General features: G+C 48.8%; 1 protein-coding gene and 1 pseudogene across 1 annotated transcript; one reads left to right on the plus strand and one right to left on the minus strand.

The window, feature by feature from the left end:
• Window positions 1-31,443: 31,443 nt before the first annotated feature.
• Window positions 31,444-41,035, minus strand: LOC149356357 (uncharacterized). The gene is made up of 4 exons (XM_089576324.1): window positions 40,681-41,035; window positions 39,548-39,748; window positions 38,875-38,894; window positions 31,444-31,830 (listed from the first exon to the last, which is right to left on the minus strand). Exons 1-4 carry the CDS (start codon window positions 41,033-41,035, stop codon window positions 31,444-31,446), a joined length of 963 nt encoding a protein of 320 aa, XP_089432450.1.
• Window positions 35,472-38,870, plus strand: LOC149356358 (uncharacterized; annotated as a pseudogene).
• Window positions 41,036-72,089: the final 31,054 nt, after the last annotated feature.

Here is a 72,089-nt window from a genome sequence, read left to right on the forward strand (position 1 = left end):
GTTTGAATACTTTTTTCACTCGGTCTAATTCAGAGCTATGCCATTGCGTGGCCGTTATGCATCGTCACGGTTGTTTTTGTTGTGCTATTTTACTGTATGTAAACTTCATACTTTTGTTCAAAGCATGTCATTTGCAGCTTGTGCTATTAGAAGTACAGAGCCCTAGATTCTTTTCATGTTTTTTCTTTGTGTTTTGCATATAGTAGATGAAAATATTTTCACAGGCGCATTTTTGATGCACATATATTGTGAAAAATCATACTCCACGTTTTTTTTGTGTATCACTGTGTGCAACTGTAGTAGGTGTAGACATTCGTGCCTGTACTTCCTGCTGACAGAAAGAGTAGGGCAACTCTTCGGCACCTTTCTTTTGGTATCTTTAAGGGAGCAAACATTGATTCAATGCCCTAATGAGCGAGTAAAATTAAAATGATCCATACAGTGGGAATTCTGAATAAAGAAGGAGACCTTTATTTTGGTATGACCCTCGTATTGACGTCAAAAAATGGGTATCACGTTAACTAGTGAAGGTATTAACAAAATTCTGATAGTTAACTGTTAACTATTACCAATAAGCACCTGATTACAAATAGAGATTTCTTGCAGGTCGTTACTAATAGCCATGCCAATTTTTATACTTTCGAAAGCGTGATTGCTCTCGCTGCTGCGACACAACCAATTGTGGCTACATCGTACCAAAATATATGCGCTTTTGAAAAACATGTAAGCAAAGCGATCTCTCCAGTGCACATAACTAGTCGATTTGTCCACCTCATAAGAAACAAGCATTAAAAGAGGTTCAAGATCCTTAATTGACCGAAGTCACCCCTCTGGAATACCCTTTAGATACCCACATATTTTCTTGTGACGTCTTCAGAACTGGGAACTGGAAAATCAACATAGTATAGAAGGCTCACTCCCTGGGAGAAATTGGGTTTGACCTAAGTTTTCAGAAATATGTCTGGGGTGCAAAAACCAGGTAAAATTGTTCCCAAAAGTGAGCTTTCTAGACAATGAATCGCGTTTTACCTCAAAACGAAGGGCTTTTTTTAGTCACATTATCCTAAACGCCAATTACGGGCATTACATAGGGGTGTGACATACCCATAGTAATTGTAGTAGGTACATACAAAGTGAAATTTGAAATTTTGAAATATGAAAAGCATAAACAAACGCACTCCAATAAAGAGTGAACATAACTGGGTAAAAGAAAGGCTTGAGAACACACACACACGTAGAGCACAATGCAGGAGACAAAATTCAATTCTAGCAACAGTGTATTAAGAATAACTAAGCATGAAGTAAGCACCTCAGTTTGGTAACAAATGCGTCATAATTTTTTTCGAAAACGATTTCTACAGGCAGTTTATTCCAATGGTAAATGGCAAGAAACAATGGCGAATTGCGCATAAGTTTCGTGTGAGCGATCTTGGGTAGCACTTTAAAGCAGTGGTCTAATCGGGGGAAAATGCGATGTGCTGGTGTGATATGAGATTCTGCGAAGGGCGAAGGACTGCGATAAAGCCTGTGAAAGCGACAGATCAGGGTGACAAGCCTTCACTTTTCAAGTGCGCTTAAATTTTATTTCATAGATTCTGCCAGCAAAATTACAACTTCCTATTACAAAGCTTGCCGTTCTTTTTTTTACTAGTTCCAGGTTATTTGTGAGGTTTCTTTTGTGTGAGTCCACGCATATTATAAAATAGACGCAATGCTAGCAGGTATGTTTACTTTGAGAGATGGCTGAATGCACTTAAAAATCCATTCGTGAAAAGTGGAGGAGACAATAAACCTTTTGCTGTAATTAAGTCAATATGATTAGGCCAGTGAAGTATTTCAGTGAACGTAACCTCCCAAGATATTTAAGAGGTTCTCAGTTCGAACTGCATTATTTATTTTACCTGAGCTGGGGAGGGGCCGGATTTTTCAGCTTTCTTTTTGTGAACTGCACATCATAATATTTTTCAGTGCTGAAAGTCATCTGCCATAGATTGCACCAGAGAGGGACTTTCTGGAGGTTAGACTGTATTACCATCGTAGAGGAATTTGATCGCACAGTATACAACACAGTCTCATCAGTATATGGCCTGATGGGGGATGCAAGGCCTGCTGCTCAATCATTGATTGACATCGTTAGGCCTAAAGTTTTATTTACTAGACCGAGGTCATACCGTCGCACACTTCCCCACGTCGGTGTCCTTCGCATGCGCCAGATCAAGCACAGATCGCAGACATACCACACTCATATATCTCCAGCACGACAGTCCTCCCTACTCACACCAAACACGATGCACATCCACTTCTTGCTCCCAGACCCCCTTCCCCACGCCACATCGTTGTATTCCCTAGTCTGTTCTACAGTGCTCCACTGTGACGACACCCTATGGCGCCACTGAAACTGGCCTTCACAACACGAGTAAGAAAAGCGGTGAAAGTACAAAGCATTCAGGCACTTCCAGTACCATGTGCACTATATCTTATGTCACACTATTCAGAACAATGTACTGTTGGTGCAAGTGGAAATAATTGCTTATCTCTTGAGAATATTTTGGAGTGCCTGTGAGTGGCAATTTAATTAAAAGAAGATTGTGCGAATACGTGCATGTAATTGTTGATCAGTTTTTAAACTCGTAGCGGATATGTCGAGTGCAGATTAGTTTTGCTATCTTGGGAGGCATACTTCTAATAAAACATATCTAGGCGCTAAATGGTCAACAGGAGTGACGAGTTAAAACTCTATCAGCATTTGTTCGCTAAACTATCAGCATTTGTGCGCGATAATTATAAGACAATGACACACATATATATATTGATGTTCTAGTGATCAGTCTGGTGTGGTTTTGTGTGCAATGAACTACCAACTAGCCCCTGTTATTGCTCACCTGATCTTGATGCATCTACGCCCAGCGGCGTAGCTCAGGTTCCCATCCAAGTTCATTTAGTTCCGTTGCGCATAATAAACCGAAGTGAAAACCATGCTGAGTGGGGGTAAAAAAGATATTTTCCTAGAATTGCTTTTCTAGGTTAAAAGTAAGCAAGTTGTTCGAGCATCTTACAGCAAGCGAAAGTTGACGATACTAGTCTGTCATTGCAGGTATGTACAGTCACCTTCTTGAAAAATTTGCGTCACGTATGTCTTTTCAAGTCTTAGGGCAAGTTTTGCATTTTGTTGAATTAGATTACTAAAAGAGTTGCAGCCTCTCTTGAGCAACTCTTAAAAATGTAACCAGAAATTTTTTCATGTCCATGAGCTGAATGAGGTTTAGCACGGCTGACCACAGCCGTGCGAAAAACGTTTTGTATAATTTTCCAGGAAGCAATAAGAGGCAGTCTCAAACTACTGGCAGACCATGTGACTAGGAGGTGATGCCAACACCCTCTTGAGTGTGTTTATCGCTATCTGGCTGAATGAGGCTAGTTGAACAATTTAAAGAGCTTTCGGGTGCGGTCGTGGTGAACCTGGCACAGAGCGTTGTTGAACTGCTTTCTGCCTCTGCAGAGGTATGTCAACGCTTGCAGCAGAGTAGTTTGCACTGGGGCTAAAAGAGAGGTGTATTGAATGTCAGTGGAAAACCAGCGGAAATTATGCGTTCACAAGAAGTACACGGGACAACACTGGAAACACAACTGAATTATTCTTTACTTGGTGAATTGCCAACAATAGAACAGGGCGCACATGCGCCAGAGCAACCACAAACGCTATCAAAGCAAGAACAAAATTGATTAAGCAACGGAAGATTGCATGTGGCAACCTATGTCCCATTCATGAAACTGTACTCTTTTGCCGTGAACCTGACAGAGCTGTCGCTGACGCATTCAGGGCCTAACTGCTTGATTTTGAAGGATTCTAAGATTTCTTTTTCTGTATTTTCTGTAGGGATGCAGTATTTGCAGTGGTTGCAATGTCTTGGTAGATTTGCTGTGTTGCCTAGCTGCAGCGAAGTGCGGTGCTGCCTTATACGCTCATTGACGCATTGACCTGTTTGACCTATGTAGGCCTTGCCACAGGACAGTGGAAGCAAGTAAACAACATCTGTTGTGCATTTGGTGAACATACTCTGGTGCTTTAGAAACATACTTTAGAACATACCCTGATGCTTTACATTGCATTTCCTTTTTGTGCTAATTTTAGAGATATGGGAACAAATTTGCGACGGTTTGGTGGGCGCTGAAAAGACAACCTTAACTTCTTACTTCATGGCTACCTTTTTAACGTTATATGAGACTTTATGGAGGTACGGCATTACAGATCTGGATTCTTCACAAGGCATTTCATCTTTTTTTTGTACTGTGAATTAAACTTAGTAGTCAAGGTCTCAGCAATAGAAACGAGCACGTCCTCACGGTAGCCCGCTGACCTCAAGCGGTCAAGCTGCCCTAGGAACTCTTCTGCATATTGTGTGAACAAGACCTGCGCAGAGCATTACCAAGGCAAAGTTTGGCAATGCCTCTCTTCACAAGTTTAGAATGTGAAGAGGAAAACGGCAGCAGGCTTTTTTTAGTCTGTGGAGAGTAGCTCCAGCAAACGTGGCTCTCTTCAGAGAAGGTGAGAGTCCGATTTAAAAACCTAATTGAGTCATCAAGGGGCACGTCGTGAGTTGAACTCAAGTCCGGACCGGAATCAGTAAAGGTCAAGATGTAATTTGCGGCCGCTTCGACATTGTCACGGGAAGTTAGTTTCAAGAAAATTAAAAAAATCGTCTACATACCTAAACACTTTCACTACTCAATCGCCAGTAAGCTTGTCATGCAACACATTGTCAAAATGGGACCAAAATATGTGCCACAAAATAGGAGCCAGACACGAGCCTATTGGAACGCCCTGCTTCTGTATGTACCTGCTGTTTTCATGTTCTACCGCAGTGGGAGATAGGTAGCAAGTTAAAAGTTCTAAAAAGGAATTCACCGAAACGCCCGAGCTGTTCTGGAAGGCCACCTTGTGAACGCGTCATCTGCGCTGGTTTTCCACTTACCATGCACCAACTGGCCCAACAAGCTAGGCTTCTTCAATGTATTGAATGTACATTATTATGTACAGCACGAAAAACGAAGACAGAGGAAGAAACACGCAAACAAAAAAGCGCTTGTTTGTTCCTCATTATGTACAGCGGGAAAAACGAAGACAGGGGAAGAAACGCGCAAACAAAAAAGCGCTTGTTTGTTTGCGCGTTTCTTCCCCTGTCTTCGTTTTTCCCGCTGTACATAATGAGGAACGTTCACCAACTCGCCCAGTTTTCGTTTCTGCTTAAGGGGGGACGCAGGTCTTTGGGATCGAAAAATGATGAAAAAATCGATTTTTCAGTTTTGTCATAGTTGGACGCATCGCATCATTTTTCATCTTACTGTCAAGTTTGGTGGCCAAAAACCGCATATTTTTAGAAATATCTTTGCGTAAAGATGCAATCTCGACGGAACTGCTCACGAAAAAACATCGAAAAATGCCTATTTTGCGGCGACTGTTGCATCAAAAGTACCCTTCGCAGCGCTGCGAGCTTGGTTTCGTTTGAAAGAGCGATGCCAGAGCTTTCGCTTCCTGCCAAATGAAAGGCCGACCATGATTCGCAGGCGAGAAAGACTGAAAACAAAGGAATGCGCCCATGGTATTGCCTATAGGCGATCACGTGGCAAAATTTACGTCTCCTATCGGCCGGCTCCGTTTTTTCTGGACGCTCGCTGCTTGCATGGCCGACGCCATTTTGAAAATACCATCATGGAGAATCCGTACCGAAAGTTCCACAGCGTTCACAAATTCGGCAAAAAAACGAAACAAATGTCGTAAAAAGAATGCCGAAGACGCGAGTTCGTCGCCAGCGATGCCGACCGGCTGCAGCGGTGTGCCAGAACATCAACCGGTGGAAGAAGCGACGTTTGCAACTGTTCCGGCGTTCGCATCGGGCGCGACGCACGTCGTAGCGACAACGGAAAGCGGCGAAGAGCTGGGTGATGGTATCATTGCAGAAGCAGCGATTTCAATAAATGATAGTGAGGTGCTTGAGCACGAATCACCGGTTGTGACGGATGCTTTCACGCCGAGTGCGGCGCGTGCCTTCGACACGGAGCAACCCACGGACTCGAATGAGATCGGCAATCGGCGGCAGCGGGTTGAGTCGACACTACATTTTTGAGCCGCGCTGATCACGATCAGTTGCAGAAGAATTCCGACGATAAAATCGTGCGCTTAACAGCGATTTTGGCAAGCCAGAGGAAGATGCGGGCGCTTGCGACAGAACGCACAGCTAACGACCCGCCAGCGTCTGCAGCTACCTAGGCTATCGCCGATTTAGGGCGATAAACAAACTGCTTCAAGATACTGTGTGCCGGACTTGCGGTGGAGACGTTGCCATCACGAAAAACAGCGCGGAATATGGGATCGTCGTGAAAGTGTGCATGGATTGTGCCACAATTGTGGAAGAATCGCGAGCGAATGCAGCTCTCGGCGGGCTGATGGCAGCGCGAAGTGCCGGCCGTTTGATGTGAACATTCGCGCAGCTCGTGCTATGCAGAGCACTGGTAACGACCAAACTGCCCTCAACGACATTTTTTCTGCAATTAGTGTGTCCCATAGGTGTCTACACCACAAGAGTTATCAGGGCTATTTGAAAACGAAATTGAGCAAGCAGCAACAAGGGCTGCACAAAAGATGCTTGCCAGCTGTGTCTTGTCAGTGAAGGGTTTGTACCAGGCGCTGCTGTTCGACAGCCCTGGAAGTGTGGCCGTTTGTTTTGATGGCACGTGGCTGACCAGGGGTCACACATCCCATATAGGTGTGGCACTATGATAGAACTCTTCTGGCTATGTTTTAGATTATGTGGTCCTGTCTAAGTTTTGCTTTTGTGCATGCTGTACACGTGCACCGCCAAAGGAAGACCCAGACTATCCAATCTGGTTGTCTAAACATGACTGCCAGAAAAACACTGACTGTAAATTGGGGCACATGGAAGTCGAAGCTGCCATCACTTTTTGAACGTTATCATTTGCGTCACGACCTGCGCTACACTGTCATGCTTTCTGACGGTGACAGCCAGTCATTGAACGCTGTTCAAGAAGCTAATGTTTATGGATACATACCAGTCAAAAAATAATACTGTGTTAACCATGACAAAAAGCGCATGGGCACTGCACTGCGCAAAATTGTGAACAAGCACAAAGGCACTGGTGAATCTCTGGGTGGAAGAGGCCGCTTGACAGGCGACCTCATTGAAAAGCTTTCCAGGTATTATAGCTTGGCCCTAAAGTCCAATGTAGGCGATGCAGCAGCATGCAGCAGGCGGTAATGGCTCCCTGTTACCATGTGACTTCAACGGACATGCTTTCCAATCACAGTCTGTGTCCAAGTGGCCCCGACACATGGTGTAAGCACAATGCTGCTGCCGCCAGAGCAGACACACCGCCCAGCCACCCTTACAGTCTCCGTGACAACGTCAAGAAGGCACTGCGCCCAGTGTATGAGCGGCTATCAGATAAGGAGCTTAATTAAGCAGCTTAAACGCTGCCAAAGGGGCAAAACTCAAAATGCAAACGAGCCCCTACACTCGGTCATTTGGTCACTGATTTCTAAGGAAAAACATTCCTCACTGTTTGCCGTAGAGTCTGCAGAAGCTGAAGCAGTGATGCGCTCTAATTCTGGAGTGGAGAAAACAACTACATGCATTCTTCAAGAATTGCAATTAGTAGAGACCGGCACCAGCTGTAAGAGAGCAAAAGAAACGGACTCTCGAAGATTGACAAGTGCCAAGCAAAGACGTGAAGCCTCGGACACATTTTTGCAGACAGCAAAGCGACGCCAGCGACAAAAGCGCGATGCAGACTACTCTCCAGGTGCCTTCTAGGCTATTTGCTTCCAAGAATAAAGCATGTTGATGTGTTTACTATGTTTCAATGTGTTCGATTTAGTTTTTGTTTTTCTCAGTTTTATTTATTTAGTCACCATACCAACTTCTGATAAGGTTTTCTCGACTTTCATTCAACCGATTTTGACCATGTTTGCTTTGTTTGGAAGCTGAATGCGTGCTGCTTGCAGTAAATCCATCAAACATAACCTTAGTTAGCTGTCAAGTTTTGCAAAACAATTTGAATTAAGCGTTGTTTTCCTTGCTTTCTATATGTAAACTTCAAAGAGCTGTAACTTCGGTTCTGGGAGAGATAAAACAATAAAACTACCTTTATTGCAAACGTTGATGACAGTAGAATCTACTGGAATAAAGCTTATTAAGATGGGTGCAGCCAATGTTTTTAAAAGTTGGTCAGTAGACCTCAACCTATATATAATAATAAACAAAACAATGTCAGTATTTACGCAAACACAGTGAATATATTTGAAATCAGGACTGAAAATGCGTGAGCCCTGAAGTTTTCGTTTGGATAAGATGAATAATAAAAATTTTTTTCTAAGATCCGCTTCCCCCCTTAAGTATTGAATGTGTTCCTCGTGTGGTTTCTGCATGAGAGGAGAACTGCTTCAGTGTGTTGACATGTGTGCAGGCCTGGCCCCAGGCAGCCTCGGAGGCTGGAAGAGACGAAGGTGAGTTTGCATTTGTACGTCGTTAGCAAAATAGCAACTTCGGACAAGACCTGGAGCTGTATTTCAGGAGCGGAGGTAAAACGGGCATTATCAGCTAAGGCTCCTTTATTGCTTTATTTTCGCTGGAAGAGGGGGGAATAATTAGATGATCATATCAGACAGGAGAAGATTTAACGAAGCATAAGAAAAGAGCTGAGCCTGTGACTGAAATGGGTAGAGTCAACATATAAGCCATGGGCTATCAAAAGGCGGGCGGAAATCTACTCGGTCTCCAGTGGGCTCGGCAGCGCAGCAACGATGCATACGCCTCACCTGCCTTTGCTGCTTTTTGTGCAGATGTCCGCCCGCTTGTCTTCTGCTGAACGCTGCTGAAGAACCCTACCCCGGAAACCAGTCGACAACGTCCCGCTTGCAGCTTGAGCTTCCACGCCAGAGAGTGGGGATTCATCGCTGGAACATTCTGGACACACCGCCCGACGCACTGCACTCCTGCCCGGCGCTGCCTTTTCCCGATATGAATTACCTCTGGCCACCACCCTCGTCATCACCTTGGACAACCACATCGCTACTGCCATCACTGCTGCTCCTTAAAAGGCGGGCGGAAATCTACTCGGTCTCCAGTGGGCTCGGCAGCGCAGCCACGATGCGTACGCCTCACCTGCCTTTGCTGCTTTTTGTGCAGGTAACCAATCGGTATTCTTTGTACGCCCCGCGTACCTCTTACGCCGCATTAATAGTGCTGCCGAGCCCACGGTTTTGTGCTTCTGTTGATTATGACTACACCTGTTTGTTTTTTAATCTGCTTAAATTATGCGGTGATGTTGAAGAAAACCCCGGTCCCAACACTCGTTCCAACGATCCTAAAGATTTGTCTGACGTCTTAGCTGTCCTTGATGAAATCTGTGCTGGACAAGCATCTTTGCTAAGTGATGTTAAGTCAATTAAGGCCACACTATCGCAGAACGAAAAGACATTCGACGATATTAAAGAACGCCTCAGTAAAATAGAAAATGACTGTTCTAATCTTCTCGCGATGAAGCCGGTCGTTGAGGAAGTTCAAGAACTTGCAGGGCAAAATTCTAAGCACATTAAAGACCTCACGCAAAGAATTGATGATAGTGAGGACAGAGCACGTCGTTGCAACCTTTTGTTTTACGGCCATGACGACCGCGCGGGTGAAACGTGGGCACAATCGGAGGAAATTGTTCTACGGCACTGCAGTACTGATCTAGGTATCACTTTGCAGCCTAGAGATATCGAGCGCGCACATAGAATTGGCGCCAGTCAACTAAGCAAAAAACGACCGATTATTGTCAAATTCGCGCACTTCAAAGATAGAGACAAAGTGCTGTCATGTGCTGGAAAACTAAAGGGAAAGAACTTCAGCATATCTGAAGACTTTACACAAAGCACTCGGTTTGCACGAAAACAGCTCATTGCATTTGGCAAAGGCCAACCCGGTAAATGGAAACTTGAGTATAAAAGATTAGAAATTGACGAAAAAACATATATTTTCGACCAGGGGAGCCAAAATGTCATTTAATGACCTGCATAGCTACGGGCTAAAGCACACCAGAAATTAAATCCTAGTTGTCTTTCAGTTCTATACGCCAATATTAGAAGCATCATCCCAAAACGTGAATCTCTTATCAGCCTCATTAACACCACCGATAGTAATATTGTTGTACTAACTGAAATATGGTTAAACTCTTCAGTTTGCAATTCCGAATTACTTTCTCCCTTAACTAACTTTGATGTATTCCGGCGTGATCATTCTGGTAAACGTGGTGGCGGTGTCCTTATCGCCGCACATAGCAACCTACAGTGCACTAGCCTCGACATCTCCTGCCCACTTGAGGCTGTTTTTATCTCCTGTTCCGCTACTTTCCCAACCACAACTATAGCAGCATTTTACCGACCGCCAGATGCTGACAGTTCCTTCAATGCGCATTTTCATAACGCACTCGAGGACTTAACTAGGTTACGCCCCCATGCCCCCATAATAATTGTTGGAGATTTCAACTTCCCCGCTATAACCTGGACGGATATGACGCTAACAACAGCGAAACAGAGTTCTGAAAGTGATTTCGTAAATTCATGTCTCACATTTGGTTTATCGCAAATGGTACACTTCGCAACCAGGCAAACGCATACATCAGCTAACATTCTCGACATCATCCTCACGTCACACCCAGATAACTTCTTGTCGGTTTCGCAGCTTCCCATGCTTAGCGACCATGTAACGATTCATGCAACTTATGAATGCCACATTCTACATTCCGATAAAATTAAGAAGAAAATTACCTTGTACGATAAAGCCGATTATGGAAAAATTAATGAAGCACTCTGTGAGTTTTGTAACTGGTTCCTAATCGACTTCCACCAGCGCTCCGTTCCCACCAACTGGAAAATCTTTAGGAACAAAACGCAAGCTCTTATCCATGCGCATGTACCTACTGTCACAATGGCCGAGAAAACACAATCCCCATGGTTTGATAATACTCTGAGCCGTCTGTATAAAAGGAAAAAACGATTATTCCGCCGTGTAAAGGGTCTTGTAATACAGGAGCTGGAACAAGTATTACGATGCCGAAAAAACATTTGATTCCTTGGCAAAAGAAAGAAAACGATCTTTTTATTCAACTACCCTGCCTTCAATGCTACGTAATAACCCAAAAAAATTCTGGAAACTTATTAACCCCACTTATTCCAAGCCCTTGTCTCTGCTCGACCATGATGGAACCACTGTACCAGACCAGGACGCTGCCCGAGTTTTGAATTCAACATTCTGCTCTATGTTTACGCGTGAACATTGAACCTCGCGGAATCCTGAAACTAATTGAATCACTCAAACTTACTTCTTCTGCTGGTGTGGATGGAATTAATGCCAAAATATTAGTTAATACCAAGCACATCTCAAGTATCATTCTAGCTCATATCTTCCAACAGTCCCTTTCTTCAAGCACTGTTCCACAGGATTGGAAGGTAGGCAAGGTCATTCCAGTCCCGAAAAAAGGCCCTTCACAGTCACCCAGTAATTATCGTCCTATATCTCTCACTTGCGTTTGTTCTAAACTAATGGAACATGTAATTCACTCGCATGTCGTAAACTTTCTATTATCTAATAATTTCTTTCATCCCAACCAACATGGGTTTCGTAAGGGTCGGCCTTGTGACACTCAACTAGCATTATTCATTGATGATCTTAGCTCTAGCCTCGATAATAACATTCCCGTTGATGCCATATTTTTAGACTTTGAAAAGGCTTTTGACAAGGTTCCTCACAAACGGCTATTTTTAAAACTTTCGTGTCTTAACCGTGATATGCGCATATATGAATGGATATGTGATTTCTTAACTAACCGCCAGCAGTTTGTGTATGCTAACAATACCGCCTCTTCCAGGTCTCCCGTACTTTCAGGTGTGCCTCAGGGTACTGTCCTTGGTCCTCTACTCTTTCTAATATATATAAATGACATTGCTTCAAACATCTCATCTTCCATTCCCCTATTTGCCGACGATTGCATTATTTACCGTCCTATTAGCCATCAAGCCGATGCTCATGCCCTCCAAACTGACCTTTCACACATAGAAACTTGGTGCAAAACATGGTTAATGTCCTTGAATGTGAAAAAAACTTCGTTAATTTCTTTTCATCGGCGACGCACTTACCCAACTCCTTGCAACGTACTTTGCGGTTCCGTTATTTCTCCGACATCAACATGTAAGTACCTGGGAATTAACATATCGCATGATCTATCTTGGTCCACCCATATCACTGCCATTACGAATGAAGCTAATCGTGTCCTGTCTTACTTACGACGTAATTTGTCAGTAGCTTCTTCGTCTATTAAAACTCTCGCCTACATAACGTTGGTTCGTCCCAAGCTGGAATATGCATGTGCAGTTTGGGACCCTCACATTTCTTATCTAACTAAAGCACTTGAATCAGTACAAAACCGTGCAGCTAGATTCATCCATTCAGACTACTCTTATCATTCTAGTGTGACTGCCATGAAGTCAAGAGCTAACCTGCCTGACCTCGAGCTGCGACGCAAAATCTGCCGACTAATCCTTTTCCATAAGTTTTATCATTCATCCCTTGCAGATCTAAAACCAGCTCATCACGTGTCTCCTCGCACCAGTCACAGCAAAGCCGTTTATCCCCCCCGCGCACGCACCACTGCGCACCTTCATTCCTTCCTTTCCCAGACTGCAGTAGACTGGAATGGCCTGCCTGCCGATGCCGCACACCACACCAGCCCTGTAGTGTTTGTATCACGATAAGCAAACGGCCAACTCACGGCCACGTGCCGGTATTTGGGCACCGCCCCCTTGCCTGTCTGTATCTCGATATAAGCACATGCGTGTTGGTTTTCGCGGGCAGTCGTCGACCAGCGGGACGCGCGGTCTGACGGCCGGCTGACAATAAACCCGAGTTCTTGTTGCACCTCGGCTACAGTGTCGTTTCCCTTAGCAAGACACGATAACTTTTTGGCGACGAGGGTGGGACTCTGAAGCAGAACGAGGACCGATCCCACGGGGATCGTGAAGACGGATATTCAGCCAAGCGTACAAGAAGGACCACGACGGAGCGACTCGGAAACAGCCAGGATGGTCACGATTGGGCAAGTGGAATCTTTCGATGAATCTCAGTCTGATTGGGAAACTTACGAAGAAAGGATTAATGCATTCCTTAGAGTGAATAAGATTCCAGACGAGAACAAAGTAGATGCCTTCCTGAGTATCGTGGGTCCGAAGACGTACAAGTTATTGAAGAGTTTGACTGCCCCGAACGCTCCTACTAGTCAGTCTTTGTCAGAACTGCAGAAAGCATTACGAGAGCATCTGTCACCCAAGCCATCGGTTATTGCGGAAAGAGCAAGGTTTCACCGAAGAACGCAACAACAAACGGAGAGCATCGCGCAGTTCGTGGCAGGCCTCAAGCAATCTGCAGAAACATGCAACTTTGGAGCTAACTTAGAAGAAACTCTGAGAGACAGATTTGTATGTGGTATTGCTAGCGCTGGCATCCAGAAGAGGCTTTTTGTTGAGGATGCATCTCTGACCTTCAAAAAGGCGGTTGAGATAGCCTTATCAGTGGAGGCGGCTTCCAAGAACGTCACAGAGTGCCGACCTAGCAGTGCAACCCAGGAAGACCTTCAGAAGTTTTCTGCAGAAGAGTCCCTTAGACGGAACGGTTCACCATGCACGCGATGTGGCTTGCGTCATCGCAACCGGGCTTGCCGGTTCCGAACAGCGACTTGCTTTAAATGCCACCAAGTAGGGCATATTCAAAAAGTCTGCCGCTCTCAGCTTGAATCTGATTCGCACCCTTCGAAAGCGAGCGGGCAAGACGCACGACAAGGAAACTACCGGAGGCAAAGCTTCGGCGTATTCGAGACCGAGGAAGACATCGAGCCACTGTTGCAAACAACGCTCGAGAAACCACGTCAAGAGCCGATACGCTTTACGATGTGTATTCAGGGAATTCCGCTTGACATGGAGCTGGACACTGCAGCAGCAGTGTCAGTGATGCCGTACAGTTTATTTCGCTCACGCTTCCCACAGATGAAGTTACGCCCGGCATCGGTGTTGCTTCGTACGTACACAGGGGAGTGCGTGCGCCCAAAAGGAGTGGTAACAGTAAACGTGAAGCATCAGCACCAGTCTCTCCAGCTACCTCTGCACATTCTCTGCCAGGAGGGTCCTGCTCTCATAGGACGAGACTGGTTATATCAGCTCAGGCTCAATTGGAGTAGCGTTAATCACGTGGGTGCGCAAGACCACCGGGACTTGGAACAAGTCTTAAAGCGACATCCGCAGTTGTTCAACGATGAACTCGGCGAAATTCAAGGTGAGCAAGCTCAACTTTCCCTGAAGCCAGAACAGCATCCAAAGTTTTGTAAAGCTAGAAGCATTCCGTTCGCACTGAAAGAAGCGGTGGAGAAAGAACTGGAAAAACTAGTTAGTCTGGGCGTGATCGAGCCCATTTCGAACAGTGCTTTCGCCTCACCAATTGTACCTGTGGTAAAAAAAGATGGCAGCGTACGCATCTGCGGAGATTATAAGGCCTCTTTGAACCCTTGTTTAAACATTGACAACTACCCCTTGCCCAAGATCGAAGAAATCTTGGCCACACTTTCGGGAGGGCAGGTGTTCTCGAAGATTGACCTGAGTAGAGCGTATCAGCAAGTGGTAATGGACAAGGTTTCGCGCGAGTACCTCACCCTCAACACGCACAAAGGACTGTATGCAGTAAATCGCTTAGCCTTCGGGGTGGCGTGTGCGCCTGCGATTTTTCAAAGGATAATGGACAACATGCTAAAAGGATTGAAAGGTGTGATATGCTACCTAGATGATATTCTCGTCACGGGCCGGAACGAAAAGGAGCACCTAGTGAACCTGGATGCGTTACTGAACCGGTTGCACGAAAGAGGAGTGCGGATTAAGGCAGAGAAGTGTGAATTTTTTAAACCAGAATTGCAGTTTCTGGGTCACGTGGTCAGTAAACAAGGAATTGCAGCATCACCAGAGAAGGTAAAGGCCGTATTAGAAGCCCCCGTCCCAGCCGATAAAAAACAGCTGAGAACGTTTACGGGCATGGTGACATACTACGGAAAATTTTTGCCAGAGTTATCAACAGTCATCTTCCCACTGAATCAGCTGCTGTGCAAGAATGCGCCGTGGGTCTGGAGTGAACAGTGCGACATAGCATTCAAAAAGATAAAAAGGCTGCTAATAAAAGCGCCGGTGCTGGCACATTACGATCCGGAAGCTAAGCTTCAGGTAGTGTGCGATGCCTCATCTTATGGGCTGGGTGCAGTCTTATCGAAAGTGGAACAAGATGGTTCCAGGCGGCCGATCGTGTTTGCATCACGCACATTATCGCCGAGTGAACGGAACTACAGCCAGTTAGAGCGAGAAGCGCTCGCCTTAGTCTTCGGAATTAAGAAGTTCCATTACTATATTTACGGTAGAGAGTTCAGCTTGGTAACTGATCACAAGCCTTTACAGACGATACTCGGTCCCAAAACAGGAATACCAAGCATTGCCGCGGCTCGTTTGCAGAGGTGGGCAATTACGCTGTCGGCCTACCGTTACGATATAGTATATCGTTCAGGGGAAAGCAACGTAGAGGCAGACTGTCTGTCGCGTCTACCGCTGCCCGGGAGTGGCGAGAAGGAAGAGGACGACGAAGTAACCGCCTGCTACGCACTTCGGTGGGAGACTTTCCCGATAACAAGCTCGGATATTGCGCGGGAAACATCACGTGACCATACCTTACGGCAGGTTCTTCACGCGGTAACGGGTCAATGGCCCGAGCGAGTGGCTGATGAGATGAAACCATTCGTTTCAAAAAGACTGGAGTTGTCGGTTAACCAAGGATGTTTATTTCGGGGAATGCGCATTGTGGTTCCCCCTTATTTACAGAAGACAATCCTGGACGAGCTGCACGAGGGGCATCCTGGGGTAGTGCGGATGGAAGGAAGTTGCCCGGAGCTACGTCTGGTGGCCAGGAATTGACGCCGACTTGGAGAACACCGTGAAAACGTGTGCGGCCTGCCAGCAGCAACGAGCGCTGCCTACCCAAGCTCCCCTTCATCCGTGGGCTTGGCCTACGAGGCCATGGGCCCGACTCCACTTGGATTTTGCTGGCCCGTTTCTTCAGCGCAACTTTTTGGTGGCGGTAGACGCTCATTCAAAGTGGCCGGAGGTTTTCCTGATGCCGTCGACCTCGGCAGAAGCTACCATCGGTAAGCTGCGTGACCTCTTCAGCCGTTTTGGATTGCCCGAGGTCATCGTGTCAGACAACGGGCCGCAGTTTTGCAGCGAAGAATTTCAGTTATTCCTCAAGATGAACGGAATAAAACATGTACGGTCCGCGCCATATCACCCGTCAAGTAACGGTTTGGCTGAAAGATTTGTACGAACAGTTAAAGAAGCCCTGCGAAAGGACAACAGAGCCCGGCCCATTGAAAAACGACTAGCCAGTTTCCTTCTAGCGTACCGGAATACACCTCACGCAACCACCCAGCAATCTCCGGCTTCGCTTTTGATCGGGCGACCTCTCAGAACTCGACTCGATTTACTTAAGCCTAGTACTCGTTCAGTGGTCGAGCAAAAGCAATTTCGACAAACCGGCAGTCGAAGAGAACTTCAGAGAAGTTTTTGCGTTGGGGACAAAGTGTTTGTGAGGAACTTTAGAGTAGGTCCAAGATGGTTAGAGGCAACGGTGACGTCACGCTCGGGGCCAGTGTCTTACGTGCTACAGGTGACAACACCACGTGGGGTCATGGAGTGAAAGAGGCATCAAGACCACATACGCACAAGGCAGGCAGACCCGGAGGCAACGTCTGCAGACCACGGTTGTGGCGCCCATGGTGAGGACTCCTGGCAGCCGTGGCAACCATCTGGGTCATCGACGGGCACTGATGAACAGAGTGCCATGCAGCCGCCGAAACAAGCAGCGGGCACAGCTGAGGAAGATCCAGGGGCGTTTGCCGCAGGAGGCGGAGTATCGACGGAAGCCCTCGGTTCCGAAGACATCGATCACGACTCGGGGTCTTCTCCTGGCGACAGGGGCCACGAAGCCTCAACACGACATCGGTATCCGACAAGGGAAAGACGTCCGCCGGATCGGTACACATCAGTGCCGTGATTGTGTCAACCAATTTTTGGAACTAGAGTTTGAACCGTTCACTTGTGTTTGTTATTTCTGTATAAAAACTAACCGTTTGTCATAAATGTCAACCATGTGTAATGAGAGCATGCATTGTCTAGGGAAGGGGGAATGTAGTGTTTGTATCACGATAAGCAAACGGCCAACTCACGGCCACGTGCCGGTACTTGGGCACCGCCCCCTTGCCTGTCTGTATCTCGATATAAGCACATGCGTGTTGGTTTTCGCGGGCAGTCGTCGACCAGCGGGACGCGCGGTCTGACGGCCGGCTGACAATAAACCCGAGTTCTTGTTGCACCTCGGCTACAGTGTCGTTTCCCTTAGCAAGACACGACAAGCCCCGTCCATTTTAACAAAGCCATTGAAAATGTTCTGTTTTAAACCCCATGCCATTCATTTCAGATTCATTTTTGTATTGTTTCCCCTCATGTAATACCCCTATTCAGGGGCATTTGAGGTGTATAAGAAATAAATAAATAAGCCATGGGTTTGGCTCTCACTGGCGGCATGCTGTCATCTAGATTGGTAAATTATCTCCTATGCAATATGAATACTCAATAACTTCCCCCCTTGATGAGAGACAATAAAAACTAGATAATAGCAAGGTATTTTTCTGCTTTCATTTATTCTGAAGGTCATGCTATAGTGCCTAGAATACTGCTAGTGTGACGAGCGCAAGGGCTCCGCTATGGGAGAGGATGGTGGCGTTTCCGATGAAAGCCCACTGCAGGCGACAGATGGCGCTGCTTGTCGGGAGGGCACTGCCACAGCAGACGACGCGGCACTTTCGCATCGTAAAGTCACACGTTTGAAAGCTGTTGCTGCTGTGCGCCCGTTATTGTCTGCCTTGTGTCCGTATCTGCTCTTCACCGAGGCACAGGGTTAATGTTTGGTGCCACTTCATCACGTGCTATCGACACAACATGTCCAAACCAAAGAGACAGAGCAAGGAGAGAACGTGTTTCGTCCCGCTGTGTACAAGTGGGTACCGTTCGAATAAGCAGCATGTTTCTTTGTTTACTGCTCCCACCGACGCTGCGCGATTGCTGGAGTGGGAAAGACTGATAAAAAAAAAGGACCGGCGGTTGACACCAGCATCCGTGGTGTGGGAGAAACATTTTGAGGAGCAATACATTGAACGTTCATTCAAGGTGACTGTGAACGGCGTGGTGAACGAGATAGCTCGAGAAAAACCGCGTCTAACACCTGATGCCGTGCCAACATTGTTTGAGCAATATCCAAAGCATCTAGTGCCCAAAAAAGCACTCAAGAGAAAGGTGAGGAACCTTTGTTTGCAGGAGCCTACTCCAAAACGGCGCCGAAACAAATCTGAGCCGTTCGATGTGACCGATAGCAGTGCAAAAGATAATATTGATAGTTCTGCCTGTCATGACGATGCCGCTGCCGGCATCAACCCCGTCGAAAGGGTCGGTTCAGAGAAAGAGTCACCGCGGCCGTCGCAAAGTGACAGCCAGGCTGTACAGCTGCCATCAGCCGAGAGTGGCCACCCATTTAGTGATATCTGCATTCCGATTGCATGGATGAAAGTCCCAAGTGCGTCCGGTGAAAATTTGTGCTATGCTTTGTGCGAAGCCGAAGCAAACAATTTCGAAACTTTGTTCATTGAAAGAATGGTTACATTTAGCAAGGCCTTGCCTGCAGGGGGGACTGTTTTAGCCACTGTGCACTTGCGAGGAAGGGAGCACAGCAAGAAGGTGCTTACAACGCGTAGCGAGGCAGAATTGCTGGTACAGAAAGTTTCTGTGATGGTCCTTTGCTGTGGGAGTGGCATAAAGCCAGTGTCAAGCAAACATATCCAGTACAGGAAGATGTACTTTGCAGCAAGGTGCTTGCTAACAACGGAAACTGAAGGAAGTTACTGTGCCCAATGCAAATACCAGCGAGTGCTTGCTCAAAACCGAATGTGCAGGTTGAAGAAGCAGAAAAGGACCAGCAGTGAGAAACATAAACGCCAGAACATCTCCCGCAACTTGAGAAGGACAAAAAAGAAACTTGCCAGTGTGCAGGAACAAGTGGCTCGAATGAAAGAAGAAAATAAATCAATCACCGAAGAGGCTCTAGAAGCTAGGATTCGGGCTCTCCCTCAGAAACAGCAACTTGCAGTCAAGAACTGCTTCGCAGCTGCTCAACGAAAATCAGTCAGAGGAATGGCTTACTCTGACGAATGGATTGTTGAGTGCATAATGATGCGGATGCGCAGTCCCAGACTTTATGAACATTTGCGGAAAGAAAAAGTCATGGTACTTCCAGATCGAACCTGCCTTAAGAAATATCTACAACGCTTCAAGGGTTGCTTTGGACTGAATCCTAAAGTGTACGCTGCCCTCGGGGAAAAAACAAAGGACATGGATGCCTTCAGCCGTCATGGTGGTCTCGTAATCGACGAACTGAAGTTGTCAGAGCACCTTGATGTGAAATCTAACGGTGAGTTTTACTCCCATGTCCACAATGCATGAAATCATCGGTTTAATTTTCAGGTGCCTAGTTCCAAAGGCACATTCCAATTTAACTTTAGAAAATCAATGCTCAACCTGAATTGCTGCATAGGTAAAAATTTGGAAATGGCGTAAGAAAGAATAAAGGGCTCAGTATTATCCCATTTTTTTTTGCAATTCAGGTGGCATTGAGGGTTTCGTTGACCTTGGCGACCAATCATCAAGTGACCAAAAAGGCATTCTGGCGGACCACGGTATGATTGTACTGTTCCAGCCATTCACAGGTAAGCTGTTTGAAATTACATTTCCTAGATGTACAATTTTAGCACTTGCCAGCAACACATATCCGTATTATTCTCACTTGCCCCTGTTTCAGGAAACTGGACGCAGATACTAGGAATTTTCGCTTCCAGAGGGAATGTGAAGGCGCCAACTCTTGCAAAGATCATTGTAGAAGTCACTATTCTTTCAGAACAAGCTGGCTTATTTGTAGACACTATAACATGTGACCGCCGCGGTGGCTCAGCGGTTATGGTGCTCGGCTGCTGACCCAAAAGACGCGGGTTCGATCCCGGCCGCGGCGGCTAGAATTTCTTTGGAGGAGAAATTCTGGAGGCCCGTGTACTGTGCGATGTCAGTGCACGTTAAAGAACCCCGGGTGGTCGAAATTTCCGGAGCCCTCCACTACGGCGTCTCTCACAGCCTTAGTCGCTTTGGGACGTTAAACCCCATAAACCATAAACCATAACTATAACATGTGACGGCGCCAGCTGGAACCGGAGCATGTGGCGGCGCTTGGGTGTACAAGGTGAGATTGCCATGCAGATTTGTGTCATGTGAAGAAAAAAATAGCCAGGATAGAACAATATACGGAATCTTTACTGTGCTCATTATACTAAGCCTTCGCTTGATAAGCTGACGCTGTAGCTTGTATCAAATATATTGAAGTATGTTGAGTATTCATCAGTGTAAGGATGATCGCCCTAAAGATAACTGTATGACTTCGGTAAAGTTTAGGAGCGCAAAACAGTTATCACAGTACCTCTTCTTTAATAGACAGCTGTATAAATTTTTTGTTCTGTCGGCGTTCAGGTGAATGTTTTATTTCTGTAAGTGTTTCCTATGTAGACTCCTTAATTTGGTAATATGTCTATCCACTATTTACTACTGTCGTTGTTTTATTAGTATTTCCTTGTTATATTTCTAGAGGTCATGTGAAAAGCATTCAGTTACTTATAGAAGAAATCCAATTACCACCTTTTTTTTTAGTCTGTGCAGATGGCCGCATCAAGAACAGCACACAGCATCCTGTGGACCCTACAAGGCAGCTCTTCTTCGTTTCCGATTTTCCTCATTTAATTAAGAATGTTAGAAATGGATTTGTTCACAAGGGCTATTTGACACCATCTGGCCCAGTTCACAGTGGAATAATACAGGCAGCCTGGGATGCAGATCGTGACAGCGTAACTCTAAAGGCCATGCCTAGCATTACACATGCACATATCAAGCCCAACTGCTTCGATAAAATGAAAGTCAATCTCGCTTTTCAGCTTTTTGGGGACGAGGTTATCAAGGGGCTCTGTGCACAGAAAACATGTCACCTCTCAGTACAAAGTAGTGCAGCCAACTGAGGATTTCATTCAACTGTTCAACAAACTCATCCGAGTTATGACAGCAAGAGTGAGCACGAGAGCATTAAAGCCTGACAGTCCAAATGTAACGTTCATGCAGGAATTTTTAGACTACTTAGATCAGTGGGAGGCCAATGCTAAGCCAGCTGGAGGAGGCTTTTTGACCGGAAGTACAGCTGCAGGGCTGAGGATCACAATTAAAAGCACTCTAGAGCTGTTATCCCACCTCACCACTGTTGCAGGCTTCAAATACCTCTTAACTGCACGTTTGAGCCAAGACAAACTTGAAAATCTCTTTGGGATAATCAGACAGTCTTCAGGATGCAACGACCACCCTACTGTATCACAGTTTCTGATAACTGTCAACCTTTTGTCATTTTACAACCTTGCAAGGTCACCAAGAGGAGGCAATTGCTCTCCTGCAGTTGTTAAATCCCTTTTAACTACTGCTGATGTGCCTGAAGTGGCAGGCAAGTCCTTTTCAGAAACACTGGACAGCCTTCTCGACAGTGGAAACATTGACGAAGCAGAGAATGTTTTTCGATCCATTCAGCTTGAAGATGACCATGAAGGATATTCTGAAAAAAAGAGCAACTCAGCTTTAGTTTATTACGCTGCGGGCTACGTGGCTAGAAAAGCTGTTGCTAGAAATCCGTGTACCAGCTGCGCAGCCCTGTTGTGCACCACCCGAATAGATGCACAGAACGATGCTGACTCCTGGTTCACAGCTCATTTTGATAACAGTGGGCTGATTTATCCAACTGATGACTTAGCAAAGGCTGTAAGGGTCATGGAGGATGCATTCACTGCTTTCTTTAGTAAAAATAAGCTGCACGAAGGCAGCATGCAGGAGTTTGCGCAGTGTCTGCACTCTGACATTTCCTCAGCTAGGGTGTCCCGAACACGGAAAAAATACTTTAGCAACTGTGCTTAAGTTCTACATTCTTTTGCGACTTCGATTCCTTGTGAAAGGTTTGAACAGAGAGCGTCAAGGACAAAGGCAGCGGCAGAAGTATTTGAAGCTGCGGCACTGCCAATAGTTCAAGGTAAAGCTGAAAAGTCGAATGCCGGTTTGCATAATTTGTATTGAGCTTGTGTATTTTGTATTGTGTATTTGTACTGTCTTGTGTTGAGATGCCGAAAAAAAGAGCTCTTTCTCTGATGAAATAAAAGCTGAAATCGTTCCGGGTACCATTTTTTATTCCCAGATTCTTGGCCGATCCCCCAGAGTGGGTATGTGCCATTCTGTCGTAGGCTACAACAACAACAACATTCCCAGATTATTGATATGTAAACGCACATACACGCACCAAACTGTGTGACTAGGCTGATAACTGCTATCGTCTGCTTTTTCGCAGAAATGTCAAAGCAGAGAACAAAATACAAAACAAAAAACGGAACCTGGCACGCGCACAACGCTGCGTTTTGCCTTCTGTAAATATAAAAACAAAAGACCTACAACATTTTCACTCAGCAGTGCTGACAGAAATTGTTAATAACGCCTACGAAGATCCGGCGGGGTAGATATCAGTGGTTAAGACGACCATTCTCCGAAATATGTTGGCATCCGGGACGCTTACAGGCAAGCGGGCACACTGGAGTGCTGAAGCAGCACACTCGCGCCTAGCAGCGCCCCCGCACGGCCGGCGGCGGCTTTCATTGCCATCCGAGCCATCCAAGCGGGCGCCCTCGGCACACTAGCAATATTCTAGGCACTATAGTCATGCCTTCCAATAAATGAAATTCGTGAGCTTTGGTCTCGCAGCTATTAAAGCACCACATGTAACGGTTGAAACACTGGTGTATCATGGGTCAACAAAAACACTGAAAGGTGCTACAGAACTGATGTAGCAATCAACTTAGAGCATGACACTTACTTCCTACTAGAGGAGTGTCACGCTAACGAAAGAGATTTTCTTATGTGCAGCTCAATACTACAGTGCACGGAAAATTGTGGCAGCTGTGGCAAAACTGTTACACCGAACTTAGCTCAGCATAATGCAATGACTGGATGGTATGCAGCGCAGCATGCTGAGCAGTGCTTCCGATGTCGATTCAATGCCTCCTACAGGTGGACCATGGCTGAGGAGTGGGAGTAGACATCCCCTCTCAAAGTACAGTCCACAAAAGGCTCCGTGGCTGGCTGAGGCTATGGGAACTGTGACATCAAAAGGCAGCATGACTGCATCATAATGGCATGGGAACCCAAGAGCCCACAGTGAGATGCTTGCTTGGCCCTTTATATTGTCTTGCCACTGAGGTCACGTTCATGCCTAAGGCCTGAGTTCAATTGGTTGGTCTAGTCGGCTCAAATTGGTCCGATGCCTAGAAACACTACCGTAAAAAATTGGATCTAATTGGAAAATCCAGTAGGAACCAATAGGAAAGCCCTGTCGGTTCCGTATAAAGTTTCGATTTTTTTTTTTGACTGGGTCATCAATCAAGAATATAAGTTGGTCGTATTGGTGACACATGATGCCTTGTTTGTGTAAAGGCACTGCTGATGTTTCAGGGTGTAGGAGTCCAGAAAGCATGGACGACTATGGTCCTCTAGTGTTAGACACACTTCCACACAGATGCCTAACTTTAATCATTTTTTGGACAAAGTGAGAGACGATTGCAGGCTTTTTAATATAGCCTTCGTATTATTTCTTGTTGTGCCTTTTTTTTCCTTGAACAATAGATATGGTTTTATTTTATATTCTTGTGTTATTTTATTTTCATCATCAGCCTGACTACACTTACTGCAGGGAAAAGTCCTCTGCCATATCTTACCAGTTAACCCTGTCCTGTGCCAGCTGTTGCCACCCTACCCACGTAAAATTTTAAATCGCATCCTCCCACCTAACTTTCTGCCATCCCCTGCTATGCTTCCCTATTGCCCAGAATCTTTTAGTGTTTATTTTTCAAAGCTGCTGACAAATGCCCTTTTATCGCTCTTTGTGATGGAAGACGCGACCAGATTTATCTCGACTGATTGCATCCAGGCGGAGCCGACTCTATAATGTTCCAGAATGTTCTAGTACTTTGCATGCTTTATCTCGAGGTTCACTATGAGCTTTAAACAGAGCATGGCCGAGAGCGGCAGGCATTCAGTCTGACAACTGGCGAGCAAGCTTGTTGCTACGCCCCTGCCAACTCATGAGTTCTTTGCGGATGCAAGTCAGCCCAAAAAAGGACTTTTGTTTAGGAGCCATTTTCACTGTCTTTCTGCTCTCCAAACTGCAGTCACTACTGCGTGCCAATATGTTGGTCACACATTTCTTTCTGTGTTCGTTTTTGCTCACATTTTCCCGCTATATTTGGTTGTTTAGTATGGGAGAAAGCGCTCTGCACCAGAAACAACAGTATCTGTAAATGAATAAATACGATCCTTTTTACATATTGTAGTGAGGCTATAAAGACCGCTTATCTGGAAGACCGTGTTCGTCCTGCGCTTCGTTCTGTTACCTATGTGTCTCGTCTGTTTTTTGCGCCTAAAACCTATTTCAATATGAACCAAAACCAACTAGCCCAGTAGCAAGTGCTCTTAAAATACCAGCACGGAGCAAGTCTATGTGGAAGTAATAACTTTGTAAAGAGGAAGACGCTTAGCAGACGGAGCAACAGAACCGATGCGCGGGGCGAGGCGAGAAGACGACGATCGGCAGCTGAAGCAGCAGAACCGACGCGCGGCGCGTGGTGGGAGCATCAACTGTTCTGCGACCGGACCTGTCCTTGCCCGCTCTAACCGGCCTTCACAATCAGTCATCTCTTGCCAATAAAGGCCGTTACATCTTGGTGGAGGTGCGGGGTAGACAGTGACGAGAAGCGAAGGAGTCGGACGGGATGAAGATGACAGGGCCGTTGGATGCAGCGTCGCAATGAACAGACACGAGGACAGCAGAGCACGGCGGGATCACGACGTCATCAGCCACAGTCAACTTGGAGCACGGATTAATGGAAGCGTTCACAGAGGCGTCGCCGAAGGGAAGAAGGGTGACTTCGGAACGAGTGCAGTCGATGACAGCTTCATGTTGGGAGAGAAAGTCCCAGCCTAAGATGACGTCGTGAGACGGCGATGCGAAGACGATGAATTCAACAATGTACACAACGTCCTGAATAGCAACTCGGGCTGTACAGGCCCCCAAAGGCGCGATAATTTGCGAATTAGCGGCGCGAAGCATAAAACCAGATAGCGGAGTCATCACTTTTCGTAACTGGCGGCATAATTTTGCACTGAGTACAGATACAGCAGCACCGGTGTCAACAAGCGCAAAAGCATCGGTGCCCTCCACAGAAACGGTGATCAAATTGGCCGGAGAAAGTCGAGGTCTTGAGCTTGGCGACGAGCACGCAGTTCCTGCCTCCGGAACTGCGGGCACTAGTTTTCCGAAGGGGAAGAGGGACGACGGCGCATCGGGGAAACCGAGCGGCGACGCGGAGATGGAGAGCGGCGGGGAATAGAGGGGCTGCGATCGGAGGAACCAGTGGTCTCAGAAGGCGAAGTGCGATGAAAATGCTGGGGAGGGGCGTAGGCGTAACCGCGAGGGTCGGTATCGGCAGCAGGGGACAAAACATGGCGGCGGCAGTGACGCATCACGTGGCCAGGAATGCCGCAGGCATAACAGATGGGTAGGTTGTCCGGCGTCCGCCATGGACGGAAACGTTGCGGTGGTGGCCGGGCAGGACGAAATGGTGTCGACTGCGGTGGATGCTGATACGAAACTAACGCGTCTCGGCGGGGACGCCTGACTGCTTCGGCGTAGGTAAGTGGCGCAGCGACAGGAGGCTGGGAGGAAACCGGTGGCAGGGCTTCGGACACTTGCTCCCGGATCACGTGCTGAAGTGTCGGAGTCAGGGTAGATGAACCCGAAACAGTAGGAAGAAGCGACAGCTGCCGCGCAACCTCCTCACGGACAAACTGCTTGATCTGGAGCAGTAGCGAGCTGTCCTCTGTCGTCATGCTGAGGCTAGTTACTGTGTCTGTCTGTGCAGAGGGCTGCCGAGTGAAAACGCGCTGTCGGCGGAGCTCATCGTAGCTTTGGCAGTGGTCGAAGATTTCGGTGACAGATGTAACGTTCTTGCCCATAAGCATATTGAAAGCGTCATCTTCGATTCCTTTCAGAATGTGTTTAACTTTATCGGCCTCCGCCATGGACGCATTGACGCGCTTGCAGAGATTGACGACATCTTCTATGTAGCTGGTGTATGATTCACCACTCTGCTGTGCGCGAACGCGAAGACGCTGCTCGGCGCGAAGTTTGCGTACTGCAGGACGGCCGAAGATGTCGGAGAAGCTGGTTTTAAATGCGGTCCAGGTGGTAAAGTCCGATTCGTGGTTCTGGTACCAAAGGTGGGCAACGCCGGTTAGGTAGAAGATTACATTGGTGAGTTTCATAGTGTCGTCCCATCGGTTATGTGCGCTCACCCTGTCGTAAGAGGACAACCAGTCTTCCACGTCGTGATCGTCCGTGCCGCTGAAGACGGCAGGGTCGCGCTGGCGGAGCGCACCATGGCAAGCGACGGGTGCCGGTGAGGAGCTGGCTGGCTGGTTGGCGTTGGCAGGCATAGGGGTAGTGATAGTCCGGTTACGTAGCTCCAGGACGGGATTCCGCAACCTCCACCAAGATGTAACGGGACTATTGTGCGCTTGTCTGGGTATCCCCCGCGCCGCCCGCCCGACATAAGCATCTGGGCACACGGTCCTCGATTGCAACAACTCATTAAGGAAATGAGTCATTACTTATTTCTTTGTGCCAAACGTGATTTACGTACACAATAAAAAATGTATCAGTCCTTCGGTTAAGGCTAAAGAGCGCCCAGGACTTTCCACAAATGTAGTAGACACGAAAACGATACTCTCCCTTATGTGCCACGATGTGTGGAACTGTAAAACTATAGGAATTTACATCGGTTTGGTAAAAGTAAATCACCGCACTTCTGCCGATTTATTAGCGGCAATTCCGAAAAATGTTTTGCAGGGAGCAGCTTTTATCGGCTGAGAATCCACTTTGGTGCTTTGCTGCGCTCTGTGGAATATAAGCGTATGCAGTGCGCGGAGGCATGAAAAAAAACTGGTGAGGTCCCGGATGTGACGCATACTGTCTGCTCAAGCTCTAAAGCGAGTGACCTCGAGCGCTATAGGAGCCGATTCGAAGAACTGCCTTCAGTTCCCTCTGAGCCACTTTGCTTTGATGACACACCTTTCCATGCGATACCGCAGTACAATTCATCTGTGTGTCCGTGCATAATAGACCATCCAAATGCTCCCAGCTAGAGCATGGCTACCCGGACTACACCTCGTGTGCTGGATTTTAAACTAGCAGGCCGCCTTTCGGCTCAAGCAAGTGGGGAACGTCATGCACTCAGCCCTCTAAAGTGTGTTCCCTGAATGCGCTACAGCCGGAGTGCACTCTTCTGTGAGTGACACTCCACTACCGACGTTTAGCCCCCGTATTCTTAAACAGACCTCCACTTGAAATTTCACTCGAGTTGCTCCTCGAAGCCTCTTTTATAATTCTTAAACCTCCCTCCACTCATAAGCAGCCCTCGAGCGGAGGAAACCCTCCAAGCTTTCCTCCAAAATCTCAAGGTGGCGCAACTGCTACCTTGAACGCCTCCTCGACCGAAGCGTTCCTCCTCGACAGTGTAGTATCAACATGGCAGCCAGCTCGCTCGCCGAATTCGCTGAACATGTTCTACGTGTAGACGAATTGTTCCACGACGGCGCCGACGAAAAGGAACCTGCAGTTGTGCCACGACGGGCGTTGAGGGACAGAATCAACCCGCTTGAGCACTTTGACGATGGGGAGTTTCTATCCCGGTACCGCTTTTCAAAGGACACCGTGCGAGAGCTTCTCAAGTGCCTGCCCATGGAGGACAGCGCCAGCAATCGCGGTCACCCGCTACCACCGATGCTGCAGCTGGCCATAGCACTTCGGTTTTATGGGAGCGGAACATTTCAGGTCGTCACCGGCGACTTGGTAAACGTTTCGCAACCGACGGTGTGCCGTGCAGTGGAACGAGTGTCAACGCTGATCGCGGCACACCTGTTCCCCCGAACTGTGAAGTTCCCCTCCACTGCGGCGGAATTTCAAGCGGACGCCACCGAGTTCTACCGCCTTGGCCGATTCCCTGGGGTGACTGGGTGCATAGACTGCACCCACGTCAGGATCAAGTCGCCTGGCGGGCAGCTCGGAGAAGTGTACCGCAATCGGAAAGGCTACTTTTCGATCAATGTGCAGGTGAGCCCATTTTTCGTTTTGCAAAACATTGTCGCTGTCTAGGCGGCAAAATATCGTACTAACGCGCGTTGATATTTAGAACAGACATGAGGACCGCTTTCCTTCGCATTGCCCATCATAGCTGTCGTCTTATTGAAATAATGTTCATGTGAACATTGAACCAAATATAAAATTGATCTACTGCTTTGCTGCACCTGCACTGCGTCACTTCTGAAGACTGGATGGTCTGGTTTAATTATTGTTTATATGTATAGGCAGACTCCTCCTTTTATGACCAAAGTTACTTGTGCTAACAATGCATCAATGAGGCAGGCATTTATTATACAATATTTTAGTGATGCCTCAATATTTTGGCTTGCATTGTATAACCACCAGCACTAATGTATCCAGTAATGAATTAATATTCTCCATTTCTTAGCTAACATAGTTCATATAGGAGCTTTAATTTATTTGCCCAATTTTTCACATAGTTTGCTTTACCTTTCTTTCTGCCTGCACTGCTCTGAAATGCCTGTATGACCCTGAGGGTAAAAATCAAGAAATACCATGTATGTTACCCATTCCTGTCACACGATGCACTAAATTTTCACTCGCATTACAAGTAAACAATTTGCACCGTGTCAATGAAAGTGCTCATTTTTCTGGCTCTTGTTGCCTGTAACACATGAATAGATATTTATTGCTGAAGAGTAGAGAGTGATCTGATACGTCTACATAACCATTTATTTTCATTGCTTGAGAGTATCTTTATGCCACAGACAATATGTTATCCGCAGGCAATCACAGGGCCAAGACTGGAATTCTATGACTTGGTCGTTGGCTGGCCTGGATCTGTCCACGACAGCAGGATTTTTGACAACAGCCGTGCACGGGTGCTGTACGAGACCAAGCGGGTTCCCGGGCTGCTGCTAGGAGATGCAGGCTATCCCTGCATGTCTTTTTTAATGACACCTCTGGCCGATGCCAAACACCCAAATACACCTGAGGTAAGGTAAGTACAAGAGGGAACATAGCACCATAGTTCCATTGACTGAAGGCAACACAAATGCACGAATGTCATCTCTTTTTGTTGATGTTCTGCTCCGCAAAATCCCTACATCAGAGTGGACCCACCGTTTCTGTTTGTTGCCGAAATATATCATTTTCCCATCTCTCCATGCTTTAACATTCAAATGTCGCATACATTTGCCACCAGTTGACAGACAAAGCCTGTGAAGCTGTCTTGTAACTTTCCGAGGCGTGCAAATGTAATTAAAGCCTCTGTACCTGCAAAGGAGCCACTGGGAAAGTGCACCGTGTCTGCTGTAAGAACACAGCCTGCTGTGTTCTTCAATTTAGCACATGTATAAAAGCTTTTACTTCAAACTGCTCGTCTTTCCTGCAGGTATCAGGCGGCCCACATTAAAACGAGAAATAGTGTAGAGAGGGCTTTTGGAGTTTGGAAGCGCCGCTTCCCATGCTTGGACATGGGACTCCAAAACCGCCCTGAGCGCTCAGTAGTTATCATAACTGCTTGCGGCGCCCTTCACAACCTCGCCGTTCTACGGAAGGACCCAGAGCCACCTGCTGTGGCCTTCCCCGTCACCCAGCAACCACGGCCCAGCGTGCAACCACAGCAGCTTCATGTGCCACCGCAGCTTCCTGCCGACACAGTGAATGGGCCTCATGTTCGGGTGGGGCTTATAGCCCGATCATTCCATTAGATGCCCTTAAATTACCTTCTCAGAAACGTACATTTCTTTCTAGTGTTATACAACTGATACTTTTATGGCATCTGCATTCTGTTCTTGTCTATTTCTTTGAACTATGTGCTCGTTTGGCATGTAATGTGATCATCAGCTCTACTTCATCCACGGGAGTATGTGGTCTCTCCCGTATCTTTCCAATTAACCCTGTCCTGTGCCAGCTACGGCTACGTTGTTCCTGCAAACTTCCAAATCTGATCAGCCCACCTTATTTTTTCAAACACCTCCTGCTATGCTTGACTTCTTTTGGAATCCAGTCTGTTACCAGTGGTCCAACATTTATGTCCAATTCACACTGCATGCCCTGCCCATTTCTTCTTCTTGATTCCAGCTAGGATATCATTGACTCGCATTTATTCCCTGACCCATTCTGCTCGTTAGCAGTTGCACCTAACATTTTCCTTTTCGTAGTTCGCTGTGCTATATCTGCCACATAGGGTATAGGCTCTGCCCCACAATATACGGCTTTTGAGGGATACTATTTAACTGCCATTCATGGCTGGGGAGTGCCTGCCAAATGCACTGTACCGTCATTCTTATTCTCCCAGTTATTTTACACATGTGGTGCGGATCTGCGTTTACTATGCTCTAAATAGATGCATTTACCTTGCAACTTATTGCTTTGCTTGTAGGCTGCTGTTCTCTTCTGGGTTTGTGAACATGACTGTAGAATTCAATATTCATTTTTACACCCACTGTTCTGCTTTGACTGTCTTCAATCACGCTTGGAAGCTTGTCCCCAGTCAGTTAGCAGTGAAATATTTTTAGAAAATCGGAGATTATTAAGGCATTCGCCGTTAAATTTCGTCCACAGTTCTTTCCTCTCCAGTTTTCTGAATATATCCTGTAAGCACGTGGCGAATAGTATTGGAGAGAACGTGTCTCCCTGCCTGACACCCTTCACGAGTGGCATTGTGTCACTTTCCTTGTGAAGGACTATGGTACTTCCATTTTTCTGCCAATGAACAATTTCTTTTTGGCCGCTTTTTCCATTTTTCTTGCTTGATTCTTTCCATATTATATTTCTTTGTCCTGTTTGTACATGCGCAGTGTGTTAAATAAAGGACATTGTTATTAAGGAATTGACAGAATGAGCAAATACTGTACAACTGCATCACAATGACGAAAGTGTTGATAATTATACACAGAGGTGTTCCAAAACAAATATGTACAAATTTATTTTAGTGTTCCATTGGGTGCTTCATTGCAGCCAGCTGGCGTTCCCTTATTTGAATGTCCAATGAAAGCAGCTTGCGCTGCATTTTAGTTTTTATACGCTGCTCGGCCAGCTGGCTCCTGCGGAGTTTTACATCCAGCTGGTCCAGCTCCTCCTTGCGCCGATCTTCGGCTTCAATTGCCTTTATTCTGGCGGCTACTTCAGGAGCCAGCGTCCGCTCCACCGCAGCAACACGGGGGCCACCTGCCCTCGAGCGAGCACTTTGGGCTGGTGTGGTGCTCTCCAATATGGTTGCAGGCACTACCACTAGTGGTCTGCCTGCAGCTTCAGCAGGTGTCTGTGACGTACTTTCTTCCTGTGCAGGAAGTGCACCTGTAAGGGGTGCAGAAGCCTCACCTGCAAAAACATGCAAACACAATACTGCACACACATATACTATGCCTTCATGACAACTCTGCAATGCTGTTAAAAAATTGGTGTACTCATGCTTACGTACATACTAGTGTGATATGACATGCAAAGAACAAATACAGCCATACACAGACGCTGTCCAGATCATAATAGAAGATCATAAACTCCTTTACATGAGCATGACTAGTATAGGCATCTATACTATACTATACGGGATCACCCAAGTTTGCCTTTATATGAAAAATTAGGGATTATAAAAATCACCTAGCTCTACCCTTATCGCCTGTGCTTAACTTACAAAAAAGATGTCAAATAAAACATCAACTTCCTTTCTTCCTTAGCTTCCTTAACAAAGGGAATACCTTCGCATGATACACGTTGTCGGGAAATCTGGAACATTGAGAGATGCAGAACAAACTACGGAAAGCAAATGATTAAACATAAACTGCCAGAACTATTGAATATTTCTTATAGACACACCATAAATCCTGAAAACGCATCAAAGCAGGACCAAAGATTTTTTTTTCGTGATCAAATGTGTTTTATTGAAGATCATTTTTACCTTCATCCTACTGTGCCTGAATTGATTTTTTTTCTTTTTACTTTTCTCCTTTCTTGGATCTTGTGCTCTTTTTTGTATGTAATTTTTGTTATGGCTTGAAGTCTGCTACTTTCCACGCGTAAATATGCATTTGTAGTTTTGTGTATGTCTAGAGCCATGTGAATGCGATATATCCTAAATAGCACTAGAGTTATATCAGTATATACAAATGGTGTCTGTTTGTTTCTTGTTACTACGCTGTGTCTTTTTTTCATGATAACTTGCTTTATTACGTGCTATTCTTATTTGTCATGTTAGCTATGATTGTTCTTTGAAATGTATTCTGTTGTCCGCTGATTTCTGCCTTGATGGAAGCAATCATGTATTTGATATGGGGGGCGGGAACCGGTCAAGCTGTCCAGCTTTTTTTCCCTAACCTCCCCCATCATGTTGATGGAAATAAAGGCTATTATTATTATCATTAACTTTTCAACATATATGTGAGATGATAAAAATGGACACAGTACTAGCCCACCAAGAAGTAATAATAAATATGTGGCCTTGCCTGCTTCAGTGCAGGCTGGTTGGGGAGAGTGGTCTGATGCGCCGCTCGAACCACCGAGCACGCGCGTGTGCGCTCGCCTGCGCCGCATGCCGGCCCTTCTTCCAAGTCGTTGTCGCGACTGCAGGATTACCGGGAGTGAAGTGCGCGCTCCGAGATGTGTGTGCCCTGTGGCTCGGTTCGCTCTGGTGACCGGTGCTTCGCCACGTGTTTTGTGCGCGCCCTGCTGCCTCGGCGACACCCCACGGGCCTCCTATGACGCACCTGACCACAACGTTGCTGTAGACTTGACTCTTGCGACCAAACGACAGTGCGGTGAGTGAGAGTACAACTCCGAACACTCGATACTATCATGTGGGCGCCCTCCCCGCACTCTCAGAGTGTTGACAATTGCCTTTAATTGTTTTACTGGCACGTTCCAGTCCCCCACGCTTACGCGAACTCCCAAAGTGTTTGGCGTGTGTCTTTTTTGACGTTTTCGTAACACGTGTCATCTCCTCAGTGTGTTGGAAAGTGTCCTGCCCTTGTGTGCCCGCACGTGGCTCTCGCACTGAGCTGCGGAAGTGAGCGGCCGCGCGTTCGACTGCTCCTTCGGGTCGCCCGCGCTTCGCCTGTCCGAGCCCTCTCGCCTGAGCAGCGACCCTCCTCGCCCATCTAGGGGAGGGCGCGCTCCTTCTACCCTCGCGCGCCGCTATTGGCTGGCGCGCCGGCGAATCCCCGCGCTCCCTGTGCTGCTCGCCGAAGCCCCGCCCTCCCGGAAAATTTCTCCTCGCGCCTGCTCGACAGTCGCCCCCCAGCCTCCAGAGAGGCAGGTCGCGCCGGCGGCCGGGCTCTCTCCCGCTGCCCGCAACGTGCTCGCGCTGCCATGGATGTCACGCGCGGCACCCCCCGTCGCAGCTCCAGTGTAGGTTGCGACCCCGAGACCTTCCTGCGGCACCTGGAGAACAGCGCCCACTTCCTGCGCATCGCCAGAAGCAGCGGCTATTGGAGGCGGCCTCCTCCCTCAAGGGTCCCAGGCCCCGCAGCCCCTCCCCACCAACCAAAGAGGCTGCCTTTTCACCAGCGGTAACCCGCCAGCGCTCGAGAGCAGCTGACTTCCTGAAGGATGCCAGGCCTGCTGCCCAGCCACCCTGCAACAAAGGCAAGGGAAGAAAGGGTGCCCGCCTCCCTCCACTAAAGGGGACAGTGGCACCCAGCCACACACCATCCCCGGATCCCGCACAGCAAGCTCTGAAGGCACAGGAGGAGCCCACCACTGCCCTGACCCCCCCCTCCTCGTCGGGGCCGTTGGTGGATCTTCCTGCAACAGCCTCCTCCTCACAGGCCTCCAACCCGCCAGCAGTCAGGAAGGAGACTCCTGTCAACGAGGGGCAAGACTCCACCTGCCCGCTAGTGGGGGATTCCCCACCAACGCCTTCCCTGGTCACCACCCTCACAGGGCAACAAGACCCCCACCCTGCCACTCACCAGGGACACCAAGAGGGGCCGTGGAGGCTACAGCGGTCCAAGAAAAAACGCCGTGGACCACGCCGCCTGCAGCTACAGCCCGAGCATCATTCCAACATCACGGGCACGGTGCTCTTCCGGCCCCGGGCATCCAAGGGTGCCTTTGCGGGCCGATGCCGCTTCGCCATAGCGCAGGAGGCAAGTGCACACTCTGGGGTCGTCTCAGTCCGTGTAAATGAGCGACGCAACATTGTCGCCGTGGACGCGGGCTCCCCAGAGTGCTTGGCCGAGCTCCTCCAAAAGTCCTCCCTGGCAGGCATCGAGGTCCGGGCCCGCAAGGCGGCGGACAAAAACACCTCCTTCGGCTTTGTCCATGGGGTGCCTGCGGACATACCAGACGAGGAGCTGCCGGCTGCCCTGGAGGCCCCAACACCCATCCTGGCAGTCCACAGGGGACAGGGCACGACCCTCCACATCCGGTTTGATGCTCCGGTCCCGCCTCCCCACGTGGCCCTCTACAAGTTGCGGCTACCTCTCCGTCCCGCACGACCACGGCCCATCCAGTGTGGCCGATGCGGCCGCCTGGACCACGTGACGGCCAGCTGCCGGGAGACGCCGCGATGCAGGAGGTGTGGCAAACCACATTCCACGGATCGCTGCAGCGCTACGGAGCCCCGCTGTACCAACTGTGGAGGCCACCACCCTGCCAACTACCCCTCCTGTCCCCGCTGGCAGGAGGAAAGGCAGGTCGCCGTGGCCGTGGCGGCCTCTCGAGAGCCTGTCTCACGGAGGGCTATTCGGGCACAGATCCGGGCCGATCCAGAACAACGGACCTATGCCCAGGCCCTCACCTCCAGGCCACCAGGGGCGGCCCCTTCCATTCCCGCGCCAGCAGAGCCCGCTGCCTGCCCATCCTCTCCTCCCCAGAGCAGTCCATCCGCACTGAGCAGCCAACTGGAGGAGCTCACTAAGACCCTGGCAGCCACTCTCCAGGCACTCACGAGGCTGCTCCCGGCAGTCCCCCTGCAGCCACCCAGCTTGGCTCAGGGGCCGCAGCAACCGCAGAGCCATCATGGGTAGTTCCCCAAGGATGACCCCCAGACCACGGGTCCTCCTATGGAACTGCCGAGCGCTCCGCCCCCGCCTCGCTGAGCTCAATAACCGTCTCCTGCTGGAGGAGTATGATGTCCTGGCGCTCCAGGAGGTGTACCTGCCAAGGGACAAGCTCCATCTACCAGGCTTCATGGGCTATGGCAGCAAAACTTCCTGCCTCCTGCCTACCTGCACGGCTGATCCATGCCTGGTGGAGGACCACCCCCCGGGACCATCCCGGGCAGCCATCTTCGTCCGCCGGACCCTGGCCCAGGCAGAGATTCTGGTGAGTGATGCAGTAGTGGCCCCCATGGAGCTCGTCTGTGTGAGGGTGAGGCTGGGTCGAGTTGACACAGCTGTGGCAAGTGTATATGTGCGTCCCAAGACCCCCTGGGAGGCCGAATCCTTGCCACAGCTGGTCGGTCTCATTGGCGGCGACTGCCTGCTCTGCGGGGACTTCAACGCGGCACATCCGCGGTGGGGATCCCGCAGGGCAGACCGCCGCGGCCGTGACCTTGTTGCGGCTCTCCGTGGCACAGGGCTCCATGTTCTGAACACTGGGGTCCCCACGTTTGTCCGTAGAGGGGGCGTCCGAACGTGCATAGATCTATCAATTGGGTCTACGCGCTGTGTTTATGGATGGCATCCCTCTCCGGACACGTGGGGTTCGGACCACTACCCCATCACTCTGGCGCCAAAGCCAGGGAAGAGAGTGGACGGACGGCAATGCAGAGTGGTCCACTGGGACAAGTTCAGGGACCTCCTCCGCAACTTCCAGCAGCAGGACGACATCCTGGCGCACGTGGCGCGTTGTGCTGAGGCAGCCACCATCTGCTGCGAGGTCCCGCCCAACCAGCCTGTTCCAGATCTTCAACTCCTTCAGCTGAGGGCTCAACGTCGGCAAGCGGAGCGCAGGGCCCTCCGTACGGACAGGCCCGAGGACTGGACGGCACACAACCGCCTGGATGCGACCTGTCGTCGGACCCACAACCGGCGCCGCAGAGAATCCTGGGAGGGGATATGCGCCTCCTTGGTGGCTGCGAGGGGCAGTGCAAGAGCCTGGCGCCTCTTTCGGGCACTCCTGGAGCCTGCGGTACAACGCGCGCCCTACCTGGCCATCGCAGTGGCAGGGGGGCTCACCTACCAGCAGCTGGCTGACAAGCTGGCAGAGGCCCTCCTCCTACGGGAGCCCCTTCCATCTGGGCAATATCCCAGGCGGACCAGGGACCAGGGTGCAGGTGGATGCCAGGCAGCGGACATCGAGGCCATCTGCTCCACCCCTCTTACGAGGGCGGAGCTCACCACTGCCCTGCAGCACACACAGCGCCGCAGTGCCCCCGGTCCTGACGGCATCACGTACCAGATGTTGCGGAATCTGGATGATGTCATGCAGGCCAGACTTCTCCAGATCTTCAACGAGGTTTGGACAACGGGATGCCTACCGGAGGCCTGGCGCAAGGCACTGGTCGTCCCAGTGCTGAAGGACGGTAGGCCGCCAACGGACCTGAAATCCTACCGGCCTGTCTCCCTGACCTCAGCCCCGGGGAAGCTCCTGGAGTCCATGGCCCTGGCAAGGCTGGAGTGGATCGCCGGAGCCACGGGCTACCTGCCAGAGCAGCAGTCGGGGTTCCGAAGGCATCGCTGCACGGCAGATGCCATTGCCGACATCACCTCCAGCCTCGAGGAGGCGCGTCACTCCCGCCAGGTGGTCTGCCTTGCACTCCTGGATGTGCAGGGCGCGTTCGACAGCGTCACGCACGAGGCAATCCTCGAGGCTGTCGACTACCTTGGCGTGTCCGGCAACCTCCGGGAGTACGTCCGAGGCTTCCTCTGCGACCGCTCCAGCTGCATCCGGGTGGGAGGAGCCACCAGCGCACCCCAGCCGCTCACGAGAGGAGTTCCCCAGGGCAGCGTGCTGAGCCCCATGCTCTTCAACCTGGTGATGGCGGAGCTTCCCCGCTGCCTTCCGGAGGGTCTGTCCCTCCCTGTCCGCATCGCCATCTATGCGGACGACCTTGCCCTATGGTGCTACGGGCCACGGCGCCAGCGGGTACAGGTTATCCGGAATGTGCAGCGGGCCATCACCAGGGTGAGCTCCTACCTGGAACGGGTGGGCCTGCGGCTCTCCGCCACCAAGACCGAGGCCATGCTGCTCAACACCCGCCCAGGAGCACGCCCAGGAAAGACAGCCCTGAGCATTGCGGGACGGGAACTACCGTGGCGGCACTCCTGCCGTTACCTGGGCCTGCTCATTGACCGCCACCTCACTTGGCAACCTGCGGTCAAGGCATTCACGAGGCAGGCATCCCGGGTCCGTGGCGCCATCCGGAGGCTCCTGGCGGGTGGGAGAGGCATCACCCCAAGCATGGGCCTTCAGTTCCACCAGGCCATGGCAGGGGCGCAATTCCTTTACGCCCTCCCCCTCATCCAGCTCACCCCCAGGCAGCAGCTGACCATTGAACGCTGCCAGAGGGCCGCCATCCGCCTGTGCCTCGGCCTCCCACGGGGTTCCCAGGTCCCTGCGACGCTGGCAGAGGCCGGGGTATGGCCCATGGAGCTCCAGGCCCAGAGGGCAGCACTCCGCCACGTGGGGCGGCTCCACCTTGCCCCAGACGGACGTCCCCTCCTGGAACGCCTCCTCAGCTGCCCCCACTCACGCATGGGGAAGACCGCCATTGCCTTCGAACAACTGGTGGGAGGGCAGACAGAGCATCTACCCACCCCTCCACGGCCTGACCAGGGACATCAGTTCCGGGTCCTCCTACCAGCACGAGGGGCCAGGCCCAAGCGCCAGACACCTGCGGTCGGCCTCCGTCAGGAGGCAGCGGAAACCATGGAGGAGGACCTGGCTGGCTGCACACAGTTGTTCACGGACGGCTCCGTCCTGAAGGGGGCCTGCCCATCTGCAGCGGCTGCCTGCATCTCACCTGCCCTGGGCGAAACAAGACAGGCGAGACTCCCCTTCGTGGCCAGCTCCACCACAGCCGAGCTGGCAGCCCTGCACCTGGCGGCGGACATCCTGGATGCACGGCCTGCTGTGCAGTCTGTGGCCATCTTGTCCGACTCCAGGGTGGCCCTCCAGCTCCTGCAGGAGCCCCGGTGCCGACTCCCCATTGTCCGCAAGCTGGCGGCGCGGCTTAACACCCTCTGCTCCCGCGGCCGCTCCATCTCCCTGGCCTGGGTCCCCAGCCATGTGGGAATTCAGGGCAACGAGGCTGCCGATGCCCTGGCCAAGGCAGCCCACGAGGCCTCCACGCCCTGCTGCACCTCAGTCGTTCCCCTGGACGCTGCCCGATCCATCACGGAGCGGCTACTCCTGCTGGAACACCCCGACACCAGGGTTGCCCAAGGGACACCCCCCCCGCTCCTGCCGGACAAGGGACTTGCAAGACGGGAGAGGTCCCTCCTGCTCCGGCTCCGTGTGGGCTGCGCCTGGACCGGGGCAAGACTCTTCCGCAAGGGCCTGGCTACTTCTGCAGACTGCCCCCGCTGTAGTGACCTGGAGGAGACAATAGAACACCTCCTGTGCGGTTGTCCTGCCCTGGCCGCACAACAGGCTAGGCTCTCAGCTGGCTACCGGGCACTGGGTCTCCCAGCTGACACGTCACGGGCCCTGCTCTTCCCGTCCGGACCCAACACCAGCAAGGCCCTTCGGTCCCTCCTTGCCTTCCTGGAGGACACGGGCTTGGACAGCTATTGCTAGTCCTTGGCGGCTGATGACAGCGACGGCGCCTCTATAGACGCTCTTCTTTCCCTTCCCTTTACTTCTTTCTTATCCCCTCTACCTATCCTCCTCCCTATCTGCACGCCGGCAGTGGTGGTGGCGATAACTCGCCAGTCACAGGCCCGTGCTAGTTTCCTTTCCTCTTCCTTCATGCACTTACTACTACTACTACTTCAGTGCATGCACACACACAAGCAGAAAATAAGTAACGCCTGCTGCAGTGCTGTTGGATTCCCGAGCACCCAGCCCAGCCGCAGGTTTCGGACTTGATGCATGAGGAAAATTAACTACGACAGCTGTAGCTAGTATTTAAAGAGGGCAGCCTTATTTACCGTGTAAGTCTCCTTGGCCCGCCTCGTTGCCATTCACCATGGCCTCGAACAAAGCGGCAGGTGGCAGGGACAGCACTGGCTCGTTGACGTGGGCCCCGTCGCTGTCAAATGGATTTGGCAGCCTTGTTGCCATGTGCTCAGCGACTGCGCCAACCAATTCCGTTGTCGGGCTCATTGGCCGGCATTCCCGAGTGCCACCACCTGCACCAAAATTCTTAATTATACATGTACAGCACCGAACACACTGAAGTGAAGCATTCTGTGCGCAGCACGCAATGCTTGAAAAGGACAACAAACAAAATCTCATTCACATTTCGATAACTAGAACAGCACACACACGTAATGTTTTGCTCAAAAATATGTCTTTCCTCGTTGGTGTTGCATAACCCTCCTCGCAGCGCTAGAACAGCACACACACGTAATGTTTTGCTCAAAAATATGTATTTCCTCGTTGGTGTTGCATAACCCTCCTCGCAGGAGTGTATTCATCGTATTTTACAGTTTTCGATTGTTTACTGGATGTTTCTATTGCACTGATCTGTTCACCTAGTTTGAATTATTCGTAGCGGCGACTTGGGTTTTATTGTAATGTTTGCACTCCTTACTTTGCACCAGAGAAAAATAAATTTGTGAGCAGTCGACTACTGCTTGCCACAGTCCTAGAAGGGATACATCCAGCTCTCAAAAAGTCTGCAGGGAAAATAGTGATGCTGTATGTAGTTTGTTTCATTCCCGCTGCATTTGCTCGAAGCATAATTTAATCTCTTGCATTTTCCCTCGGATGCCAAATACAACACTTATCCGGCAATTCCTGAACGTGATAACGTTTTCGCCGTATCACCGTAAGTTCAACGCAGGAAAACCGAAGTCGCCGCCACGAATAATTCAAGCAAGGTGCACAGATCAGTGCAATAGAAATATCCAGTAAACAAACGAAAACGGCAAAATATGATGAACACACTCGGTCGGTTATGCAACGCCAACGAGGAAAGAGCCAAAAATACGTACGGAGAAGATTTGTCACAATAAGAAATCACGCGAAATTCTTATGATTAAAATGTCTGAAGATGAAACGTGTGAACACGCAGAAAAATGTATGGGTCAGTTTTTGAATGTAAAACTGTTTTGCTCACCTGTGCGAAAGATTTCCCTCGTTTCTTCGGATTTCTTTTTCTTCCATCGGGACTTCATGTTATCCCACAGTTTTCTTAACTGTGCTACGCACACAGTACGAGTGCCGGCCAAGCTGTTGTAGTCTTCGCAAACCTTGGCCCAGGCTTCGTCTTTGGCCTTTTTTGACGCATTGTCAGTTTTTTTATTTTCTATAACAGCTTGATACCTAGCCGTAATATTTCTTAAAATAGCGCGTTCATCTGCGGTGAACACGAACCGCGGACCTGCGGGTCGTTTCTTCGCGCGCTGGGACGCGTCCGAAGTGGACTCCGACGGTGTCGTGCTGGGTTCCAGCAGTTCGTCGTAGTCCGACATCTTGCACGCAAAAAAAGGGGGGGGGGGGCAGGACACACGCACAAGCACTGACACACTGCAACTGCAACCAACAAAGCTGCACGAAGCGAGCCAGGAGTAGGAGGCAGCCAACGGACGAGACGATCGCGCGGCTAGCAAACAGAAAAGAGAAGGGACCATCACAAAAATGCCGCGCCGACCAACTGCGACTGTTGCCAGACAGGGAAAGAAAGCTGGCTATTTCCTCTAAAAGTACACTTTTTTGTGTGGAGAAAACCAGAAATAAGCATTAAAATTATTTTTAGCATGCAGTTCACCCTGAAATAAAAAAAATTTCTTCTATATTATCAAATATGTGGTGTTTTAATTGCATAACTATACTATACTCTCGTCATCAGCACTTTCGTTCTCCTCCTCGAAAGCAGTCGAGTGGAGGAGGGCTACTCGGCCAGCTCCTCGGTGGAGGAATTTTTGAGGCGGGTTTGTGAAGCGCGATTGTTCCTCGGGCCGAGGACGAGCGCTCTCCTCCACTCCCAGGAGTGGGGGCGCCGCGTCGAGTGGAGGGCTGTTTGTGAATACGGCGGTAGGTTTCTCAAAGTGCACTTTATAGCGAGTGACACTTTCCGTAAGTGCACTTAACTTGCCCCCTTGACAGAGGTATAATAATGCAATTTGCAAGCTACTACTCATATATTGATGACGTTTATTAGATGGTGGTAAACATGAGGATGAGCTAGCAGTCTCCATCTCCATTAGAGGCTTCATGCACCAAGAGGCTTCCTTTTATTTTTCAGATTTCAACCACCCATGGCAGTGACAGCTATCCTATTTCATTTCCTGCAATAGTAAAAGGTGGTGGTGCCAGCGAAAATGAGGTGACGACTCAAGAAAAAGAGGCAAAAAAAAAAGTATCGCATTCTTGAAAGAATGCCGCTTTACTCGCGGGCTTTAGAACTATGACTTACGAGCGAGTTTGTCAATAATTTCATCTAGACAACGCTTAAGCACAATGGCAGTGATTCTGGCATTGAAACCAACAAATATACTTAGCACATCAATGAGTGTCATGTCGGTTGGCAGTCCGATAACAGGTCCTGCCGAAGACTGACCAAGCAGGAGCACATCGACTGCCATTTCTTTTCTAAAACTGCGCCCAATCAAATGGCTTCTCCATTGCTAGGCACGAGGTTAGGCATAAGCTACAGAAGCAGCCTGCAGACTCCTTGCCTCATATGTTTTTCGGTGATGAGAGGTGAGGCTACCCACCCATACCGTCACTGCCGCGAACAGTGCTGCCGGCAGAAATATCTTCCTGCTAATTTCCAAATATGCATGCACACACATACACACACCGGAACAAATAAGTAAATGGTACAAGTAAGCAAAAAACCATAGAGATGCTATAAGGGCTGCTAACAAAACAGTACTACTTGCAAACATATCCTGTACAAGATTTCACCATTGAGAGAAGTGCTCATGAAATGACACATTTTCAAAATTAACTGTTTTCGCTTCATCTATTCGCTATATCCAAAAGAAGAGAAGCACCCTGCATTCTCCTCCAGTTTTGTTTACACTGTTTGTACCAATGGCTCAGACTTTCTAAGAACATTGCTCTCAGCTGAAGTATGTTCCTGTCCTCACTTGGCAAAAGAGAAATAGTCTGTGCTTATTGTGTTTGGCTTAACATTATCGCGTTAAAAGGAAATAAATAACTGCAGAAAAATTTTGGAACTCTGCTGGTCTTAAAGGGAGTCTTCTTACTGAATAATTATCACCTCATGTTCTGTGACATCCTACCCCTACAGTGGTGAAGCACAGAACACACATGCAGAAAAGCTGACGCCGTCATCGGCGTCATTGGCTTGAGAGAAAAATCTCCAGAGAAGCAACCTAGGTGGCAGGTGGCCCACCTAGGTCATGCAAACCTTGTGACAGCCATCACAACCTACCCACCAGATCGTGAGCGAACTGCCCAGCATGGCAGGTAAAAGTTAAATTTGATTTCATCTGATGGGGTTTAACATCCCAAAGCGACTCAAGCTATTGGGGATGCCGTTGTGGCCGGTAATTTCGACCACCTGGGGTTCTTTAACTACCGCGCCATAGGCTATCGTTCGCATAGGATCGACTCAAATCGCCCGCCAAAAAAAAGCCGCTGATTTCGGACAGTTGCGGACGTCGGGCGTCATCTAGTGTGGCCCACAACAACTGCTCTTCTGATTTCAGAGGTTGTTTTGGTCTTTCGACCTGAGGGGGCGCCGTGAAAAATGAAACTTTGAACGGGGTGAGCAGCGTCAGAACACGAGCCGCGCCGCTTCGTCGCGCGCTGCTGGAACACAACAGATGCCAAGCACTTCGGCCGCTTCTGTTGCCGTTTTTCGTGACGAAAGCAGTGGTGAGGGCTCGGACAACGATGTACAAACGTCGGATTTCAGTTCCGACAGCGAGACTTCGCTGCAGAGGCCTAGAACATCAGCGCGTACTCGCACGTAAGTTTCGTTTTAGTTCGCTCTTTGTTTTCTGCGATGCATGGGGTTTGTAATTGATGACAGTGGTTTATTTTTGTGCTTCAGGGTCTTCACAACATATGGACAAGACAGTGTGCCGAATGCCCAAGGTCGAGTTGCGTTTCAACCAAGTCGACAACGAGGAGTCCACATCAGCGCATCGCTGCGGAGCGGCCCTCGGCGCTTCGCTCGACCTCTCGACTTCTTGATGTTCTTCATAGCGGAGGTGATGAAGACCCTCTGTGAAAGCACTAACAAGTACGCATGGATGAATATTTTGGACAAGCCAACATACTCTCGACGTGACGGCTCATGGGAAGAGGCGACTTCATGTGGAATCATCATATACATTGGAATTCTTCACGTCCCGCGACTACATCTCTATTGGAATACAGGAGCGATCTATTCTGGCCTTCTGACATCAAAAATAATGTCCCGAAATCAGTTTTTCGCTTTGCTTGCTTTTTTCATGCAGCAGACCCGGAGGATTCAGGAGCGGCTGCATCTTTTGGCAAGACATGGAAAGTGTCCTGGCTAGTGACGAAGTGGGGTTATAAATTGTGGGTATTGGCTGACTCCGAAACAGGGTACACCCTTCAGTTTCCTGTCTACACTGGCAAACGTGAGCTAGCAGGACCACATGGTCTCTCTTTTGATGTAGTAGCAAACTATGCGCAGAGTACCTTTACCAGGGCTATCGTGTTTACATGGACAATTTCTACACGTAAACCAAACTCTTCGAGCACCTTCTTGAGCTGAAAACTCTTGCATGTGGCAAAACCAGAGAAGATCGCCGCTACTTCCCATCCGAGTTGGAGGACATAGCGTGGGAGAGGAGCGCCCAGCGAGGAGACGTCCGGTGGCTTCGCGATGGCAACATTCTGTGCATGCAATGGAAGGACCGGCGTGCTGTGAACCTTATGAGCACCATTCACACAGCCAACCACCATGTTCCCGCAAAACGAAGGCAGAAAGAAGGAGACACGTGGACTGTGACAAGCATGAAGAAGCCTCTCCTAATCCGTGAATATAATGCAGGAATGTTGGGCGTTGACAAATCCGATCAGATAATAGGCACATACAACGTCTTGAGAAAATGCGTGCGTTGGTGGAAAGCTATTTTTCCACTGTGTTGACATCGCTTGCGTCAACAGTTTTATTCTGTAGCAAGCACACCGAAGAGACCATCCGGATGTTCCAGAGCTCGCCCAACACGCCAAATTCGTTCAGCTGGCTTTCAGAGAGCAGCTCATGCAACTCCACATTTGCACAGTAAGGTGCCAAGCTTGTTTAGTATATAACGAGCCACGCACTCAAAACTAAGAGCCAGTCCGCACTACTGCACTTTTCACAGGATTCCATGTTAACACTGAAAGTGAGCATTTATTATGCTATGAAATCGTTTAAGATTAAATTCTGCTGCAGTCTGATGCATTTCCAATTCAGCCGTAATTTGTTAATTAGAATTTCTTAATTGTGACGGCAGCAGACTGCTACTGCCGTTTAGCACAGATACGAAAGGCATATCACCTTCCTCCTCGAGCAACACGTCCATGGATAAAAGTGTGCTGTCGCCCAGTTACTTGTGACGGTATCGCAACAATCCTTTGACTACTTGATATAATGAACCGATGTTGTTCACTACACACATTGAAAGCCAACGTTTTGTCCGTACGATCCAATGTTCTCACCCAAGTTTTACAGTAGAGGCTGCAAAAGGAAGCAATATATCAGCTCATTCACAATGTACGCATAATGCTTTTGCCACTTGTTCAAGAAATAAGATATATTTCCACTCCGATTCAATTACAGCCTCTAGATGCGGTGACAGGCCAGACTCGGATAGTTGAAGCAGCAGAGCCCTTGCGGTTGGCTGCGTAGGCTCACATGAAGCTGCAGGTGCCACAGACTTGCACGGGCACCACAAAAAGCTAGGGCAGAGGCATCACAGGCCCCTCCCGAGCAAGATTGCGCTGCTTCAGTTCATAGCGAGTGGCAGATTATGCCACCTGTGCTAGCACAAGAAGCTCTAATGGTCAAGCTGTCTGTGGTGGTTCTGACCGAGCAGACACGGCAGGCCCTGTTTCCCGTGCAGAGATAGCCCCAGGCATCATCAGTCCTGCAACATGCTCCTATAGCTTTGTCGTATCCTGTGGCAGTTTGGAGGAAGCTGAAGTTACCATGAGTTCCTCCGCGGCTTCCATTTACAAGGCCCTGCACCTCCATCTTGAAGACAGTAGACTACAGCTGTTCTGCAAGAGATGCCTGCATGCTAGCGTCCAACAGCAGTTCGGATTCAAATGGTTCTGGAAGAGGTGGCACCTCCGGCAATGACCCTGGCTCCAGTGCACATGTAGCTGCCGGCATCATGGGCTTTTCAATGTGCTCCAGCACTCCTGCTGTTTCCTGTGGCACTTCGGAGGAAGCCAAAGGGACATTATTCCTCCAGAGCTTCCAGTATGAGACCCTGCCACCCCAGTTTGGATGAAGCGGAACACTCCACCTGCTTCGCCACAGGTGCCTGCAAACTTGCGTCCAACAGCCAATTTGACTGGGGTGATGCTGAAGTAGGAGGCAGCTCTGGCACAGGCAGCTTTGGCACAGGCTGGGATGGACGCAAGCCCCATTGGCTCTGATGGGCTCCAGCACCCTTGCCGTGTCGTGTGGCAGTTCGGGCGAAACTGAAGTTGCCACAAGTTCCTTAAGATCCTTCATTGCAAGATGCTGCTGCTCATTCACAGATTGCCGCATGCGAGCCTCTAACATTCGTATGGGTTGGACTGGTCCTGAAAGAACAGTCACTTCCAGCAATAGCCCTGGCTCTGGTGCAGAGATGGATGCAAATGCCATTAGCTCTCTGAGGTGTTCCAGCACCTCTGCTTTATCCTGTCGCAGTTCGAAGGAAGCCAAAGGCACCACAGGTTCCTCCACAGTAGCAGGCACCAGCTGCTCCTCCCCGGATACCTGCACACAAGCCTCGATGAGTCATGTGGGTTGGAATGGTTCTGAAGGAGGAGTCAACTCCGGCACTGGCTCTGATGGAGAGGTCTCTGGCTTTGGTGAGGAGGCACCGACTCTAGCGACCAGGCCAGCCATGGGGACTTGGAGGGCAGCTCTAGGAAAAATCACCTCAAATATGCCAACCTTGCTTTCTCCCCAACCACGTGGCGATTGAGGCAAGGGTGAGTGGCGGGGGAGCCTTCACTTCTGCTATCAAGTTGAGCAGCATGGCCTTCTCATCACAGGAAATGACAACGCTCTTGGAGCATGTTGCAGGACTGATGGTCCCTGGGGTTGTCTGCATTGCCAGAAGTTCCACCTCTTATAGAGCGATCTCATTCCACACTCCTGTCTGAAGCTATCATGCAGGCATCTCTTGCAGAACAGCTGAAGTCTGCTACTCTCTCCAAGATGGAGTTGCAGGGCCGTGTAATGGAAGCTGCGGAGGAGCCAATGGCGACTTCAGCTTCCTCCAAACTGCCACAGGAAACGACAGAGTTGTTTGAGCACGTTGCAGAACTGATGGTGCCTATGGCTGTCTCTGCACGGGAAACAGGGCCTCGCGTGTCTGCTCGGTCAGAACCACCACAGACAGCTTGGCCATCAGAGCTTCTTACGCTAGCACAGGTGGCAGAAGCTGCCATTCGCTATGAAGTGAAGCAGAGCAGTCTTGCTCGGGAGGGGCCAGTGATATCGGTGCCGGCTTCCCCATAGCTTGTTCTGGTGCCCGTACACGAGTCTGTGGCATATGCAGCTTTATCTGAACCTACGCAGCCAACTGCAATGGCGCTGCTGCCTCAACTATCCGAGTCTGGCCTGTCACCGCATCCAGAGGGTTGAATCGAATTAGAGGGGAAATATATCTGATTTCTTCAACAGGTGGCAAAAACGTTAAACATACATTGTCAATGACCTGATATATGGCTTCATTTTGCAGCGTGTACTGCAAAAACCTGAGTGAGAACACTGGATCGTAAAGACAAAATGCCGGCTTTCAATGTTTGTAGTGAATAATATCGGTTCGTTATATCAAGCAGTCAAAGGATTGTTGCGATGCCATCACAAGTAACTGAGTGATTCATGGATAGTAACTGCACAGAATTGTAATCTGAGGCTTGTTGCTCGAGGAGGAAGACGATTTTCGTATTGGTGCTAAACGGCAGTAGACAGTCTCCTGCCACCACAATTAAGAAATAATATATAACAAATTACGACTGAATTGGAAATGCATCAGAGTGGAGCAGAATTTAATCTTAAACGATTTCATAGCATAATAAATGCTCACTTTCACTGTTAACATGCAATCCTGTGAAAACTGCAGTAGTGCGGACTGGCTCTTGGTAATGACTGCATGGGTTCTTGTACAAAAAACCACCTTGGCACCTTACTGTGCAGTCGTGGAGTGGTACTATTACAGCAGTCCTCTAGTACAGTCCACCAGTGTCATGCCACTAACGATACTTTCGATTGGACGATATCTACAAAAATTTTCAATTGGCAGGGTTTACTTCCTAAAGCCCATGAGGGTGTGATGCGCCACCAGCGTCCTTCAGCACTAGCGGCGGCCTGACGCTCGCTTAGGCGAGAGAAGGAAGGTGAAGAAAAAGAAGAGAGACACGAGGCGTGGCGCAAGCGGCGCGAGGAGACGAGCTCGGGGAACGGAGCAGGCGAGGTCACGGCTGAACGGCTTCCTGAACCCGGGTGACGAGGCCTGGGGAAGCTGCCCTTGCCCAGTTCAGGGCAACCAGGAGCCTGCTGTCTCCTGTCTGCCTCTCGCTGCCTCGGAGAGCGGGCGCCGTGCGGGGCACAGGCAGGTGCTGCCTGCCCGGAGATCCTGCCGGCCTTGCTGTCGGTCGTGCCTGCCGTCCCGTGGCTGGGACCCCCTGCTGTGAAAGGGTGCCTTCCTGACCGTGCCCGGGTGTCCAGACCTGGGCGGCCGTCTCCTTTCTGGTGCGTCGTCAGGGCCACCGGTGCTGGTGCTCCGCGCCCGACTTCAGGCCGCATTGAGAACAGCCCTGCGGAGGTACTTGGCCCCGGCGCCTTTCTGGCGACGGGCAGTGGAATCTCACACCGGAGCCACTCCTCGACTCTCGGCCGCACAGCTCCCTACCCATCAGTGACTGCTCTCCTGTTTTAAGTAAAACCAGTTTTGTTCTCGCTTTGGACGTGCTCGGTCTGGGACGATTTTCTGGATCCTCCGGGGCCCCACCTCGGAGGACGCTGGAACCTGCTGGGGGCCTTTTCCCCTCACAAATTTGGCGTCCGCTACGACAGGACCAGGCCGAGCAGCGTTAGCCAGTTAACGAAGTCTGTGAGACAGAATGAGTGCTGCGGATTTTCTCGCGGTAGGAGAGCGCCTGGGTTTGCAGGGACGCGATTTGCGCGAGTGGGTAGAGGAAGAATTGCGCAAGGCACGAGAAGAGAGAGTTGCCGATCGCGAAGCCACAAAGCGGCGTTTGGAGCTCGAAGCACTGAACTTGGCGCTAGGAGCCCAGAACTTAGAGCGAGAAGCACAGAATTTAGAGCTTCGAGTTAGACTAGCGGAAAGAGAAAATCCTCCTCCTAATCCTAACGCTGAATGTGCGGAGCGCAGTGCCTGAACCGTTTTTCCCATTAGCCCACATGGCCTGATACCAACGTTTAATGAGGGACGAGATGATTTGGACGCACATTTGAAGCGTTTTGAACATGTCGCCACAGGGCAAGGGTGGCCGAAGGAGAAGTGGGCCACGGCCTTGACCCTCTGTCTCGGCGGGGAAGCTCTTAGAGTCTTTGGTCGACTATCTCCAGAGGACTCCATGGATTATGAGAAAGCTAAACTTGCACTGCTACGAAGATTTCGTTTTACCGCTGAAGGCTATAGGGAGAGATTTCGGCAGAGCAAGCCTCACGATGACGAGACAGCCTCCCAGTACGCCACGAGGCTTTTCAGTTTCTTTGACCGCTGGGTAGAAATGCGGGGAGAAGGCCGCACCTTTGAGGTGGTGCGCGCTTTGATTGTTGCTGAGCAGTTTATGAACAACTGCCACAATCGTTTAGTATTGTTTTTACCAGAAAGGGATTGTAAAAAGTTTGAAAAGATTGTTGAGGCCGTCGACCATTTCCTGGAAGCTCAGACAGAATAACCTTGCAACTTTCAAAGATCGGAGTGAGCAGGGTTCAGTGAAACCTACCAACACGCTTCCTAATCCCAAGTCGCAAATTCGATGTTTCATCTGCGAGAAGGTCGGACACAGGTCTTCCGATTGCCGTTCGAAGCCGAAGGCCCCATATTGCACATTCTGCCGCAAGTCTGGACACGACTTACAATCATGCCGGCGCAGCAGTTCAGATTACCGTGGAGACGATGTGTGTGACTGCTGCCCCGCTGATTTATTTTGTGCTCTTACAGATGGGCTTCAGGCGTTAGGCGCATTTCAGTGTGAGTCTGCGGAGGTAGTGGTGGAGAGCTGCTGCTAATGCAGACATGGTTCGCTGCAACTATTGTGACGCCCTCCAGCACTCCGCCGCCGCCATAATGTTCCACCGACGGCAGCTGTGTCCAGGCAGGCTGGTGCGGTGCGAGACAGGCTGCGGCCACATCATGCGCGCCGAACGGCTCGAAAGTCACGAATGCGTCGCCGTAACGGAAGAGCGCCGCAACCTGCTCGGGCGGCAGCACGCCATCTGGAGAAGGCAGCAACTCTTCCACCTCTTTCGCGCGCTCGTCGACACGCGGAGGCTGATGGCCGACTTGATGCGTGACATATGGGAGCACGCCCAAGCGGCTCTCGATCGCCACCTGCAGACCTGCGAGGAGCGGCTGGACTTCATTTTGGTGGGGATGATCTCGATTGATGAGTGGCTCCAACGCAGCCGACGGAACTCTGAAGCTGCCTAACGGACGGCAACTTCGCAAGCATCAGGCAAGCATCCCTCTTAAGTCAATTCCGCTACTTGTTGCTGCTGGCTGACCTTTCCTCCAAGTCACAGCCCTGCGGAGGTACTTGGTCCCGACGCCTTTCTGGCGACGGGCAGCGGGATCTCACACCGGAGCCACTCCTCGACCCTCGACCGCATAGCTCCCTACCAATCAGTGACTGCTCTCCCGTTTTAAGTAAAACCATTTTTGTTACATCTACAGACGTACTCGGTCTGGGACGATTTTCTGGATCCTCCGGGGCCCCACCTCGGAGGACGCTCGAACCTGCTGGGGCCTCTTCCCCTCACAGAGGGGGCACCGTAGTGGGAGGGCGCCAATTTAATTTACACCACAATCGCACTGCACATAGGCGCGTTTTCTGTTTCGCCCTTATCGAAACGCGGCTGCTGTGGCTGATATTGAACCCAGATCCTCTGGCTCAGTAGCCGAGTGCCCTAACCACTGAGCTACTGCGCCAGGTAGACGCTTTGTAGTCGTTTCGAGAGAGAACATTTGCTGGTGACTTGCGCATTGTCTTTTAGCTTGGTCAGTTCCACCACGTTTCCTACTGTGTTGCTATCACTGGCTTAGCTAAACGACTATCTTGCAGTTGTTTTCTTCTGCAGCAGTATCTGTGTTTGGGAGGCCAAGTGGCGCTTTATTGCCACAATGTTAGCAATTCAGAAAGGCTATCTCCATATTGATCTGTGAGAACATGGCTACCTTTGCAACGAACATGCACTTTCTGCAGTGATGTGATCCATGCCTCTGGGCCTAGGATTTATCACTGCAGTTTTTTAGGAAAGAAGCCACTGCTTTGCTTCAAGTTGGACGAGATCTACTGTATTTGCTGGCCCATGCTAAATAGTCGCTTAGGGGGACATTGTTCGCGGGCGACCTCTACCACGTCTTCCGGCTTTGCCAATTCCACCATCATGGTCCCCTCTCTGTTTTTTGTCATAACCACCATAGCTTAGGCACCTTTTTGATGGTGAAATAAAAGTTGCCTGGAAAAAGAACCACATTAATGTCTGCTCTTTCATGTTTTCTGTGCAAAACACTTTACTTACACTTTATATCAACATCTAGCTGGATTGTAAGAAAAAATAGGTGTCTGTGGACTCTGCACGAGCCTGGAAATGTGCAGTGGAAGCTGGAGGGTCTACAGCATAGGTATAATTCGCTAGTTCTTTGACACTGCCACTCTTGTAGATTCGCATAGTATCTACTTTCACTGCAGCAACTGCATGCTGCAAAAGTTGGCTGCACAGTCAATGTCAGTTTGAACTGCGCTCTTGCTACTGTGGTCTGCTTATGTGATAGAACTTCAGCTGTTCACATGTTGTTGGAGCAGGAACAACTCAAAAGTATCCAGGCCTTTTTATCTCCAGAGCTAAATAGCTGTGCAATGGTCATTGCTGCAGGAAATGAACAAAATTAATTGAACCTTTCACAATTAACTCTAGTTCTTTTTCTCTTTAAGAAAAGGTGGCTATAGAAAAGCCTACTCGTGGAGGGCTGGACTCTTCGAAGTAGGTTCTTAAATCAGCTGGAAAGTACCCTTCATGAAAAGGAAGGATTCGAGAAAAAGAATTCCAGTTTCATGCATGTACTGTTCCACTTATATGAATGTCATGCAGTAGTGCACAAGTCTACGAGTAGTTTGTTGCAGCAGCACACATTGTTTTTCTCTTTCTTCTGGGCACATGCACCTATTGTGTGCAAATTTTAAACCAGGTCAAACCTTTATTCTTTAAGAACTCATGCTTACTGAGCACCTGGCACTCAAAAATTTTCGTTGACATAAGTGAAAGTGCAGATGAGAAGGAATTTTGGAGGGGAAATTTAAGCTCCACCTTAATGTTACGACGCGATAGCCTTAATGGGTTAACGCTCCCATATATGTGGAATTCGTTAGTGCCTACTTTGAATTCATAGATCGTAGGGAGCCCTCGTACCACTCCTGGCCTTGCGATGGCAGGTGCTGCCACCAGTAATGAGATCCAGGTTGTTCTTCGCGAGCAACCTGCCGCAACTAATCATTAACACGAGAGAAGTGGGTTCTATCCTGGTCAGGGCGGTCATATTTTGATGAAGATGAAATGCTGGATGCCCATTTACTGTGCAATGTAGTGCACTTCAAAGAACCCCAGGTGGTCTAAATTACCGGAGTCATCCACAACGACATCCCCAATAGCCTGAGTCGCTTTGGGATGTTAAACCCCATCAGAAGACCCGCAAAATCTGTGACCGTAGCCGAGTTGGTAAATCGTGACACCACGAGGGAAGTGGCAGAGCACATGTGCAACCGGTACGGTGGTCCAATGAAAGCCGCAGAATCCGAGACCGTGTCCGGAGTAGTTAGATGCAATGCTAAGAGAGGGCATTCAGAGATAGCGTCTACACGACGATTCTCTTACAATTGAGGTAGGAAGGGCAACGGACACCTTTGTAGTTATTGTTGAGAGCGGGACCCTTTCGGGAGAGCCGAACAAGCGTCGGACCGGCAGCACCGCGAAAAGGGAGATTTTCCTACCGGAAAAGGTTTCCGAGGTGAAACAAAGGAAAACCCTTTAGACAGTAGTGACCGCGGTAAGGGCCAATTGAGGTGCCACAGTGGCATCAGCGACAAAAGATCGGGAGCGGTTACCTTGCTGATCCTGGCGCTCGAAGAAGGCGAGGCTGACGAACAACAAGATAGCAGAAAGAGCCAGACTTCCGGAGACGGGAAATCAGTTGTAGCTGAGCAGGGAAAGAGCCAGACTTCCAGAGAAGAGAACTCAGTTGTAGCTGAGCAGTGCAGCGTAGATATTCTACTCAGAACGACAGACAAGCTAGAGAGGACAACCCCCAAAGGAATGAGCTGAGGATCTCAGGGGAAGCTTCATGTCCGTCTGTCAGCTGCTTGGAGCGCGCACTCTACTGCGAAGGCACAGAGGCCAGTTTTGAATTGGAGGTAGGTTTCCGGGGTGCGACTGAAAAACTAGATAGCTAGTTCTGATCAGGAGACGCACACGGAACAGTCTAGGCGAGAAGGAAAAGGGCCAAGAGAAAACGGATCAAATTTGAAGCCCTAAATTCTGTTGAGCGGACAGCTGCTAATGCTAGCAAAGGAAGGAAAGGCGAAGCCTTCCCGCGTTGCACCTCGTATAGTTGCAGCAGCAGTTACTGGTCAGGCGGCATACGCAGGTGGCTCTAAAGCTGACCGCAGTAACGCAAAGAGAACAGCGTGTTTTCCAACCAAAGCAGGGCGAAACGCTTCAAGGGGCATCGGCCTGTAAGAAAACCTAGACCGCACCGTCCTAACAAAAAGGCAGATAGAAAATAGGCAAAGCGGTCCGAATCAGATGGCGCCGGGTTCCGCGACACTCAGCGCATAGGAGAGCAGGGGTCGAGCAACCGAGACAAAGCATGCAGGCGTGTTAGGCGGGCGCCCTTGGGAAGGTTTCATGCTTCACTTTTGGCACCGCATTCTAGGAAGCGCACATGGCGAACGGGTTGCCTAGCTGCCTGCTTGGGGCGAGAAAAAGGGTACCTTCTCGCGCTGCTCACTGCTCGTCGTCCAGAGTCGGTTATCGAAATTGTAGGTGCTACAAAGGTTGTCCGAAAGCGTGGAGGGGGCGCGGAAACGACAGTGAGAGTCAGGGATCATTTTTTTCTGTAGCCTTTTGCCACGAGTTGACAGCAGTACAGTCAGTCAGAGCGCGACCCCGGTGGGCGTGTCTGAAAGACTAATCCTTTCAACGGGGCGGAGGGGAGTCAGCTTTCACCCCCGCGTAGCCATTCAAAGCTGTTTTTTTTTTCTTATTGCACTTTTTTTGTGCAAGTGAAATCGGGCAGGGAAAGGCTACTTTGTTTAAAAACTTGGAGTTGATCGCATGTTACTGTTTTTCCCCTTATCTTAAATAAGGCAATGGTGCCACTGAGTTGGAAATGATAGGTGTCGATTTCCCATGCTACCAAGCGATAACGGCACTCAGAGGAGTGCAGCTTACGTAGAACTACGTGTACAGTCACGTATATGGAGCTTCGATTCCTTGACTGCCACCTTACGGAAGGGAGCCTCACTGATGTGCACTGAGATTTCCTATCTTAGTGCTAAGAGAAAACTCTTTCAGGGGCCTGAAGAATGGGCTTATGTCTAGACCCTTGTTTCGGACCCCTGACTATGGTAGGGAGTTTTTTAGTCCAGTGTGACGTTAGTGATAGAGAACTGGGTGCCGTTTTAAGCCAAGTTGGCGACGACCACGACGAACACCCGATTCTGTACGTCAGCTGCAAGCTGACCTGTAGAGAGGAAGCGTACAGCGCTTGAGAAAAAGATTGCGCGTGTTTGGTTTGGGCGGCACAGAAGTTGTCGGGTTACCAGGGTTACCTGTATGGCGCGAAGTTCGCCTTTGAGACTGGCCATTGTCTCTGATGTGGCTATGACAATTGTCTCCCAAAAATGGTCGTTTGCTTATACGGAGTACTGCACTCCAAAAGCAAAGTTCTCGGTGCGGTTCAAGAAGGGAAAACCGCACGGAAATGCTGATGGCTTCAGCCGATTGTTGTAGGTAGGAGAATTTAGTAGTAGCACTTCCTGTGTTTCTTCTCTTCTCTTGTGCTTTTTTTTTAGCAGTCCGTCTTCGGCGATTTCAAAGGGGGCACTTCTCGCTTTGTTTGCACAAAATTTAGGCCAAAATTAAGTCATAATTTAGTAAACTGTGGGAAGCCTGGTGGGTCTTCGGCAAATTCCGAGCACTTGCTTGTGGGTCAGTGCCCTGTCACTGATGCCTTTTTTCGTTGATTCTTCGAGCTTGGATGACCTTTCTGGAAACCAGCCCTTCAACCCGGTTCCAGCCTCATCTCTTCCTGGCCAGCGGTGGTGAACGTTGGCCATTTGAGATTTTTCGGGCCGCAGAGAAGCTGTTCAGATAGGCGAACAAGGACCTGGGAAGAATTAGTACCGGACGTGACTCATCGCAAAGGAAAGATGCGGTGCGGGCTGGGGACAGCAGCGACGGTAGCAGACGATGGCGGCGGCGGTAGTGTGGCCAATTCTGTGCTCCGGTCGCCAGACGGTGTGTTGCTACGCAAGGTCAGGCTGAGGCTGCTAACTGAAAGACGGCTGTGTCCTCGACAGAGGTATCATGCCTTGGTCATCCAGCGGGGGAGTTCGAGGACGTTCATTCACCAGCAGGGAGAAAGCAGGAGACTCCTTTCCCGCAGAGGCATCGCACAGAACACTTGCGGCAGTGGTCAAGGTGACGCATCAGTGTTTGATGACTGTCTTCCCTTTACCATCAACCTAGCTGCGAAAGAGCCCAGCACCGCCCCCTGATGTGGGTGGTACCACCAGTGTCTACATCTGCCCACCTGATTGGTCATCGTTCTCCGAACTTTATTCCCCAGTCAGGGTTCTGGGGAATCTGAACCCTATTTAACGGGATGTTGTTTTGGGAACGGAGAACTCCCATTTCGACTGTAAGTATGTAAAATATACCTTCTGTACAGTTTCCTCCAAATCGGAGTTCGACACCGTCCTTCGGAGCCGGGACCTGCGGGGCTGAACGAGTCAGTCATCTCCAGGACCCCTCCGTGTTCAACAGCATGCTTCCTACGCTCTCGTGTTCCCCAGCGCAGGAGAGCTGCGGTGCAGTCCTGGCATGGCAGCGCCGATAGCCAAGCACATTTACTTCTGGGGCCGAATTACGAGTCACTCTCAATTCCCGTAGCATGACAACAAAATGACTCCGCGAGACTCTGACCACGGAATCAACCAATTAGCAGCAAGGTTGCGGTGGCTAGTAACAGGACTTCGCCTCGGAAGCATTTATTTGCACGATAAGGGACCGTAGGCTAATGTTTTGATGTAAACAGGCCATGAATAAAATGCACAATGTTTTATTTCGCTAACAAACCATGCTTGAAACTCAACAATTCTAAGCCAATTAAGAAGCGTCCTCTTGCTCTTCACTCACTGTCGTTGACGTGAGGGTATGCTGACGACGGAAAAGTGTGAACATGGCGGCCTGCTAGAAAACAGGGGATTCCACGGGTAGTTCCTGCTTTTTCTTGCGTGTCGTGTAAAATCAAAGTACTTTGTGGATGTCATTAGAGAAATCAGAAAATCTTATGAAGGCAGTGAATGTTATGAGTACGCAGAGATGAACTAACAAGGAGAGCTGGGCTCGAAAATCGATGAAGACAACTTATGGTGGTGTGTTTTTTTATCGGTGCATACTATCGCTGACAAAATGACCCTAAGATGCTTTTGGGGTGACGTGTGTGATGTGTGGTTCTGTTTTTTGCTTTGGAAATAGAAAACGACTGTGAAATGCGGGGCAAAATAAAGTTGTATGACCATACGTCGTCTCTTCATCGCACGTAGGCGCGCAAGTTAGCAACGAACAACGACGAGAAAGACGAATAGGACCAACAGTCTTGCTCGTCCTTGCTGCTTCGTAACCTTTCTTGCTATAAGTTGTTGCAATACAGTGCACGTCTATGGTCTGCTGTGTGAACCCAAGTTACCGATAGCCCACGTCTATGCTGTGTTAACCCAAGTTGTAGATTCCCCATTACTCCGTTTCATTCCATGGGCAATACCAAAAAAAATCGACCAAGGAATTGGCACGATTCACCATTATCAATCTAAAAGGCATCCGTTAAGGCATCCGCTCGGGTCACACGAACAAGAATATATTCAGGGTGCGGCTGCAAGTGGAAAAATTACGGTGAATGCATGGGTAGTCATGTCCCGAGAAGTACAGTCTACTCCACTGAACTGAAGGTAGCATCACGTCTGACAAATACTGCGAAATCCTCGATTATATACCGATACCGTACCTCTCGAATGGTCGGTTCCTTGACGAAAACTTGAAAAAACACCTCTGCCCAGTCCACCATGCAAGACGCGTGATCAGTTGGGTGGAGGATATTAGTGTGTAACGGCTTCAGTGACGTAGGGCGAGCGAAGCCTTGGACTCTGCGTCCTGCAAAGACGGAGCGCAGCTGAAGAAGCACATTCCGACATTAGGGGTGACACGAGCCATGTCGAAACTCTTTGCCCGTCCCGAAAATACATTCGGCTATCCACGTCCATGGAGGAATGGACGCTCTTGACCGACTCCAGTTTCATGTGTTTTTTTGTTTCTAAACGCAATGCATAGTTCCGTCTGGTTTTGTTTTTAGTTGCCTTAGTGTCAATGAAAAATGCTTGGCTCAGTAGCATGCGCTGCCACTGAAAAAAAATTGTACCTATCGTGAACTAGGCGTTTCTAGCACGCTGGCTAGAAATTTGTCGTTGAGTCTTCCGCGTCAGCGTAGAGGTCCCGCAAAGAAGTGAACGCGCCGGTACGTGGCAGGAACGGCGCCTTCAGATTGTGATGGCGAACGACGCGGCCAGCCTACGGATGCTTGGAATGGTAGAGTACTTTGCATTTCAGGCACGCTTTTTATCGGCGCCCCCGTACCTTCACAAAGCGCTGCGGCCACCCGTTGCAACGCAGCAAGTCATAGAGAGGGCACCAATAGCCGTGAGCCGCACCGGATCCACTCCATTCCTGGATGGAACTTCTTTAATGGGCCTCAGCCCCTTTTCCAGACTTGCCCCGGAGCTCTTCGTTCGTGAACACGTGCCGACGAAGGATTCCAGCAAACTTTAGAACCTGATAGTGGGCACGCATCAGATGAATAACCTTTTGCTCGACGACCACGCGCGCTCCATGTCTACCTCCATATGAAGGACTTGAAGGGCTACATTTATCGGTTTGGTTTCATGTGGTAACTTAGTTCGTTGGGAGTTTATTGGCGCAAGGGTGACAAGGCCAAAAAGCGCCAAAGCAATGTTTATCTAAATCTAGTTTATGTGAAAATGATGTAATTATCAAACGGTACTCTCAATAAGGAAGTAAGACTAAATATCCAGTATAAAATGCAGGAACAAAATCACGAGATCTAAATATTAATACTTAAAATGTGGTGCAAACTTGATAATGGACAAGCCGAAAGATTTAACTATCGACGAAGCAGTCGCTGATATTCTTGCATCTTTCAAGAGACTTCAAAAGGCCTGAATTTTACTTTCGAACTCCCGTGCAATAACAGCATACAGTTTCTCGATCTAAGACTTTCTTTTTTGGAAGACCATATCTGCTGGATGTTCAACCCCAGATCGAAGAAAGCACTTCTCCCGTATAGCAGTGCTCACTCGAAGTTAATCAAGAGAGGTATCGCAATGAATTGCCTCAACGCAGCTTTGGAAAAATCATGTCCGCATCAAATGCTAGACAGCCTTAATCTGTAAATAGAGCGACTGCGCATGCCAGGGTTCCCGGCAGATACTATAACATCAGTTGCGGAAAACTTGCTGCAAAAGAAGAAGAGTAGCAAAAAACAGGTCGATCAAGATCACACGAAGCCCACTCAAGTGATACCGTAGGTTCATAAGGTATCCCACAACTTAAAGAAGATAGCAAGAAGATACAATGTAGATGTGGTTTTCACAGCTTCCAGCAAGCTTTCAAAAATATGTCCAATGATGGTAAAAAAGAAAAAGCAGGTATTCCCAATCAAGCATCAACTTAGTTTCACGCAGTGCACAACTAACGCAGTTTATAGCATTCCCCTTACCTGTAATGGAATATACATCGGGCAAACAGGACGTTTTTTTTATGAAAGAGCTAGGGAGCACTACAATTTGGTCAAGGAAGGGAAGAGTGGGCATCTTGCCATACATTGTCGTGACTACAAATGCAAACCCATATTTCGGAAAACCAAATTTCTTGGGCGCGGGAAAGACCAAGTCGAAAGAGAGATTGTGGAGGCGTACCATATTATATTACCAGGCACACAATGTACCAGCGCACCATCTTTAGTTTTGCATGATAATGAAATAGCATTTTTTGAAAACTGATTGTTTTCCACAAGATGATCAGTAGGAGTGTACGTAAGCTTCAGTTTTTCAATACACTATCAGTTGGAAGTGCAGCGCTCGTCCTGTCGTGTGCGTTCTCTCTTGTCCCCGTTTCGTTCGCGCTACGACGGAATTCTGTATTATATATCAACACCAACTAGCCCAAACTTCAGTACTTCTTCACAGCATTTCTCCTACACTGGGCGCTTTTCTTTCTGTCAAAGCTAGGCAGAGTCCTATCATCACTTGTGTGAACTTAATCGCAGTTACCACGTGCCAGTTTCGAACACTTCCGTTCTGCATCAAGCAAGGTGTGGTGCCCCTCGAAGTTCAAGCTTTGCTCGAAGTTGTGCCGCCATCCCTGGGCCATGCCAGGCGGTTGTGCAGGATTCTGAAGTCCGAAAGATGGCGCCAAGTCCGAATGTATGAAGACTGGCTTCGTGTACTCGGCCATGAAAGAGAAGACCAGCGTGGTGCGGCTTTATTTGATGGCTTCCCCATGGCAGTGATTGTTCAGTTCCTCACTTTTGCTTGCGAATTTTAGTGTGTAGTTAGCAATTTAAGTACGGTGAACAGCATAAGCATGCAGAACTGTTCACTAATATATAAAGCCTTAGCCTGTTATTTTGTAAGGTTTCACTGGTGACCTAAAATGGTGTTAAGGTTGTCCATCAATGTGCCTTCTAACAAAGATTGTGCTCTGTTGCAGTCTGCCATATTGACAAGGAACGTGTTGATTTCGAGTTGACCGATTGCAAACACTTCTGGTTCTCTGCTCGTAAAAATTGCAATGGCATGAGAAAAGTGCTCCAGTCACAGATAAGGTTTTTACTGACTATATAGGGTGCTGTGGACGACCCTGTTATTGTGTTTCCTGCAGCAAAGCGTTGCATTCATTCAGAAGATGAAACTCTGCCACTGAAACTCCTGTTGTTATATATTATTGTGTATGGAACCTTATGTAACTGTAATTATATAGAAATAGCCTTGTTACTTACGTGGTTAGCATCTATGCGTGTTTTAAATTGCTATGACTGTTAAAACTATTCCATATTTACAGGGTCTCACATTTCTGCTTTGTAATAGTTCTCACTTTATGCCTCAGACCTCTTCTGTTTATTTTCTTTCATGTACGGTGTTGACATGGCTGGAAAAGCTGAATCACAGAGTGCACAAACGACAGCAGCAGCTGAAAGTTTAATTGTGTTCTGTGGATTCTCTGTTGTGGTGTGCCTCAGGTGTGTGCTTAGAGAAGTGTATTACCAGACATACATAAATAAAACCGGAGTTGCACTCCGACATGGCGGCAGGCTCTGCCTTACCTGCCTTTTATTGCAATGTTGACTTGGTATATATCGAGGTTCTTTTGATATATCTTCCCTAAAGGCTTTGGAAATAGTTCTCCGGGCGTGAACATCAGTAGAAAGGCCACTTGAACTTGGAGTACTACATACGAGCGCTGTCGCACGGAGCCCCACTTTGAGACAGGGTTGTTTTGCTGTTCATGTGGCCCTCTTACCTCTATACTGCTTCTTTATTGCCTGCAAGGTATACTGAATATGTGGATAGATATATACTCCGCTATTTCTTTTCATCAAAAGAATCGATTTTTGATCTCCTGTAAGGTCCTGCTTGGTGTTTATTTTTGTTGTTGATCTCTCCAGTGCCGACATTTACCTCTAAAATTTATCCGAAAATTATCGAAGACATTTACGAAATGTTGTTTAAAACCTGCCGTTTATTTATTTATTGGTACCTCACAGGCCTCGTAGAATCAATGGGTAAGGGGGGGGGGGACTAAACGAAAAGCAGTTCACAGGAATAATAGACAGGAATAAAGGTACATACAATGCACGCGGTACAAGGCAAATGCATGAAATGAATTGAAAGTTCGTCCTGTACAGAGTTAAAATAACATTAAACACGAAAAGTGAAAAATACAAACAAGGTGCGAATCCCGAATTTGCGAAAAAGAGGTAACCAGGTACAACAGAAACAGTGGTAAATCAGAAAACAACTTTAAGAGCAGTTGAAAACTTAGTACAACATTTGGAACAATACTATGGCAGTAAATGTGTTTTTTTTTTAATTATCGATGATCAGTGAAAGGGATCGTGTTGTCAGGAAGATAATTCCAGAGTTTAATTACCCTAGTAATGCCGGTGGAATAAATGACAAAATGACAGCGTATCGTCATATATGCGTTTGAAGCTGAGTTGATTATGTACGAGATGGTTTTCTTCTGAGCACGTCACAGCTGCTGCGGACACGTTTTGCGGGCACGTTCTGGTTACACAACCCCGGTGACATAGCCTAGAAATGTTTCCGCATTAATTTTCCGTAACGGAATCTGCATTCAGAACAGTAAAGCTACTGCTAAATGCCAAGACCGCGAGCTGCGCGTCTACCGGCTGCGTGTGGAATCCCCTCCGTTACTTTTAAGGACCAGCGGTTATCTTGCCTTCTCATTACATGCCCTGCCCAAGCCCACTTCTTCCTCTTGATTTCAACTAGGAAGTCATTAACCCGCGTTTGTTCTCTCACCCACCCGGCCCGCTTTCGATCTCTTAATGTTACTCCTATGCTAGTTATGTTTTCTAAAACAACAAAATGAGCATACTTTGCTTATTCTGCTGAAATGCTTCCCTGTGTATCGGTGACCGCTAAAACTGTACGGTGCACGCCAGCCACTCTGGCAACGTGTTCGGGCACTTCCGGTGAGGCGGGCAATAAACGTCAGTTGTTTCATGGCTACCGCACGTGTCGGTCTCTTGTATACGTGGTGTCAGAAGTGACCAGTTTCCGCGCCAAAAAATGACGGATCTTCCGCCTCCAGAGCCGTTACGTTTCGGGGATAATGTGGCGGACAACTGGACTCGATGCAAGCAACGGGTAGAGCTCTACTTCATCGCCACTGAGTCAACAGAACCAGGAAGACAACGCAGCAACGCCCAGAAAGCCGCCATTTTGCTTCACCTCGGCGGTCAAGAGGCAATAGATGTTTACAACACCTACGATCTTACCGCTGGAGACAAGAAGGACTACGACAAGCTAGTGCAAGCTTTCGAAGCCTACTGCCTACCGCAGAGCAATGAGACGTTCTAGCGCTACGTGTTCCGGAACCGCACGCAAGCCGAAGGTGAGCCGTTCGAGCACTTCTATCGAGACCTGGAACTGAAGTCGAAGACCTGCAATTTTGACACCCTTCGGGAATCGATGCTGCGTGACCAAATAGTGTACGGCACATCTAGTAGGACGCTGAGGGAAAAGCTTCTAGCCAAAAAGGACAATGACTGAGATTTTCGACGGACTACCTGGGGTACGCATCTACATCGATGACACTTTGGTTTGGGGTGCCTCATGGGAAGAGCACCAGGAAAGACTGTACAGAGCCTTGGAAGCGGCCAGTGCTGCTGGCCTAACTCCTAATTGGGACAAATGTAGGTTCGGAGTGAAACAGATCGACTTCCTTGGAGACAGAATAAGTGAACAAGGCATCAAACCAAACCCAGAACTGGTAGAGTGCCTGGCCCATTGCCAGAAGCGAGCTACGAAAAAGGAAGTCCAGAGGCTACTTGGAGCAGTCAACTATTTCAGCAAGTACTTGCCAAACTTAGCAAGTCAGACAGAATCACTTCGTGGTCTGTTGCGGGAGGACTCTGTCTTTGAATGGACTAGAGCGCACGACATCGAGTGGGCCAGTCTAAATGAAATGCTCACGCAAGCTCCTGTACTTGCTATATTTGATCCATCTTTACCTACAAAGCTGTCCACTGACGCATCCGCCTTTGCATTGGGTGCAGCCCTTTCCCAGCAGCATGGTAGCGACTGGGGGCCTGCGGGCTACGCGTCAAGGGTCCTGACAGAGACTGAGCGCAGATCCGCACAGATTGAAAAGGAAGCCCTTGGAATAGTGTTTGGCTGTGAGAAGTTTAATGAGTTTGTCCTGGGCCGAAGAATCACGATAGAGACCGATGACAGTCCATTGATATCTATCTCGAAGAAAGGACTCGGAGACATCCCGCCTCGACTTCAAAGGCTCTTCCTGCGACTGCTGAAATACGACTACCTGTTGCAATTTGTTCCTGGGAAGAAACTGGTTATTGCTGACACTCTTTCCAGGATGCAAGGGAAACGCTTGTCAGATAACTTGGAAGTACACGCCATAAGTGTCTTGGAGGACCGAGTGAGCAAGAGAACAATGGACAAATTGAAAGATGCTATGGCTAGGGACCCGGAGCTGCAGCAAATCGTGGCAAAACTGCAGGCGTCACAGTCTGAACGGGGAGTGGAAAACGCACACCAGTGAACTGTCAGTGGTGGAAGGTGTGTTGTTGAAAGGTACCAAAGTTGTCATTCCCTCCGAGCTTCGAAAGGAAATGCTTTGTCGGTTGCATCGAGGGCTTCTGGGCATAGCGAAATGCACTTCACGAGCACGCAGCCTCATGTACTGGCCCAGGATGGCGGCTGAAATAAGAGAAATGGCTGAGCGGTGTCCGACTTGTCAGATACATGCTTACAAACAGCCTGCTCAACCTCTGCTGTTACGGGATACGGCCAGTCGCCCCTGGTACAGGGTGGGAGCTGACTTGTGCGAGCATGCTGGAATGCATTACCTTGTTGTGTACGATGCCTACTCTAACTATCCGGAGGTGGAGGAGTTGAACGGCACCACAACTACTGAGGTCATAAACAAACTATCTCGGATATTTGCCCTTTATGGCATCCCCCACGAAATCTGCACTGATGGAGGCCCCGAATTCACAGCCAAAGAATTTAAAGACTTTGCAGTGATGTTTGACTTTGAACACATCATTTCCAGCCCTTATTTATCCGAAATCGAATGGACTCGCGGGGAAAGGCGTACAAATAATCAAGAGGCTACTCAAGAAGGCAGGATAATCAAAGGAGGAGTTTTGGCTTGGCCTCCTCAACTATCGTGCGTCTCCGCTGGAAGACGGTGTCTCACCATCCAAGTATCTCATGGGTCGCGACAGCAGAACGCCGCTGCCGGACCCCTGCTCGGATTCAGCTCAGCACCTCTCAAAACCTCGAAAACATAAGCAGGATACGAACAAAGGACAGCAGCTCCCGCCATACAGCCTGGAGACAGCGTTCGGATTAGGTCTGGAAGCAAGTGGGGCACAAAAGCTATAGTTTTAGATCTTGTGGCCCCTCGATCATACAGAGTAATAACAGAGGATGGAAGCGAATTTAGAAGGAACCGTCAAGACTTGCGAAAAACGAGAGAGGTTTGCAACCCAACATCACAACAGCTTCATCCTACAGGACGCAACGCTGGAGATGTGGAAAGTCGCCTAGTGTTGCAGAGAGCGACAAGACCCCAACAGGCCCTCAAGCGTGTTGACACTCCGTTATCGAATGCAAGATCAAGAGCCCCAGCAAGGGAGCAGTGTACACCACCTAGACTACTAAGACCGCCTACAGCATCCTCGCCAGCAGCAGGAGAAAGGGGTTCCGCAGAGTTCGTTCCTCTCACAGCCCCTAGACCAGCTGGAGTGTTGGGTGCAACCGAACCAAGCGTGTCGCCCAAGCAACAAACAGGGGAGCAGCCAGCGGTGCAACCTCGAGGGGGAGCAGCAGAGACTGCTACAGAACACACTACATCCTCTGGACCGACTAGAGTGGTTGGTGCAGAACTAAGACGGTCCTCAAGACGCAGAAGGCCTCCCCGCCGGTTGGCCTATCAGAATTAAGGCGCCCCGTCCTGCATATCACCCGCTCCCTATTGTGATGGACTTACTCTATAGTCACCTTTTCAGTGTTTAAAGAAAAGAGGATGTGTCGGTGACCGCTAAAACTGTACGGTGCACGCCAGCCAGTCTGGCAACGTGCTCGGGCACTTCCGGTGAGCGGGCAATAAACGTCAGTTGTTTCATGGCTACTGCACGTGTCGGTCTCTTGTATACACCCTGTGTTGCCTTTCATTTGACGTGCAGGCAATTGAAAAGGTGCATTTCATGCTGCCGGGCCACCTTGAGCTGTTCTGTGACGCATTGAGGAAGAGCGTGCTGAGAAGACTTCAACTGGACGTGCGTTCGCGGAGAGCCACAGCAGTGGAGAGCATCATCGCTGCCATACAAGGCTCTGAGCACATTGTGGAGCTGCCTTGGAATGTGTGTCTAGTCACCTCTGGCAACTTGCGGGCTGCTGTTGTGGATGCCTTTGCTGCCTTTGTCATCAACTCCAAGTCTCTTCGCATCCTTGATGTGACGAATTTTCGGCTGTTCTTCCAGTCGGTGACGCTTGTCAAGTCGTTGGAAAAAAATGTGAGCATCGAGAGCCTCCTGATCTCCTCTTCAATGCTACTTGGCGAATGCGGAGATACCTTTTGTCATTATCTCGCTCACATTGCAACAGTGAAGAACCTTATAATTTGCTGCAATTCCAGCTTATGTATATCAAAGGCTCCTCGCGCATGCGCAGTATTGCCCTTCCTTGGCTCCGCGAAATGGCTCGGCGACTCGCGTAGTTTTGCTTTCGCAACAAAAAGCTACAGAATAATAAGAAAGCACTTCCTTGGCGCATCGTAGAACTTCGCGGCGGTCATTTTTAAGCCCGAAATGTTCCCGTTGTCTGTGCGCTGCGGGTGGCCTTGGCTCCCGAACTGAGGGAGAATATGGCGCTGTACCTAAGGCAAACTGAAGGGAGAACACGGAGGCGAAACTAAAGAGCTTTGCTAAACCTTTCCGTCTACCTTGTGGTATTTTCTTACTGCGCTGATGCCTGCCAAGTGCATGCTTCAACAACAGCGTCTTCCTAGTCCCTTGGTGGACGAAGCCAGCGCGCAGTTGGAAGAAACCTAAGCTCTGTCCTGAAGTCCGAGCGGTGCAAGCGCAGTCCTTGTTACGTGCGAGTGAAGCGAGAGTGACCCGTGTTGCTCAATCCGTGCAGCCAGGGTTTAAATACCTTCCTTCACTCTGTCTGCTTATAACGGTTCCGCGCCGTGCCGAAGGATGGCGCTATGGCTCCTCACGGGACGTTGGAGTATGGCAGCTTCGCCAACCAAGTCTCGCTTCGGAAGGACTGTGGCGGTTAGCCGAGATGCGACCTTGCCTTGCAACAAGGTTGTATTAGTTGTTTCTGGAATGTTCCACGCCGCTACTGTGAATAATTTCGTGCTTCCGTCTACTGTCGAACCTGACAGAGGGCGTATTCTGGTTTGTTGTTTTTGAAAAGTGCTGCTTTTTCTAAGCCCGAATTGTCCCTCTCATTCTCTCCAGTAGGAATATCAAATCTAGCTGACATGACTGCGTTTATTAGGGGAGCTCTAGACGCTTCGGAAAAAGAGTGAAAAGTCGAGCGCACGGCCGTAAGCCGTGGCGCTAAGCGTTGCGAGCATGCTTTAAAGGTATAAAACCCATGCCGCTGCAGCTGCCCCAGTGTCCTTTTCTCTCATTGATTGCTCTTGCGATGGATTGAGTTTTCGTGGGGGTGCGCTTTCCTTGATGCTGCCATCTGCCTGTCCCACTATGACTTCTTGCTGGCTTGCCCACGACCCTTGTTGCAGGCTATATGACAGTGCCTTACAGAGCGCAACATTTTAAAAATTAGTTGCAGTTTGTAGCTACTATTTCACCCCGCACTGGGAATGAATGTCCCAAGAATCTACTTTAATCTTCCTGCATTGCTCTCGATTATAGAAGGAATAGCGCGGTAACTGTCACTTTAGATGTGGCATGAGTATCAGAAAGTAGGGCAATGGGAGTCTTTACACAGACCAGATGGCACCACAGATGCATCACAGAAGCTTCAGGGGAAGTGCTGCCCTGCAACATTGCACTGTGAGCAGGTCAATATTGGCCTGTGAGCTAGCAAGTAACAAATGTGTGCTTCTATCTTAGTGTTTTTTTGAGCAGAAACAGCACTGAGACAGCTGGGAGTGAAGATGCTAAACGCAGTAGAGATGTCTGCCCAGGAAGCGGCCTGGTTTCTGCTGTGGTTTGAAACGTGTGAGACGAGCACAGATGTCATCTATGTGAACACTCACTGGCCGGAAGAGAGTCATAGAAGTCGCAAGACCAAGACCGAAATGGAAGCAGAAGGCCTTCCTTCTACGAGTACGGACATATAATAATAATACTTTATTTCCACCAAATCAAATACAATTTGATGGAGGAGGGGAGAATAAAAAGCGGATATCCACTTGACGGAGTTCTCCTCTCCTGTTCAGACGGCAGATGGCACAAGAATCCCGTTCAAACGTACGAGGAAAGGACAGAGAGGATGCAAGATTTGTCCTAAGCTGAGTTCAGGGTAGAATACAACATCAGCACTTTGAAGAAGAGGCAGAAAGCAGCCACACTTTTGTGTCGAAATTATAGCCTGGACGATGTAAACTACAAGAGAGAAGACGTTATGCTTTACCTGCTATTCCGCAAGGAAATGCATTCGTCAAAATGTTTGACGATAATATAGAGGCCATTATGACGATCAAACAGAAGTACTCTGCTAGAATATCGATTGCAGAATTGGTTGCCGCCTATAAGCACATTAATGAAACCGATGGCAACAACAGCAGTGCGTCGGAAGGAGATTCTTCAGCTACTGCCGTATCCACAATGGTGGATCTCAATGACAACTCGGATCTACTAACCGAACAAGCCAAAGCAGAACAGAAGGTGGTTTCAGCCACATGCCCAGGAATCCGCAAGAGAGACGACGTTATGAACTTGGACGATTTTTACGGGCAGATGCGGATGTTAAACGAACGGCAAGGAATACTGCTTAGGGAAATTATTCATCGTGTGACAACCCCCAACGGAAAACCCTTGCAGATCTTCTTCACTGGCCCGGCTGGCTGTGTGACCTTAACTCTGCGATTAATCATAGTTGTATACAATAGGTCTAGCCGCAACAGAACAGTTTCGTTTGGTTTGGTTTCTGGGGTTTCACGTCCCAAAGCTACTCAGGCTATGAGGGACGCTGTAGTGAAGGACTACGGAAATTTCGAGCACCTGGGGTTCTTTAATGTGCACTGACTTCGCACAGTACATGGGCCTCTAGAATTTTATTTGGAGACGGCCAGGACAATAGTGCTATGAATGCGTATGAACGATGGACAAGTTCGTTTGACTGAATGTTCTTTGTGTTCACCACATAGGACCTCACCTGCAACCTTGCAACTGAAGAAAGCTTCATACTACAATCGACATTTACCACAGGCAAGGTTGGCTGTTTGCAGGGTGCCCAGTGCAACTTCTGTTGCCAACTTGAAGCACCACGAGAAGACACGCATCGGAGAACGCCTCTTCCGGTGCATCCAATTTGCACCCTGAGCTTTGCAAGCAGTGTTGACCTCGTGATGCATTTTTGCATGCGCACAGGACATGTGCAGTCCATCGCCTCAACAAACATCGTTGGAAGACAGCAGTTCCAGTGCCCTGACTGTGACTACACACCAGCTTCTCAGAGCAACTTCAAGCACCACCATAGGATGCACACCGTAGACCGTCCCTACCAGTACAGCCATGGCAGTGTGAGCTTTGCAATTAGTGACCAACTGGTTCTGAGCCCACCTTCTGACATTTCCGATGAAGCCCTAGTCTCCACTCTGTGAATTGGTCATTGCCAAGTTGTTACTCGTTGCCAGACGTCCACACTGCATTGAAACTTGCTGAAGAATGCCCTGCCATTTGGTTTCACATGCACTGGACATTTGCATATTGCTTCAACAGAACTGCTGCTGTCTTAGTAGTGTTTTATGCCATATTTAGTCAGCTTGGTTGCATTTGTAGCACTTGTTCTCGTCTTGTTTCAGGAACAATTTACTTTGCCAGCATTCTTTGCTTTACTGGGATGTGTCAGCCTGGCTTCCCAAAAAATAGTCTGATCGTGACCTGCCTCGAGTGTGATAACAGCTATCACATCGGCAACTGTTGAGGGTTAACAATGAAAGCTCACACGGCCAAAACAAGTCATGGTACTATAAGTCAATGGACGTGCCAAACATGCACAATTGAAAACAAACGCAGCGGCCACATGGCCACTAGGCAGACTTCAGCGCGCGAACAGGACTTAACCACCGTAGTCAAGGACATGCATGAAAAGCTGCGTATCATAATGCCCTTGGTGGAAAAGATCAACTCTCTACTTGAAATAAAAGAAATAGTGCGTGGTCTTCAAGCTTCCGTACAGCACGTGTCAGACAAGTATGATGAGGTTCTGGATAAACTGACAAAGCAAGACCAGGCTATTTTCAGCGTAACGGCCCGCATTGAGCGCGTGGAAAAATCTACCCAAGAAAAAGAAGTTTCGCGCCTCAAAGAACAACTCAATAATCTAGAACAATATGGTCGGAGGAATAACCTAGAGATTCATGGCGTTGAATTTCAAGAAAATGAGAACCTTCTTGCTAAAGTGAATGAGTTGGCAACAACCATTGGCGTTCCTCCGCTGAAGGAAAAAGACCTGGATGGCCTGCATCGCCTTCCATCAAAGAGTGAGCATGGGCGACCCGTTTTGATTCGCTTTGTCTCGCGGAAAACGAAAGAAAATTGGAAACAAAAAGGAAAGGAAAAGCGGAACTCGCTCAGGAGTAAGCTTGTATGATAATGTGATGCAAAAAAGCTTTGAAGTGAGTTTGTATGATAACCTGACACCGCGGAATAAACGCCTGCTTTGGTTGGCACGCACACGCGCTCAAGAGATGGGTTATCAGTTTACATGGCAAAACGACCGCAGAGTGTTTGTTCGAAGGGCTCCCGGTGGTCGGGCATTGTGCATCACTAGTGAAGCTGACTTATCTAAGATACGCCCACTATCTGTAGCTACTGATGCCACTTAGAATGAAGGAGTTGAGTAAGATACCTGTTGAAAGTAAATCCGCAATCCCTGAACCGAATGAAAATGTGCCATTATAGCCTCCCTTTCAATAAAAGATATTATAGTGTCGATGATTTCAAAACCCTTTAACAACCTGTTGCTTCAAAAGATGGACTCTATTCCATATTTTGCCTCAATTCTCGAAGCCTGAGGAACAAAGTTGATGATGTCTCTGCCTACATAAATCTTCTTGAACACGAATTTGATGTTTTAGCCTTTACTGAAAGCTGGTTCACCAACAGCTTAGACAAAGTTAATATAGATGGCTACTCTGAAGTCTCCCTTTATAGACAGAGCAAGGAGGAGGTGGCATGTCATTGTATTTTCACCAAGGGATGCCTCATGCTTTATTGGAAAAATATTCAGTTGTTCAAGAGGATTATGAAATTCTGGTCGTGGATTCATGTGGTATCATGATTATTATGTTGGTGTATCGATCGCCATCAGGCTGCTCAAAAACCTTGACGTACATTGAAAATACACTAGAAGATTTGGTGTTGGTCAGCAAGTTCATTGTTATCCTAAGAGATTTTAATATTGATGCTGAAAGGGACAGTATTGCGGCTGGAAATTTATCTGGACTGATGCTTAGTTAGCTGCACAAATGTTATTAATGTGCCCACGCGTGTAACACAAAGTACTCAAACAAGTATAGATTTCTGTTTCACAGATTTTCCTCAGCATGAAGTGCGTTTTGGTGTATTTGCTTGTGACCTCAGTGATCATCTTTCGTTTTTTATCCTTTTGCCCCACCCTAAAAAACTACCTGTGTAAATCACACTCACAACAATAGAAAAATCAATGCTCGAACGATCGATATATTTCACACTCTTGTATTTGAGGCCGACTGGTCAGAAGTATACAGAGAAAATGACCCAAATGAATCCTACAAAATTTTTTACCACTAAAGTGAAGAAACTGTACAACACAGCGTTTCCACTGGTCAACCACGTAAAATTTAAGAAGGCAAAAAAACTTTGGATAAGCAAAGAACTGTACAAACGAATATCACATAAAAATAAGCTCTTTGCCCGCTTTTTAGAAAACAAGGACATAACCGTTCTGAACACGTTTAAAAAAATATGAAACAAACTGAGCTCTGACCTTAAGAAAGCAAAAAAAGAATATTACGAAAAGGCCTTTTACAACAAACATAACTCGGAACAAATCTTGAGAACATTCAATAGTTTACTGAGCAGGAAAACTGCAACAGTGCCCCATGAGATTCTACCACCCTGAGATCACAGCGCCATCTGTGGCAGCAACTAGAAAACAGCACACCTCGCACTGAGACTTGTAGCGCCATGTAAAATAACATTGCAGAAATGCCACCGGCTCTGCCATGTTTGTTTACATTTATCAGCCAGCCTTGCTTGAATCTTGTCTTGGCTAACAATAAAGACAAGCAATGAACAGCATAAAAATAAAATATTTAGACAAGAAAAATGTTGTCAAGTATTTAAAATAGATAATGACGGCAACAAACAGCCATACATTTAGCCTCAATCTAGTCATAGCCTTAGCTTATGTCTCACGCCCAGCCTGGCGGTTAACTCGAGTCTCGACCCCCTTTGTCCCACTTGCTTTGCTCACTGCTGACCGAAGGGACTGAATTCTTTGGCTGCCTTCTCTATCCAAAGCATCCAGCAGCACGGCAGTGTGTTTTTTTAGTTATTCTCTGATACTCTGAGGGTTGTCTTGTAATTTGCAGCCGCTCATTTTTCGCTAGGCTTTTGGGTGCAGTTTGTATGGTTCTTGCGCCAGTACAGAGAGGAAACATTAGATAGGCTGCTTGTATTTATCCAGCATGGCCAGCGATCGAAAGCGCTTGCATATTTTGGAAATGGCAGCGAGACAAACGAAAGAGATTATGAACCTCGTTGGAGAACAAGAAGGCAGCTTGGTGTCTAGCGTCAAAAA

Source organism: Amblyomma mixtum, chromosome 3 (genome assembly GCF_055824585.1).
Source record: "Amblyomma mixtum isolate Tamu chromosome 3, ASM5582458v1, whole genome shotgun sequence".
In the NCBI taxonomy this organism is placed as follows: domain Eukaryota; kingdom Metazoa; phylum Arthropoda; class Arachnida; order Ixodida; family Ixodidae; genus Amblyomma; species Amblyomma mixtum.

What these genes read in the sequence shown, in the direction of transcription:
- LOC149356357 (XM_089576324.1), bottom strand. Translation starts at nt 41,035, where the DNA reads ATGTCGGACTACGACGAACTGCTGGAACCCAGCACGACACCGTCGGAG. An exon ending in GAGGGAAATCTTTCGCACAG is followed by an intron (nt 39,749 to 40,680) that starts GTGAGCAAAACA and finishes ATTTTGGTGCAG; the next exon opens with GTGGTGGCACTCGGGAATGC. An exon ending in GGACCTCTCCCGTCTTGCAA is followed by an intron (nt 31,831 to 38,874) that starts GTCCCTTGTCCG and finishes TTTGCAGGTGAG; the next exon opens with GCTTCTGCACCCCTTACAGG.